Raw genomic sequence first — 72,089 nt, forward strand, 5'->3', positions numbered from 1 at the left:
ACGGCGCAGCGGAAGGCTCTCTGCGGGTATACGCACGGGAGCAGAAGGTGAAGTGCGGATACACGCAGGCCAGAGAAAGAAAAACTGCGTATCTGTATTAAGGCATTTATTTGACTGACTTTTCTCTGTTGATAAGGTGTTCTGGGTTTAGTTTACTGTTTCTACTGATCTGGTTACTGTAGTTGACTGGGTGATTTACTTGTACTTGATGACCATTTGATGTTCATGGATCCAGTCTGAAAATTTATGAAAAGTGGTCCTTGAAAGAAAAGAAGTAGGGGGTTGTAGCTCCCTTCCAGGAGAGACTGGAAAACGAGAGAGAGTTGTAGCTCTCTGCAGGTTGCAGCCTGCATACTGGTAAAGGACTGCACCAGTATCATTGTAAAAGGAGTTTCTAATCTGAAAGAAGATAGAGACATATTGCAGCAGGTGGTTTTCACCCACATTGGGTTTGCACCTTATATCTGGTGTTCTTTGGTGTGATTGTCTGTTTTTCTTGTTCATGCTCATTATTTTATGATACTGACATGCAAAATAATTCAAAGTATAAATAAGGAAGATTTATTACAAGAACTTGATAATACTGATTCACCCCCCCCCCCTCTCAGTATTATTTCCAACACATAAAACAAGAGAGACACAAATATATGTGGTTCACCCAATTTGGGCTACATCCATGGAGGAACAACCAGTCCTTCCTTTTATATTATCCAACAAACTGAAGAGATACAACCTACAACAAATCCGTTGTAATTCCCTCTTCGCTTTCACACAATCCCCTCTTTTTCTCACTCAGAATGTAGAACTACATAGACATAATACAATTCCCTCATATATAGCAAAGGGTTTGCTTCTAGGGAAAAAAAACCCTAAATTAAACATAAATTCTACCATCAGATCCGTTGCAGCGTAAATATTACGGGTGGTGTTGCTACTACATTATGAACTGGGGTCCAATGCAGTGATACCTCTGAATAAAAAATATAATCAAGCTCCATACCCAACAATCTCCCACCTGGAGACTGATTATAGCAACTTCACCGCTGCTTCATTTTCTGAACAATGACTCCACTTTGGACTTGGTTGTTTCTCATCTTCTTCATCATACTTGAAGACCAATTGAAACTGAGATAAATTTCAGTTTCTCCATGGTTACAACTTTTGTTAACATATCTACAGGATTCTGGCTAGTGTGTATCTTTTCCAGCTTCAACTGTCCATCTTCCAATGCTGACCATATGAAATGATAATTGAGCTGTATATGTTTTGTCTTGGAATGAAATGTAGAGTTCTTTGCAAGATGTATGGCGCTCTGGCTGTCAATGTATAACCTATCCAACTCTTGCTTCTTACCCAATTCCCTATCTAAAATGAGGTATATGAAGCCTGCATCTAGTAGCTTTTGTAATTTTTCTTTCACAATGTCCTTAAGATTTGGGTTCATCCTTCTTTGGGGTTGGCGCACAGGCTTGTATCCCTGTTTGATGTAAATATCATGAGTACAAATTGAGGGATGCACACCTTTCATTTCCTTACAATCCCAAGCAAAAGAATCTAGGTGTTTCCTCATTATATTGCACAAATTTTCTTCCTCTTTGGCAAAGAGATAGGGGTTGATCTTTAAAGTTTTGGATGGGCCAAACTCTACAATATTAACAAGTTCTAGACTTGAGTGAACATAACACAAGTCACTCCAAGAACTACTCTGATATTATTTCATCAACTCATCAATTGGCATGGCAGTGGCAGGTTTTTTTTGTCAGATATGGCCAATGAGGTCATATTCATCAGGTTTCCCCCCTCCTATAATAGTATCTAGAGTGTAGACTTGGTAGGGGCTTGTGTGATACAATTTATCCTCTTCCTCATCCTCTACCCACAAGGGTAATTCATGTGCAATAGAAGGTTGGGCAGGAGGATACAACATAAATTGTTTTAATAAATGTCCATTCTTAATAGTCATGTTCTGATCCCTACAACTAATGTAGGCCTTGACAATGTCCAACCAAGGTCTTCCTAAGATAAGAGGATAACCATTGAAGTTGGTTTTGGGCCAGAGGACCGGGAAATTAGCAGGGTACTCCTAGGAGTCAATGAAGACATGAAATCCTCAATAATTACCTCAGGAGCTACTGTGGATCCATCTACAAGCTGTAGAATTGTGGTGGTCTTTCTCAAAGCCCCTTGGAGATTAAGCTTCAACATGGTTTCCCTAGTCATCATATTGATTACAACCCCAAGATTAATTAGGGCATCAGGGACCATAATGCCATCAATGTGCACATCCACTATTGGGCTACCAAGGTCTAGGTATTTTGGGGAGACCACCCTCCCAAGCATCAAATCAGATAGTTATCCAACAACATTGATGGTGGGGGTATCTCTTCTTCTTCTCACAGGCCTTTTGAAACATTTTTATTTAATAATCATGTTGTAGATGGGAACATATTTAATGGCATGGAGAAGGGGTATCTTGACACACAAATTATTCAATTCTCGCATAAGTTCAACCTCTTATGGAGTGTGCTGGTTAGGGTGGATCAACCTTTCAGGATACGGGGTGCATTGACTTGAGGGACACTCTGCTCCTTCTTTTCTTCAATCTCTTCAGGTAGAGAAGGTGGGTGATTATGTGGGAGAACCCTCCTATATTGAAGGTTTATTTCTTGGATTTCCACAACATAATAAGGATAGGATGTTTCCCCACTATATACCTGTTGTTCTTGCTTATTTTTTGGGTTCGGATTAGTTGAGTAGGAATTTGAGGTTACTTAGGTGGGGTATGATGAACTAGTTGTGGTTGAGGTTGGGTTGGAGGCAATAAAGCAAGAGGTTGGTTTGTTTGAGGCTATCCCCCTACAATGAATATTTTACAGGTGGTGTTGTCGTCCCATTACAAACTAGGGTCCAATGCGGCAATACCTTTGAATACAAAAGATAATTAGGCTCCACACCCAACAAAAAAAATGAAAAATAAGAGAAAAAAATAAACTCTTAGGTGAAAACATCCTTTGAGGCGCCCGAGATTGACTCATTGATTGAAAATATCCATGAGGCAGTCAACGGGTTGGAAAAAGAAAAAGAAATGAGAAAATGAAAAGATCCTAGATAAAAACCTCCTTTGAGGTGCCTAGGTAGACCTAATAATTGAAAACCTCATTTAGGCGGCTAGTAGACCTAGAAGAAAAAAAAGAGGAAAAATTAAAAAATATTTTCTCCATGTATCTCTCTGATGAATGTAGGTGCTCTCTAATATCTGCAAGTAACAAAAAAATATTGGCACCAAAAAAAGAAATAATTGGTCAAAATTCTAGTCAAAGGAAGTCAAAATTGGACTTTCTCCTCCTTTGCTCAGATGCTCTAGAAGGACCAAGAGATGCCCATTCATCACCCTCATCTATTTCCACCATGTTGGAAATAATACTGAGAGGGGGGGTGAATCAGTATTATCAAGTTCTTTTAATAAATCTTCCTTATTTATTCTTTGAATTATTTTTGCATGTCAGTACCATAAAATAATGAGCATGAACAAAGAAAACAGATAGTCGCACCAAAGAACACAAGATGTAAGGTGGAAACCCAATGTGGGTGAAAACCACCTGCTGCAATATGTCTCTATCTTCTTTCAAATTAGAAACTCCTTTTACAATGGTTTTGTACTGGTGCAGTCCTTTACCAGTACGCAGGCTGCAACTTGCAGAGAGCTACAACTCTCTCTCGTTTTCCAGTCTCTCCTGGAAGGGAGCTACAACCCCCTACTTCTTTTCTTTCAAGGACCACTTTTCATTAATTTTCAGACTAGATCCAAGAACATCAAAAAACCCATCAACTATACTTGCATCATCAATCTCTGATTTCACCAAAGCCAACCTGCATACAAATCTGCAAATATTTCCTTATAACTTTGCAATTGTTACATCAGACATACCCAGATCATAACATGTGTAAAATAAAACATGCATCAATAATTCAGACCCAGATTATTAGATTTATAGATCAATGCCACATATCACAGATCAAAAACATATAGAGATACCACTATTCCAGTCTTAAGATTTTGACCCATCAATAGAACTTATCCTTCTCCTTACGCTCAGGTTCCTTCTTCATTCAAATCTAGATCTGCACCAAAACCTAATCACAATATTCCAGATCTAGCACTTTATCAGATATTCGATAATTCAGAAGATGCTTTGCCAAATGATCTCCTTCCTCTTTTATAGTCTTAGGCCTTTCACAATACCACGGGCCAAAACCATAGGATCAAAAAACTGTTGGACTAATACCATGAACCAACCATGAAAGTACGTGAGATCAACACTTTTGGATGCAATACCACGGGCCAAAACCATAGGATCAAAAACTGTCGGACTAATACCATGAACCAACCATGAAATTGCGTGAGATCAACACTTTTGACGAGGTACCATGGTCCAAAACCATAGGTTCAAATACCAAGGACTAACTACCATGGACCAAAGGTAAGTTCTCCAACATATACGCGCTTTTCCTTGCATGAAAGTGCATACCATGGTCCAAAACCATAGGTTCAAATACTAAGGACTAACTACCATGGACCAAAGGTAAGTTCTCCAACATATACGAGCTTTTCCTCATAGGTTCAAATACCAAGGACTAACTACCATGGACCAAAGGTAAGTTCTCCAACATATACGCGCTTTTCCTCATAGGTTTAAATACCAAGGACTAACTACCATGGACCAAAGGTAAGTTCTCCAACATATACGCGCTTTTCCTCATAGGTTTAAATACCAAGGACTAACTACCATGGACCAAAGGTAAGTTCTCCAACATATACGTGCTTTTCCTTGCATGAAAGTGCGTGAACTTTTTCTCTGCATGAAATAAACTTTTCTCTGCATAAAAGTGCGTGAACTTTTCTCTACATGAAATAAACTTTTCTCTGCATATAAGTGCGTGAACTATAATTTATTATCTGAGATGAGTGGGTTGCCATCAAGTACAACATATGTATCATAATGCCAACAATCTCCCCCTTTGGACTTGATGGCAACAACAACCAATCACTCTCCCCCTTTGACATCAAGGGCAAAGGGTTATGCTCCCCCTAAGAACATGCTCCCCCTGACTATAAACCAGATCTGCAAAGAAGAACCATAATCCATGACCATGAAAGAGATAGAGACGTATTGCAGCAATATTCAGACCATCATCCATGATCTCCTTCTGTACTTCCTCCATAATGCCAACAATGCATGATATGCTCCCCCTGAACCTGTGCCATTCGATCTTTGACCAATCCGCAACCCAGCACTGTACGCATATACCTCAGATGAACCTTGCGTAGAACCAACAATCAGAAGAGATTCAACAACAAGATGATGCATCAACAACCCCCAGCTTTTGCCTGAGGTATTCAAAGGTCTCCCTAGGCAATGGTTTGGTGAGTATATCAGCAACCTGTTCCTTAGAAGGAACATACTCCAACTTGACCTTTTGTTCAAGCACTTATTCCCGGAGAAAGTGATACTTGATTGGTATTTGCTTGGTTTTTGAATGCATGACTGGGTTCTTTGAAGTGCTGATTGCACTTGTATTATTACATAAGATGGAGATGGGTGGTGTACAAGTGATTTGAAAATCCTGCAAGGCCTGCATCATCCAAAGGAGTTGAGTGCAGCAAGATGTAGCAGCAACATATTCTGCTTCAGCTGTAGACAAGGAAATCGAACTCTGTTTCTTGCTGAACCAAGATACTAATCTGGAACCCATAAAGAATGCACCACCACTTGTGCTTTTCCTGTCATCCACGCTTCCGGCCCAATCTGCATCTGTATAAGCATGAAGTGTGAGATCTGTATCTCTAGGATACCATAAGCCATAGTTTTGAGTCCCTTGAAGATATTTGAAGATTCTCTTTACTGCCTGAAGATGAGTTTCCTTTGGATTTGCCTGAAATCTTCCAACTATTCCCACTGCATGCATGATGTCTGGTCAGGTACCTGTCAAATAAAGTAGACTTCCAATCATAGATCTGTAAGTTGGTTGATGCACTGCTGCTGATTCATCATTTGCACTGAGGTTACATCCTGTGACCATGGGTGTACATACTGGTTTGCTTCTTCCATACCATATTTCTTCAAAATTTGCTTGAGATACTTGGTTTGAGACAAGAAGATCCCTCCTTCATTTTGTTGGATTTGCAAACCAAGAAAATATGTCAGTTCTCCCAGCAAGGACATTTCGAATTCTTTCTGCATCACCAAGGCAAAGCTTTGACTCATAGCTTCTTCATTGCTGCCAAAGATAATGTCATCTACATACACAACAAGTATCAGCAATTTGTCATTTTCAACTTTTATATAAAGATTGCTGTCTGCTGATCCTTTTGAAAAACCTTGTTGATGAAGATATTTGTCCAAACGATAGTACCAAGCCCTTGGAGCTTGTTTTTGGCCATAGACAGCCTTTTTCAATCTGCATACAAGATTTGGATCATTTCCAAGAATGAAACCATCTGGCTGCTCAATGTATACTTCTTCTTCCAAGTCTCCATTTAGCAAGGCTGATTTCACGTCCATTTGAAATACTTTGAATTTTTGAAAGCTTGAGAGAGCAAGGAACATTCGGATGGCCTCAAGTCTTGCAACAGGAGCAAAAGTTTCTTCAAAATCTATTCCTTCTTGCTGCGCATACCCTTTACAAACAAGTCTGGCCTTGTTTCTAATTGCTTCTCCATTTTCATTCAATTTATTTTTGAAGACCCATTTTGTTCCTATAACATTCTTATCCTTTGGTCTAGGAACTAGCTCCCAAGTGTTGTTCTTTTCGATCTGCTCAAGTTCTTCATCCATTGCTTTGACCCAACATTCATCTTTGCATGCCTCTTTCACATTTTGTGGTTCAGTGGAAGAGAGTAATGCCAAATAGCTTGAAGCTTCTGCAATTGTTCTTCTTGTTTGTACACCTGCTTCTTTCTGTCCCAAAATCTGAGATTCTGGATGATTCTTCTGAACATATCTGGATGGAGTCTTCTCTTCTATCCTTATCTGCTCCTCTGGTTCTTCTTGAGGTTCTTCTTCTTCATCATTCTGTCTTTGAGGATGGCCTTCATCTTCTTCGATATCTTCATGATTTACTTGCCTAGGAATGTATCCCTTCTCATCAACCACTACATCAATGCTGTCAAAAATTCTTCCAAGTCTTTTATTATAGCACTTGTATGCTTTGCTGTGTGGAGAATAACCAAGAAGGATGCCTTCATCTGCTCTAGGTTCAAGTTTGCCAAGTTGCTCATCAGTATTTTTAATATAGCATTTGCTCCCAAATATTTTGAAGTGCTTTACCGAAGGAGTCTCACCATACCAGAGCTCATGAGGGGTTTGAGTGTTGTTCACTCGGACATTTGTTTTGTTGAGAATAATAACCGCAGCATGTGCTGCTTCACCCCAGAAAGTTGTGGGAGTTCCAGATTCATCAAGCATAGCACGAGCCATTTGTTGGACAGTTCTATTCATTCTTTCCACCACTCCATTTTGCTGAGGAGTTCTAGCTGTAGAGAATTCTCTTCTTATCCCATGTTCTTCACAGAAATCGAAAAATTCATTTGAGGTAAACTCCCCACCTTTGTCGGATCTAAGACACTTAATTTTGTATCCTGATTCATTTTCAACCAAGGCTTTAAAGGATTTGAATTTTTCGAATGCTTCATCTTTGTGCTTCATAAGTCCTAACCAGACAAACCTGGAGAAATCGTCAATGAATAATATCAAGTATTCTTCTCCTCGAGGTGTCATTTTCCTGAATGGACCACATGTATCTGTATGTACTAGCTCAAGAGGCATGCTAGCTGATCCTTCCTTTTCCGGAAAGGTAGTTCTGGTTTGCTTTCCAAACTGACATGATTTGCATATGGTGTTGTCTGGAACTTTGATATCTGGAAGACCACGAACTGCCTGATATTTGCATGCTTTCCTTATTTGTGAAAAGCTTAGATGACCCAACCTCCGGTGCCATAACCAGTGCTCATCATCCTTACTCATATAGCATTGTTGTTGTCCTTCTTCAAATATGTATAGATTATTTGGAGTTCTTTTACCTTTGATCACTGTTTTACCTGTATCAAGATCACGAACAAGACATCCATTTGATCTGAATATCACCTCGGTTCTTTGATCACACATCTGGCTGACACTTAGAAGATTATGTTTCAATCCATCAACATACAAAACATTTCCAGCTTTGACCTTTTCTTTTAACTGAGCAGTGCCTTTTCCTTTTATAGTTGCAGGAGTATCATTTCCAAAAGAAACTTTCTTTCCTTTTTCTAGAGCAGAATATGATTCAAGTTTTTCTTTATCACCTGTCATATGCTTCGAACATCCACTGTCAATGTACCATATATTTTCCCGTCCCTCTGCATAAAATGCTATCCCACATCTTTCTGTTTGTGGTTCCTTTATTCTCCATGTTTTGGTGCTTGAGTCTTGTTCCTTTGTCTGCTGAAACCTGCTCCTGCATTCAGAATCTTCATGACCAAAGTTATTGCAAATAGAACATTCAACTTCATTTTCAAGAACCGAAAAGTTGTTATAGGTCCTTTTTGTAATCCCGGTCATACTTCTTTGTTTTTGAGCTTCTCTAGTCATGATCGTTTTATATGCAACACATTGAGCTGCTTTGTGACCAAAGTTATGGCAAGAAAAGCATTGTCCATTGAAGAAATTTCTGCGGTTATCAAATCTTCCAGCCAAACGATTGTAATTTCTATTGTCATTCATTCTTGAAGCAAATTGAGAGGATTTTACCTGTGGCTGGTTGTAGCTTTTATTCATCCTTAAGACAAATTGCCCTTGATTTGCCTGATAGTCTTTGTTTGTAATTGGTCCCTGCTTTACTTGGTGATCTCCATTGTGCTTTTGCCCATTCCTTCTTTCTGCATCAAGATAACTCTTTGAGGTGGATGCTTGAGAAGTTTCTCCATTATAGCCCAGACCTATCTTGTTTAGACGAGAGCGTTGTACATTGATGATCTCATCCAGAGTTTCAGATCCTTTGACAAACTTAAGATTAATAGCCTTTGTTTTCTCAATCTCTTTTCTAAGACCAACAATTTCGCCTTCTAACTTTTCAAGATATTTTTCTTTTTCATCAATTTGAAGTTGTAGAGTATCAATGATCCTATTATTTTCTTCTATACATGTCTTGAGTCTAGAAATTTCTTCACAAAAGCTATCCACATCTATAGCATCCATGTAATCATCATCTTCAAATGCCATTAAGAGTTTATAGTCATTACCTCGTTCATCTTCGTCACTATTTGATAGACCATCACTATCTTCATGAGTGTAGTAGCTTTTCTTATTTGCAAACTGTTTCTTGTTCCATCTAGCAGGTTCCTTTCCTTTATCCTTATGAGGACATTTTGCAGCATAATGACCTACTCTTCCACAAGAAAAGCATTTAAAAGGTAACTTACCTCTGAACCTTCCAGTTCCCCTTTGAAGATTTCTGACAAAATTTGATTCTTCTTCTTCTTCTGGCACGTGACTTGCTTCATAATAGTCTCCTTTGCCTAAAGCCTTGAAAGCAGCTTCTCTTCTGTCTGATGGACCTCCCTTTCTCATTTCATAAGCAGTTAGAATTCCGTGTAGCTAAGACATAGTAAGAATTCGTAGATTTTCCTTTTCTTCTATTGCAGACACTTTAGATTCAAACTTGGGGGACAATGATCTTAGAACTTTTTCAACCACAATAGCCTCTTTTATTTCTTCTCCCAAGTTTTTCATGCAATTAACAATCTCATCTACCCGAAGGAAATAGTTAGCCACACTTTCATCATTATACATTTTGAGATTCTCATACTGAATCCTGGGGGTTTGAAGTTTAGCACGCTTTACCTGTTCATCTCCTTCGTAGCTCAAGACAATCTTGTCCCATATTTCTTTTGCGGATTTATATTGCATAACCTTCACGAATTCTGTTTGAGATAAGTATCCCAGTAGAGTATTGACTGTTTTAGCATTTGTTTCATATTTCTTCTTTTCGGCCGTATCTGTAGGAGTAGCTGAAGGAAAAATGTAGCCTGTATCTATGATATCCCAAACTTCTGTACCAAGAGATTGAAGATAGGCAGTAACTCTTACCTTCCAATAATTGAAGTTTGTCCCATCAAAAATTGGTGGCCTGATTGATGCTTCCCTCTCGTAGTTGCTCATGATGAATGATCTTCCTTCAAGCGATCAAGCTTCTCTGAAGGACCTGCTCTGATACCAATTGTTGGAAATAATACTGAGAGGGGGGGTGAATCAGTATTATCAAGTTCTTTTAATAAATCTTCCTTATTTATTCTTTGAATTATTTTTGCATGTCAGTACCATAAAATAATGAGCATGAACAAAGAAAACAGATAGTCGCACCAAAGAACACAAGATGTAAGGTGGAAACCCAATGTGGGTGAAAACCACCTGCTATAATATGCCTCTATCTTCTTTCAAATTAGAAACTCCTTTTACAATGGTTTTGTACTGGTGCAATCCTTTACCAATACGCAGGCTGCAACCTGCAGAGAGCTACAACTCTCTCTCGTTTTCCAGTCTCTCCTGGAAGGGAGCTACAACCCCCTACTTCTTTTCTTTCAAGGACCACTTTTCATTAATTTTCAGACTGGATCCAAGAACATCAAAAAACCCATCAACTATACTTGCATCATCAATCTTTGATTTCACCAAAGCCAACCCGCATACAGATATTCAAATATTTCCTTATAACTTTGCAGTTGTTACATCAGACATACCCAGATCATAACATGTGTAAAATAAAACATGCATCAATAATTCAGACCCAGATTATTAGATTTATAGATCAAGCGTATGCCACATATCACAGATCAAAAACCTATAGAGATACCACTATTCCAGCCTTAAGATTTTGACCCATCAATAGAACTTATCCTTCTCCTTACGCTCAGGTTCCTTCTTCATTCAAATCCAGATCTGCACCAAAACCCAATCACAATATTCCAGATCTAGCACTTTATCAGATATTCGATAATTCAGAAGATGCTTTGCCAAATGATCTCCTTCCTCTTTTATAGTCTTAGGCCTTTCACAATACCACGGGCCAAAACCATAGGATCAAAAAACTGTTGGACTAATACCATGAACCAACCATGAAAGTACATGAGATCAACACTTTTGGATGCAATACCACGGGCCAAAACCATAGGATCAAAAACTGTCGGACTAATACCATGAACCAACCATGAAATTGCGTGAGATCAACACTTTTGATGAGGTACCATGGTCCACAACCATAGGTTCAAGTACCAAGGACTAACTACCATGGACCAAAGGTAAGTTCTCCAACATATATGCACTTTGGCTTGCATGAAAGTGCGTACCATGGTCCAAAACCATAGGTTCAAATACCAAGGACTAACTACCATGGACCAAAGGTAAGTTCTCCAACATATACGCACTTTTCTTTGCATGAAAGTGCGTGAACTTTTTCTCTACATGAAATAAACTTTTCTCTGCATAAAAGTGCGTGAACTTTTCTCTACATGAAATAAACTTTTCTCTGCATAAAAGTGCGTGAACTTTTCTCTACATGAAATAAACTTTTCTCTGCATATAAGTGCGTGAACTATAATTTATTATCTGAGATGAGTGGGTTTCCATCAAGTACAACATATGTATCATAATGCCAACACACCATCCACCCATCATTCCCAAGTTTTTCCCATTCATTTTCCTTGTTATCCTAAAATACTACAGGAAGGCTATGTTTTACTACAGGAAATAGAAATACATAGAGAAAAAAATTCATTTTGTCATTTCTTGAAAACTATGCATCCATTTGCCAATATGTTTGAGGTGGATATGCATATGGATGATAGTAACATTCTCAAGTAATTTCAACAAATTCAAGTGCACATTTTTTGAGAAATTGACCTCCATCACCTACAGCCATTTTTAATTTTCTCGATATTCATGTATCTATTTATAAAGTTGTTTCATGGGGAGATGCATATGGATGATGGTAACATGCCCAAGCAAATTCAGATATTTATAGTGTACAATTTTCGAGAAATCAACCTCCATCACCTACAACCATTTTTGAATTTTCTCAAGATTCATGTATCCATTGGCCAAACGTTTCTTGTGGGGAAGTGCATAAGGATGATGGAAACATGCTGAAAAAAATTCAGTCCAATCTAGTATACCATTTGGGAGATATGGATTTAAACAAGCTGCTACAGGGTTTCTTGTAGTACTATAGGATGTCCTAGTTTACTATAGGAAATAGACTAAAAGCTATAGGAAGGTACGTAAAGTGAAATAAAGTGTGGGAAAGGTGTCAAATGGTGAAATAAGGTATAGGGAAGGTGAACTTCACCCATGGCCAAGCCCAACACTCCAAGAAGGCCAGATTTGACTAAGATAGCTTGCTCATGGTAATTGGAAGACATAGGCTTAAAATTACCAAGCTATGAAGACCTGTGTAGAAGCAAAAAAACGAAATTATTGCCTCCAGTGGACCATGGATTGATCATCAACTTAGTAGCAGCATGCATGCCTCTCTAACAACCATCAGGTAGGTACAGGTATGCAATATTCTTGACCTCTTCTCTTGAGCATATTATGGTTAGAAATTTGTTGTCAATTCATGAGATATGAGGTTTTATAAGCTAAGGATGGGTCAATAGTCTCAACCACCTTCAACTAGTTAATTGCAGCTCACTCCTTCACTCATACAATGTGGAAAAACCAAATTATAAAGGGTGATGATTTTGAGGAATTGGGACAACAGTTAAACTAAGAAATTTCTGCAATGGCCAAGTCACCACAGCACCTCCATCCATTTCATACCCACTATCTATCCATCATTATTCCATCCCATTTCATAAGAAAAAAATTGATATTTTTCAAGAACAAACCCTACACTCTGTCTCACCCTGAAAATTTCTTGAAAGAACACATAGAGCACATCCTCTCCACTTCACAAACCTACACTACTCCCTCTGAGTTGTAGCATCATCCTCCAATCCCTCTACATCATTTATCATCACTCTCATATGATTAGAAGACCCTAAAAGAGAAGGAATGACTGCTAAAGGAAGACATAATGATGTTACAAGAAGGAAGAAAGGAACAAATTATGCTAAAACCCAAAATGGAAGTGCCTAATAGAGACCTAATTAAAACATATAACTCCAAGGCCATTACGTAATCATCCAGGCCACAAAAGAGAAGAAGAGGCAACAAAAGGTAAGAAGGCATTCACCATCAAAATAAAACTCAAACTGCAATGATGAAAAGAGGCTTTCCAAGAGGTCCTTAATCTCTTTCTATATTTTGTCCAAGGCCTAAAAGATGTTATAGAAAGTGGAGAAAGGCATGGAAGGAAATTTAAGGGCCTACCCAAGGCTCAGACTATCATTTCTACTAAAAATAGGTTTAAACAGGTGCTACAGGGTTTCTTGTAGTTACTACATGCTGCTACAGGGTTTTCTGTAGTTACTACAAGAATTACTACATGATGTCCTAGTTCTCATCTAAAGGAATTTTGAAGATCAGAGGTGTCCAAATGTTGGAAAAAGGTAGCAGATGGATGGAAAAGGATGTGGAAGACCTTTCCAAATTGAAAAATATTTAAGAACCCATCTTGAATAAGGGGAAGAAGGAAGGCTAATGGTCTCAAGAAACATTGTGATTTTTTCTATGCACAAACAATTTTGGAAAAATGAGTGAAAATGGAATGAAGGTTTCAAGGGAGAGGATATGAATGAAATGGATTTACAAGCCAGAAAAGTTCACTTGCAAAGATGAAAGTTATGTTTTTTTTGCTTAGAATATTGTTAAACAATCATGAAAAGAACAACTACATTTTTGTGCTTGTCCATGTAGAACTTATAGCCAAGATTCTTAAGAGAAAGGACTGAGGAATCCACAAGAGAGAGGCCACCAAGGCCATGAATGAGGCATAATGAGGTCACTAAGTTTCTCAGAGGATGAGAAACACTTTCAACAAGGGGGTATGATGGTCCTTTAAATTAGACATAAATTAAGGCCCATGCCTCTAAATTAGAAATAAATTAAGGCCCATCTGACGATCCTTCAGGACATTGAACCTATCTTTTTGCATTAGATAATGTATTTTTAACTTTAATATGTTGATTAGGAAGTTTTATGGATAATTTCATATTTGTGCTTAATATTATTTTTTTTTGTGGGATATTGTGAGAATATTGGGCAGATTATGGAGATTAGGAGGAGGAGATAATCTAAGGACCTTCTTCCTACTATAGGAGGATCAATATTAAATACTAAATAAACAAGATATTCTAGAACTATGGCACAGATTGTGGAGCTCCAATGATTGGGAAAATCTAGGAATGTGTTCCCTGCCATTTAATGCAGATTCCTAGTATTGGGAACCATAACCCCTAATCAATGGATTCTGGTGGGGAAAGATTCCTCATTTCATGGGGAATGATTCCTAATCATTTTGTATAAGTACCAAGTCAAATTTTCTTCCTGGGTCTGATTTTTATTAGTCTTCTTGTGGAGAGAATTCGTATTTTTGCACCTCCACTGTCATTTCTTACATGGATGTAATTGTATTGATGGAAATAATGAAGAATAGTGCCATGTTTAGCTTCTAAATATTGGTATTATCTATAGGGATCTAATTTTATTTGGGCTTAGCGATCCCAGGAGCCTTAGAGCCCTTTTGTAACATTTACTTTTCTTCCTTTCACTTCTTATTCACGGCATCTCTTGTTCTTGTTTTTTTCTATTTCTACATTTAGTATTAATGATTTCTTGTTGTAGGATTGGGTTAAATTATTGAAGTAAGTTATTTTTTAGGATCACAAGCATCATTTCATCATTGGAATGACTTTGGAAGTTCATAGTAATCATTGACCTACCTTGATTAGTTTGTTTATTCCCGAATCTAGATTTCTAGAAGTCACGTGTGATGAATAACAGTAAATTTCTACTATTTTTTAGAGCATGCTAACGAGCTTCAATAAAGTTGATTCCACTTCCATTAGATCAAAAAAAAATTCTATTTAATAAAAAAAATCACCCCATTTCATTTTCACTTGATTAGGTTAGGAATTTGATAGATTTACTAACTCACTAGTTTTCGAAATTCTAAATTTTAGACTAGTAATTTTCTACTATTTTTTAGCATGGGTTAACAGAGGTATTTTTGAGTGATTCCACTTGGAATGGAGACCTAAGACATCCTAGTCAATAAAAAAAAAATCCCATCCAATTTGGATTTGATTTTCTTAGTCATTTGGTGAATTATAATTTCCTGTAGAAAATTTGTTGTTTTTTGTAGTACTCTTCCAGCGTGTATATACTTGCCCAGGTTTCCTCAAAAAGATTGGTTTTGGACCCTTAGGGTTGAATCATGACCCCTAGGCTCTAAATCAATGATTAGGGAAGACTAAATACCATTTAGGACTTGCCTCCTTACCCATGCAAAATATTTCAGCGATTTGAGCTAATGGACAATATTTATGAAATAGATTACACAATGATGATTGGCACATCCAATGAACTCTGTTAATGGACCTAAAATCTTTGAAATGTAATGATTGACATTTAGTTCATGAGATTTACTTTATGCAATTATAATAGGTTTATTTCCTTGTATTTTCTTTCTTGCAATAGGTTAAGGTTTCCATTTCAAGCATTTTATTTTCTGCAATTAGTTTAGGATTTGATTTTATTAAATTCACTCCATTACATCATGACATCAAAGGAAGGACACATTGTATGCTGCACATATAGTGCCGATACCTCTTAAGTTTGTATGAACCCGAGGCTCATCACCCTTCTTTCCTAAATCATTTCTATAGTCCTAGGAAGCGTGCTTACTACTCAAAATCACCTAGTGGCATTGATATACCTAATCCTACAACAATAATATCCTCAAAAGGCCATATGTGTTTTTTCAAGGCATCCTTCTTGGTTTTGGATGGGTAGAAGCTTTCATTACATCCTAAGGTTCATGTTTCTTGCCATGACCATGTCTAGGGCCCTAAGACTCATGTTTTAGGTGACATTATTGGCCTTAGAAGCCAAAATATATTCTTGAGGTTCCAAGGATAGTGTTTTGTCTACCAACCATGTTGAAGGAAATGTGACCCACATATCGTACTAAAAAAATTACAATAGATCTCATATCTCTTTTTTTTTATAGAGGTATGTGGTACATTTGGTTATTACCTTTTTTCCTCGAAATAAAATTCATAATTTCATTGGGTGAAATTACATGTTGTAGATGGCAGATGCCCATTGGCATGTGATGTACCGTGGCCATTAAAAACCACTGTCATAACCTAGGATTTACAAAAAGACCCCAAGGGGTGTACTATGCTAGTCCATGACCAATTGTAGAGATAAAAAAAAAATCACCCTCGCGGGTGAAAATTGTAGTATCTATAGATATATACTTCAGCTCAAAATTTAAACTGTTTTGTACAAAATTTTGTTCAAAAAAAAAAAAAAACTTTGAATTTCAGGGGTTGTTCCCCCTCTGTAGATTCTTGTCATTGTATGGCCTGTGAAAGTAGTGAAAGGTTCCTTTAGGTGTATGTTCTATGATCATCCACTCTCCTAGAGGGCGATGCATTGCTTCTTTCAAAAGCTTGTCTGCATTTTCATTTCGTTCCCTGTAGATGTGAGAGCAAGAAGTCTTATCAAAATATGTTTTGAAAAAAACAATTTCTTCCATAATAGATCTCAGAGAGTAAGAATTAAAAACAGTTGAGTTATTAAACCAATCAATCACGATCTTTGAGTCCCCAAAGATTTATATATTCCTGCAATGTTGGAGGATGGCAAAGTATATCAGGTGACGGAGTGAAATCAGTTCAGCATGATTATTAGTACCATGTCCTAATCCCATAGTAATATGAAAATAGTGAGTTTCTGTGAGGTGAAAGATGATGCTGCCCCCACACCCATGTGGCTGAGCAGCACCATCAAAATAGGCCCAAGGGTTCATTTTTTCTATCTGCTCTTGTCTAATATTCCTAGGTCTATTTTGTCTTTCATCTACCAGTATTTCTTCAAAGGCTGAGCAGATTTTTGGAGAGATTAGGTTCCAATTCACCTGCTTTTCTTCAAATATAATAAGGTTTCGCTTGAGCCAGATGTGCCATGAGACCAAGAGGGGTATATTTCTTATTCTTTCCTCTACAACACCCCACCAGTTGTCCCATGTAGATAAAATATCAGCTCCCTACCAACTCATGTTCAAATTTAGAGTTGTGATAACTTGTGTCCATATGCTTGTTGTGATCAGGCAGGAGAGGAAGAGATGCTGAGTCGATTCCTCCTCCTGGTGGCAGAGTACACACCAGGTAGGTCCCATGAAAGCCCTGTTTTTTAAATAGGATCCATTTGGGATCTTATTTTCAAGTATATTCCACATCAGTACCCTAGTGTGCAAGGGGGCTTTTAATTTCCAAATGGATTTCCACCAATTTCTTATGGACTCCAGTTTGTACTTAGTAATTATGATGCCATAGCCCTACTTTGAAGAATAATGGCCCATTTTGGAGTGAACCAAAATGAGTTCATCTTCTTCATTTTTAATCTGACATGTGATTATGTGAGTGCTTGTTTGAAGTCTTGCCATGTCCTGTGCCATTCAATGGGAATGTTCCAGTTTTGTCCAAACAAGCCAAGCTTGAGTGAGAAAAGTGGAATTCTGATGATCTCTAAGCCGTGCTATATACTTTATGCCTCTGCTATTTAAGTGATTTATAAGCTCAATTGGAAGTTGATGTAAGTTCCCACTTCCAGTCCAGGGATTAAGCCCAATACGAACAGAGGCGCCATTTCCAATTTTCCATAATAATCCATCCTTGATAATAGGGAGGGTGTTTAGAATGGCTCTCCAAATCACCGAGATGCCCTTTCTATTCTAGGATGGTCTTCTTATCCAGTGAATGATAGTTGAAGGCCAAATGTATTTGTGGATGATAACCTCCGACCAGAGGCTATTTTGCTTTAGTAATAGCCATCCCTGTTTTGCAGCTAAGGCTTGTGCAAAAGCAGGGAGTTGTTTGAGTCCCCAACCTCCCCATTTTTTTGGAGTGGCTATTCTGTTCCATTTGACCCAGGCAAATGGTTTTCCTTCCTTTCTTCCCTTCCAAAGAAATTGACAGCAAGCTTGTTGAATTCTGTGGAGTATCCCCCTTGGGATCCAGGCCAGTGACATCCAAAATACTGGGGTGGCTTCTAGGACTGATTTGATGAGAATTAATCTACGAGCCCTAGATAGGAATCTGTGATACCAAAAATTTATTCTATTCTCCACTTTGGTGGTGAGCCATGTCCAGTTAGCAATTTTGTATCCATCAGGTTTAAGCCTGAAGCCAAAATACTTAAGCCCCTCCTTCAGGTCAGTGACTTGAAATGGAAATTTTTGTAATGAGAATTGAATTTCCTACTGTGTACAATCAGATAATGAGATGGTGGATTTATCTCGATTGATTTCCTTTCCCGTTGCTCTACAGAATAGATTTAGAATCTCATTTGTCGATGTGGTGTCCAGAACACAACCACTCAAGAAAATTAGAATATTGTCCACAAAGAGATGGGTTAGATTGAAATGATCCATAATTTTTAGACCTCTGAGTCCTCTTCTTTTTTCGGTATCAATCAATCTTCTCAGTCCTTCCATGACTAGAAGGAAAAGTAACGGGGATAGAGGGCATCATTGCCTAATGCCTCTATCAATATGAAAGGAGGGAGTGGCTGACCCATTTATGAATATGGAAAAAGACAGATGAGATGAATCCCATTATCTAGTTAGTAAGAGCCGAGGGAAAACCCAAATGAGTGATGATCATTCTAATGTATAACCAGCTAACTTTGTTGAATGCTTTTGATAGATCAATTTTGATAGTCAGTCCCTTGAGCTTCTTGAGTTGTATGGAGTGTAGGGCTTCCTGTGCTGAGCCAATAGCATCCTGGATATGTCTATGGTGGAGGAAAGCAAATTGCTCCTGGGAAATGTGATTTGATAAGATGGGCTTTATACGATTGGCGATGATCTTGGAAATTATTTTGTATAGGCAGTTGCAAAGAGAGATAGGTCGGAAGTCATTGAAAGAGGCTGGGGAGTCAGATTTTGGGATCAGTGCCAAGTAGGTGAAATTAAGGGGGGGATGGATGTGTCCAGTAGTCCTACTTTCTTCAATGACCGCTAGTAGATCCTGTCCCAGAAGGTCCAGAAATGCAGTGTAGAATTCGACTGGCCAACCATCCGGACCAGGACATTTATCCTTCTTGAACCATTTTAAGGTGCCCTCCAGTTCCCCCATAGCGACTGGTTGAAGTAGGTCTTCAGATTCCTCCTGATTTACAAATCTTGGAAAATGTCCGGCCAGATTAATGATATCAGGAAGGGTGATGGTAGCCGGGGTAGTGAACTAATTTTTGAAATGAGATATCCCCAACCTGGCCAATTGAGGGTGGGTGGAGGCCCAGCCATTCTGTTCATTTAGTAGCTGCCAAATGGTATTCGAGGCCTTTCTACCATTGGCGAAGTTGTGAAAAAACTTAGTGTTTCCATCACTAGCATGGAGCCATATAGCTCTGCTTCTTAGCCTCCACAGTTATTCCTCTTCAAGTAGGAGCTTTGCCTTCTGTGTTTCCAGATTCACAAGTTGGAGCTTTGTATCATTTGATAGGTAACCAAGCCCCTTTTCATCCGTGAGGTAGGAAATCTGCACTTCTATGTCCTTTAGTATATGTTCATCTCTCTTTTTTTCTTTTTTGACCATTCAATAGTAAGGGTTCTGAGGTTGTTTAGGTGGCCACAGTAATCAGCAGCCACTCTCTGCTCCCTGAGAGGGGGTTGTGCCATCCAGAAATCTGATACCAATTTGATGAATTCAGGGTCTTTTAGGTATCCAGAATTGAATTTAAATAGGGCACGAGGCTTTTTCGAAGGGCCATCAATTTGTAAATATATGGGAGAACGATCAGATAATCCCCCAGTGCCCACCCATTGCCGGTAAAGGGTAAAGGAACGGAGGAGATCTTCATGTATTAGGAAGTGGTCTGGTCTTCGACCCAGGGATGCCTCACTAGTCCTCTTGTTATGCCATGTGGGCATTTTCTTGTTCATGGGTACATCAATGAGTTTATAGGTCTCCACCAGTGAGCTCATCTGGTCCGAAATGGGGTCAATCTGTGAATGATGGACCCATGATTCCTCAGTGCCCATAGAGAAGTTTAAATCACCACCGATGATGGTAGAACCCGTAACAAGAGGGTCGTCCAACATAGAGTGCCAAAAATCAAGTCTATTCTGATTAGGAGCATATATGTTAATCACTTTTAACTAGATCCCTAGTTCACTCACAAAAGTATCCATGCCAATGAAGCCTATTCTGCCCTAGTAGGAGATATGCTTGATTGTTCTAGGGTTAATTCCCATGGCGAGACCCCCCGATCTGCCAACCGCATCCAGTCCTTGGAAATACCAGCCCGGGAGTATGGAGTGAAGGGTTTTGGATATGAAATCAGATAAACCAAGAGTTTCCTGGAGGAATAGGATGTCACAGTTAGAGTTATGCAAAAGTCATTTCAGAGCCAATCTCTTCTTCGGGTTGGCTAGAACCCTACAGTTGTAGGATAGCCAGATCATGGGGGGATAGGGATAGAGGGCTCAGATTCTCTAAGTGCCCTTTCAATGGTGGATTTTCGACCCCGCGCAACATCAACCACCACTGTTCTGATGACTTTTTTGATCTTAGATGGGTGCCCTTTGGTTGGCTTTGGTTTTGAGTATGGGGATGAGCCCAATCCAATTTGGGGTGAAAAATGCAGAGATCTGGATCTGAGATTGTAGGGATGTGACCCCATCCCAGGGGGTAGGAGGTGTATTAGGGGGGCGTAGAATTACCCTGGAGTGATGTAGGTGTAGTTGAGAAAGTTGCGGGGGGGGGGAGGTATGATGGTGCAAGTGATGGTGGGGATATGGAAAAAGGAGGAGAAAGGGGGGCACACTGGTATATGCAAAGAAGATATCATGACATCTGAAAGAAAAATAGAGGTAATGGGAGAAGATTCATTACCCGGAGGGGGAGACGGTCCCATAGCAGATTTTGAATGTGTACAAGGTGGTGAGGGAGGAGTCTTTCATGGATTCTTTGCCTTTTGTGTCACCACTTCTGCAGCCTCTGGTGGGGTAGGTCCTTATTGCTGGTCACTCGGGTTTCGCTCCTCTGAGAGATGGTGTTTTACTCCGTGAGAGGTCTCTGATGTCAAGGAAGAAAGTAGCGGACAATCCTTGTATAGATGACCCACTTTGTGGCACCTCCTACAGTGGAAAGGGACTCCTTCATAGTCAAGGAGATGTCTACGAGAGAAATTTCACCTATTTAATGTGATTTTCTCTTCAAGTCCCTCCCTGATATCAAGGTGGACCAGAATCCTTGCCATGGTCATGATTCTAGTTTTCTCATAGGACTGGTCGTGCTCTAGATAAGTCCCCAGTGCGTCGCTGATACATTTAAATACCAGGGGGGCCTAGAACTGCATAGGTAATCCTGGTAATTGAACCCAAATGGGTCCAACTCCTAGCTGTTCATGTGCCGGCTCAAATAGGGGATCCCATCTCTTTAGTAGTACAGGAGCTAACTCAATATGCTAGTACTGGGAAAGAATCTAGTCCATGTACTCCTCCCTGTGAAACTAGAGTGCAAACCAACCTTAAGCTAGAACCCTAATAACAGGGAGTTCCTTCAACAGAGAGCCCCATACTTCCATGGTCCATTATCGAAGGTGCTCCATCGAATAGTTCCTGCCTCGAACTTGCCCAACAAGAAACTTCCTCGTTGTGTCCATCGAATCTCCCATAGGTACGTCTTCACCAAAAGTCAGGTTTATATCAGAGTCCACTGCTCTGAGGCACCAGCCTTTTTTTGGGTTGTCTGTGCGCTGCCCCTTGGGGTGCTCCCTTAGTAAACTTTTTCACGCTTCCAAGGAACTACGAGGAGTAGAGAGTGCAAGTCTAGGGTTTGGGATGAGTGAGCTAAAACATACAAACCGAATCAGCTGGCAGGGTTTACACTGCTGGATCCAGGATGAGCCAAAGATTGTGCAAGGTGCGTAGGGTTTGAAGGGCCAGCCAAAGCGAAAGAGTGGGAAGGCACGTTCAATGGCATGGAGGGATGCAGAGACGGGGCCAAGGAGAGTCGAAAGTGGGAGAGGCCTGTAAGATAGTGCTGAGCAAGTTAAGGGTAGCCGAAGAGAGTGGAGGGAATTCCAAGCCGGGGATGTCTTCAATTTTGACAGTAGGTGGGAGTTGTTTTTCGGTGGAGGGTGGGTGTTGCGGCCTCAGTTGAGCATTGTCACTCGATGAGCCCTTTTCTGCCTGGGACCAGTGTTGGGTCCAAACTGATGAGCCCAGATCTCTTGTTCTGGCATCGGGTCCTCCTCGTTGTCCACGAGGTCCTCTTCAACCATCATTGACCGACAGTAAAACAAATCTCCGTATTACCAGGGGAAGGTAAGACAAAACTGTAGTAACGGTGTTTGCAAAAAACGGGTGGTAAACCAACTACATCAGACAGGCTGGTGTGTTCATGAGGTCAAACCAATTTTTTTTTAATCAGTAACACAATTAGACCCATGTGGTTAACCCCCAAAAGAACACCATATTTCTGCCGCGAGGTTACAGGACTAGGTCTCCATTGTAACCTAGGGTTTTTCTGCCATCGCCAAGGGTTTCACAGCTCTCTCCAAGAGCTAAATAATCATTTATACCATTGGAAGTATACATTTGGTTCAATAGAGCTCATATCTCATATTAAAGGCCAATGATATTATATAAAGCAGGTCATATGTGGTGGTTCAAGTCCCCATTCATGTCCCTTTAGCCTAAAATATACGTTGAGGCTTAAGTCTTGAGTTTCCTCCCCCAACCATGGTGAAGGATGGTTTGGATACTTCAATTTTTTGTTTATGACCTTTCCCAGATCATTTATAGGGCCATAGGGCACATACCTATTCCTTAAAATGACATAGTGGAATTGGCATCCCTAATCATAGGCCAAGAACACCTTTAGGATGCCATGTGTCATTTTTTGAGGCATTCTTATTGGTCCTGGATGGATAAATATTCCTTTATGGCATAAGATTTATGTTTCCTCCCTTAACCATGTTCAAGGCCCTAAGACCTATGTTTGAGGTGACAATTGACCCCAAATTCCTAAAAACTTTCTTTAGGGCCTAGGGCTAGGGTTTCCTCCCCAACCATGTTAAAGGCGTCATGACCAAATCTATTACTAAAAACCTTCTAATAGAGCCCATATCCCCTCTTAAGGGCCAAATATCTAACATAAATGTCTTATGTGATGGTTCAAGTCCTCATTCGTATCCTTTTAGCTACCTTTAGGGCTTAATGCTTGAGTTTTCTCCCCCAACCATGGTTAAAGCTAACATAGATTCCTCAAATATTTCTCTAGGACCCAAGTCATGCTTTATTCTCTAAATTATTTATAAGGTCCCAAGACACATACCTACTACTAAAAAATACCTAGTGACATTGACATCCTCAATACTAGACCAAGGACATCCCCACGAGGCCATACGTGGTCATTAATGTTGTTCTTCTTGGCCCTGGATGGATAAAAGATTCCTTTGTAGCCTAAGGTTCATCATTTGTCCCTTATCTATGTCTAAGGCTATAGACCCATGTTTGAGGTGACATTATTGTCCCCATATGCATAAAATATTTCTTTACGACCTAAGGGTAGGTTTTCCTCCCCCAACCATGTTCAAGGAATCATGACCCAAATCTAGTGCTAAAAAACTTCCAATAAAGCCCATATCCTCTCTTAAAGTCAAAATATCCCATAAAAAGGTCCCATTTGGTGGTTCAAGTCCTCTTTCATGTTCCTTTATCCTTAGAATCTACCTTTAGTGCTTAAGTGCTAAGTTTCCTCACCTAAGAATGGTTAAGGCTACCTTGGATGCCTCAAATCTTTCTTTAGGACCTAAAGCATGGCGTGTTTCCATAGATTATCTCTAGTATCATACAACACATACCTACTATGCAAAACTACCTAGTGGCACTAACATCCTAATTTTAAGCCAAGGACATCCCTATGAGGCCATGTATGTTTGTTTAAGGCATCGTTATTGCCCTTGGATGGATATAAGCTTCATTCATGTGTTAAGGTTCATGTTTCCCTCCTTAGCCATATCTAGGGCCTTGAAATTCATGTTTGAGGTGGAATTATTGACCATGGATACTTAAAATATTTATTTAGGCCCTAAGGTTAGGGTTATCCCCCACCCATGTTCAAGGCATTGTGACCCAAATCTAGTGATAAAAACATTCAATAGAGTCCATGTCCTCTCTTAAAGGCCAAAGATCCCACAGAAAGGTCCTATGTGGTGGTTCAAGTCATGATTCATGTCACTTCATCCTTAGAAGTTACATTTAGGGCTTTAAGCTTGACTTTCCTCCCACAACCATGATCAAGGAAATGCAAGTTATGAGAGGAATGAGTCTAAATGTTGGCAATAGAAAATGTCACAAGTGCATAGAAAATAATGTAGAGGAAATAATAATATGAAAATAGATTTATTCTTTTGATTAAATTGTAAAAATGTCATAAGACTACATCATGGAAATCTTCATGGCTTTTACAAAGGTAAAGGTCTGTATTTATATTATTTACGGTTGCCTTTTCATCTATAGTCATGCACTTTCATTATATTTCAAATACCAAGGGTAAATACCATGGGTTACAAAAACTATGGGTGAATACAAATCTAATTGTACAATTAAACTTTTACTTTATTCTCTTACACCTTTTAAATACCATGGGTGAATACCATGGTTTTCCAAAACCATGAGCTTGTAAACCACCAATAGTAGAAAATAATTAGTGACCATGGTGATTCACCGACATCTACCTCAATAAATCCTCCCCCTTAGGAAGCAAAGGTATCCATTGCATCAAGTTCCCCCATTAGATGGAGAAACTTCTACTAAATTTGTAGTTCCTGATGAGCCACTTACCTTGGAGAAGAAGTTGCCCTACTTTGACAACCTGGCAGAGTTATATATTTTACTGGTGTATATCCTTCACTTAGTGTCCATGGTTCGATCCACTATATGCTAAAACTTGTGTGGAACTCGATGTTGTTCTTGTCACTGTTTGTACTTGGATTTGGATTTTTATAGATCTTGAAGTTATATTTGGAGATGTTGGATCCATTCAACAATTTTGGTTGCTTGATCTATTTTGACCTAAGCATGGGAGGAATTTGTTGGTGAATATGTATTTATAAGTGTGACATCCATGGGCGTCCTAGTTGGAACCCTGAACATGTCTAAAAAGAGATATAGCTAGTAGAGTTGTGAAGAGGTATGTTGGATCCATGTTGAGCATATGGAAGGTTGTCATCCCATGTATGTGGATGTTTGACATGGAAGTGCATAGTCATCCTTCTAGGTGAGGTGAATATGTATCTTGTCCCTTCTATAAGTTTTCCCACCTATTTATGTTCTTTAGAGATAGGTTGTGTTGAATCTATGTGGTTGTAGTAGCTTTTTGTTCTTCTTCTAGTCGAACAGTGAAAAGGATAAACTTGGAAGTATGAGAGACTACTTTTTGGCATTGTTTTACCAAGATTAATGAATTTCTTGTGACACTCCTTTCATTACCCTAAATTTTGTAATGTAATTAAGAACATAAAATGCTAGGGTGGTAACAATGATGCTATGATGTGAAACTCTATTATATGTTGTAATGCTTATTTTTATTAATGAAAATGCAAGAGCTAAATAAAGGGGATAGCCAACAGATTATGATGCCATGGGGGTAGGATTGACTGAAGAGGAAAAATATACCTTGGGTAAATTATTCCATTTGATGTGATCGTTAGTCTACCCAAGAGTTTGGAAGGTTGCAAAGGTGGAGGGTCAAGGTGTTCTTACTAAAATAAGAGGGAGGAGAAATCAAGGGATTCTTCTTCTTGGTTCTTAAGCTTCTAGTTTTTCTCTCTTTTATTACTCTCTCATACCTCTCTTTCTCTCACTCAAAAATTCAAAATGACATGAGAATTTGCGACAACTTGTGTAACATGAATTGAATGTGTTGCAGTGCTTTCTCCTTAGACTAGATAGATTTGTAGATTGGGAGTTATCCTATTTTTGTGTGTCATAGAGAGCACTTAAGGATGGAGGGATGAGAGAATACAAAGATCAAAGGACTCCCTTGTGTTGTGCATACTTGAATTGTCATTTGTGAATGTTTATGGGATTTGTCAAGGAATGGAAAGCCTCGACACTACGATTCTTTCCTGTGTGGAGGAGAGTTGACTTCCCTATTTGTGTTAAATTTTCTCTAAAAATTATGTTCTAAATCCTTGACTTTAGCTTTTCACTCAAGGCATCAATATATGGCTTAGGGTGGTTGGCTATGAGAAATAATGCAACATAGCTAAGCCTATGGTTGGGTGGAGAGTGGCTCACCCTTCTTCAGTTCCAAATTGCAAAATATTTGACTCAAGATAAGTATCTCTTATGCATGATTATTTAATTTCTCCTCAAAAAGTTTATATGTACATACTTTTACCATTCAAAAAAATTATTATGGCTATAGGCTTTATACTATTTAGTTGTAGCTTTTTATATGTATTAAATTTAGTAATAACACTAGTTGAGGAAGATAGGCTTCCTAAATTCTTCTTTAAATAGGCCATGTTGAAATTTATGCTATAAATTTTCTTTTGGGAGGTTTTAGAAGTATAACTTGGACCATAGTGAGGGGAAATCCCACTTATCCTTTGGTCCAATTTTCAGATATGTGGTCACGATATTTTAGGAGAAATGATCAGAGAAAGTTGAGCTTCCCAGATGCTCCTAAAATTATGCATCAAATAGCTCATGTTGGAATTTTTGTGTCTTCTTATGGGAGGTTCTAGAAGGTTAAGCTTAGACCATTTTGAGGGGAAATCCCTTTGATCATCTGGTCCAAATTTTAGATCTTGGTCCGTGATATTTTATGAGATATAACTAGAGGAAGTTAAGCTTCCTAGATTCTCGTCAAATCATGTATCAAATAGGTCATGTTGGAATATTTTTCTATAACTTTTCATCCGGAAGGTTCTAGAGGTTGAAACTTGGATCTCCATGAGGATAGACTCCCATGAATCTTCTAGATTAGTTTTCAGAACTTGGATTTATATAATTTAGGAGATATTTCCTTAGGAAGTCGCTATATTGGTTTGCATGCAAAGTGTTTGAAGAAATGTCTAAATGGTTTAATGATTCATTGCATACAAATTGTTTGATGAAATTCCCCAATGAAAATGTTGTTATGTGGTTGGGGATAGTATTTTTGTATGTTATAATTATTGTATGATAGTACCATTGTAGTTGATATATGCCTATTTCCATGCAAAGCATTTGCAGAAATGTGTCAAAGGTATTTTATTACAATTTGCATATAAATATTTGATAAAATACCTAAAATATAGAAATAAAAATTTAAATGATTGAGTGGTATATTTCAGTTACTATGTTGCAAGTGGAATCAAAACAATGTTTATTATTTGATTTCATAGAAAATGATTGAAAAAATGTGCATAAGAAAAAAATTACTTAATTGGTTGTATATAAAGTATTTGAAGAAATGTTTAAATGTAAAGTGATTGAGAAAATGTATGTGAGATGAAAATCAAGCTTTTTCAAGTGTGGTTAGGATAAATTTAGTAAGGGTATGCGACAAAGTGGTATCAGATCTTATTTTCAAGTTAGTAAAAATAAAATAAAAAATTGGGTGCCGTGCAACCTTTGTAAGGGGAACCAAGTATGTTACAATGTGGTATTAGATATAAGGTTCAACATTAAACCTGGATGGGATTGAGTATAACAAATAATTAATGTTTTAAACTAATATCTATGCATGCATGTGTACTTATGTGAAATTATTTTTCCATGTACATGAATATGATGATGTTACTTAAAGATTGACTTGAGATTGATGCAACAAGATAACCATGCAATATGCTACGTAGATTCCCTAGAGTATCCCAATAGAATTGCAAACATTTAGGTCCAAGTGATGCAACCATAACTATGAGGGGTGTTAGAGTCGGTCTGGTTATCCCTCCGTCAAAGATCAAAACTCTTTTTTTCATTTCATGTTTAGGTGTCTCATCAGTTTCGATCAATTGCATTTCGTTAGAAGCATGCCATAAATCTGACGGAGAGGTTTGTGTCACTCATTCCCCTCGTGCTTGGCACTGTTGGCTTAGGTCTATTCTTAAAAATTAAGTCTTGAAACAGTCATTTGCAGTCTTGTTTCAGTCTCTGGGTCATAACAGTTTTCGGTCATTAGGTCTAGGGTTAAGTCGATAAGGTCTTTGATAAAGTTTAAATAAAGCCAGCAGGCCAGAGGGAGGTCCTTGTTAGATTGTTATCTCAGAGATTTTTATCATTATACGGATAGATTATGACTTCTCTTCAAAACTCTGTTTTGAAGATAAGTCAATATTTCATTTTTGTAATAAATTTTCAAAAATTTCAGTCCTTAAAATGTCCCAGCGCAGCCCTGGTCTCCTTTGCCACATCATATCATAGCTATCCCTGCAAAAAATTGTCAAAGAAAATCATTATTTCAACCAAATTTAAAGAGGAAACAAAAAGGTCAAAATTCTATTAATCCTGAAAAAGTGTTAATTGCAAAACATAACAAAGTGGGTTATGAAAGAGGCAAAAATCAAATTGGTGTCTATATAAGGGTTTTCAATGAAGTTTCAAGTCATTTGTGCATGCCAAAGGAGGAGAAAACAATTGCAAGTCACGTTTGAGCATTTTGGAGCAGATTGGTACTCATTTCCCTTGCGCGGCGCACACAGACATCCAGGCCAGTGTAAATTATAACCATCACAGCGCATATAACTTGCGCGGCGCACTGGGTAAGGAGCGCGGCGCTTATAGTTTGGAGCCCGTAACTTGTCCGAAAACTCATCAAATCGCCTCCTCTTTAGATCAATTTGTCAGGTAGGCTCACCTCGATTGCCTTGGCTTTGTTTTTAATGGTGAAGTTGATGGGTTCATAGATGATTGCTGTGGAGACCGAATTTTGAAAGCATCCCTTTATCAATATAAAAGTGATGTAGGGTTTGAAAACAGTTTGTTACCAAGGTTATGTTTTTTCCCCATTTCCCTTTGTTCCTCATTCCCAAATCCACTCATCATATTTCCTCATTAATTCCCTCCATCAATTCCCTCATTAATCCTACACTACAATCCATGAAATCCTAATCTCCCACCTCTATAAAAAACTCCTTAATCTTATTTAATATCCCAAACCCTAAAACCCTAATCTCATATTTACCTTTCCCCTCATATCCCTAAATACATTTCATTTCAAAATTCCCCAATTCCCTGATGTTTTCCCTTTCCTAATATCCCTTGTACATTGTTTCCCCTTGGTCACAACATTGTTTAAATCAAAGGAACTGTCCATATTCAGTTGCAAACAGCAGTTTCACTTATCAGCATTCATTTGAGGCAGTTTGTATATCAGCAGTGATGTCATCTGGTCACTCATCGGAATATGAGGCAGAAACCCAAAGTGATTCTCTTGTAGGTGAACAAGAACCCCGGAGGCGTCATAAAAGTGGAAAACATGTCAGGGAAGAACCAGTCACCCTTGTAGAACTACATGCTTGTCCTCTTGCTATGCAGTGCTTTGAGCATCAATCATGCTATGAGTTTTGTCAAAAGGTAGTTGAGGTCTAGTTTCATTATGAGTTGGCTCGTCTTTTTGTCTTGCATTTGCATGGAGACCAATCTACCTTGGCTGGGGTCACCTTTACACTCACACCAGAAACTGTTTCGCTAGCAACAGGTATACCAAATATTGGTGAACTATGGCATAAAAAATAGCAGATTGACAAGCAGCATTATGAGCCATATATCAAACCCAATTGCTTGAGGCAGCTCAAAAGAGTGTTCCCATTCAGGTACCTGAAAGATGAGTATGCTCCTCTCATGAGATTGATCATGAAATATTTCAGCTGTGAGGGACGATTCTCTCGTCTTTATGCTTATCACATCAGGTTACTTATGCATTTCACCAGGGTGCGGATGATGAACATTCCGTATTTTGTCTGCCGGAATATAGAGAGGATGACAACCTTTATATAGCATAGAACCCCTCAGCAGCAACTTAACAGTGTATATCATTCTGCGCTTATAAAGATTTTGGTGGTTCATTAGCTTGGTTTGCAGGGCATCACTTGGGATGACTTTATCTCACGTGATTTCTTCAGAGCTTCACGAGAAGTATCAGAGGTGAAACATGAGGGTGAACCTTCTCAGTAGTATGAGCATCATGAGACCAGGCCTAGTTTCATTACATATCAGAGAGGCTATCCGAAAGGTACCAGACCTTTGTTTGCAGCAGCAAAGCGAGTGTTATCTCCACCTGGCGTGGAAGGGGCCTCGCTTCCGACATCAACACCATAGGTACAGGTACAGGACAAGGGCAAGAAGCCCATGCATGAGAAAGGGCCTTCAGGTGAGCCATCAGGTTTCGTTATCATTCCTGATGTTGAGACAGCTACGGATTTAGAGAAGTCTAGATATAGAATGATGATTGAGGAGCAAGAAACAGACATTCAAGCCTTGGAAATCCAGTTGGAGATGGCTAAATGGAACATCAGGTATCTAGAACAAAGAAATAAGTAGCTTGAAGATCAACATGTGATCATGGAGCTACAGAACATCCGTGAGAATCGCCAAGCTGCCCGACATAGGAGGATTCAGTTCACTTCTCTAGAGCGACAGGTCAATGAGGATCGAGAGTCTAATCTCGAAAGGGTCAACATTTACTTGGAGAAGCGGCTGAGCAAAGCCAATAGAGATAATGCATTGTTGAGACATATGGCTATTCACTACAGGGCACGGAACCAAGTTTGCAAGGCTCGGATAAGAAATCTAAAGGCAAAATTGAAGAAGGCAATCCGCAAACAAAAGAATCAAAGGGAGCTCGATCATCTTCAGATTTTGGCCGAGGCCTCTTTAGCTCATCATCACACTTGATGAAGGAACTCTAACCCAAATTACAAGAGATTTGGGGCATTTTTGGTCATTTTGAAATTTTTTCATTTAAAAAACAGGTTTTTTCCCTATATGTGTTGCGCACCTTGCGCGACCCATAGGATTGGGAGCTCCAAATCACAAATGGCTTGCAGTTTTGGATTTTTCATGAGAAATCATGAATTTTTTTACTTGGACAAGAAGTTTGGGAAAGTTTTGGCTCCTCAAAAGGTCAAAAACCATGCAAAAAATGACCTCACTGCCCCTATTTGGAAACACAGGAGAAGCAGTCTTGGGAGAATGCACTTTTGGAGGGGCAAATAGACACCAATTTTGAAAATTTCACTTGGGTTGGATAGTAGACAGACAGGGCTTTCCAACAAGCCAATCTGAGCTCAATTTGGACTCCTACATGTACCTCAAAAACAGCAGAAAAGTAGTGCGGCGCATATAGCATTTTTGCCCTATTTTTCATCCTTCAGCTCAAAAACTCGGCTAGTTTGACCAGTTTTGATTTGTGATGTAATTTTTGACTTTTTCTTGATGTAATGATTGAAAAATTATGTAATTTGACACTTATTTACTTGATCTAGAAGATTCATTCACCAAAGAGTGAAAATTTAATGAATGAATCAGTTTCCTACCTTATAGAGGCAAGTTGTTTTGACTGCCTATATTGTAGTGCTTTGTTTAGAATTGGTTGAAACAGCTCCTAGAATGATGAGCTCGACCCCTAGAGGCAAGGAAAGAGGTTGGCTTGCCTATATTATGTAATTTCCAAGTCATTTTCAAGGTTGGACTCTTGGGAAAATCTTGACACTCTATTTTACATTCACTTCTGCATTTTTGGCAAAGGAAAGACCAGGGTTTTGCAGCACTGTTTGGGATCCTTGTGGCTTTATGTATTGATGGTGTGCTTCTTTCAGTAATTGTAAGTTGTTATGTGTATCATTTTCCTTCTTTCATCTTCTGCAATTGAACAAATGAAGTGCTAAGGTAGAATCCATAGATTGTTATGCTCCGCCTTTAAGTTTGTTTGATTTTCCATGTTTTCATCTGTTTAAGGAGAATCCTTGGAAGCTTCTTGCTCTCCTTAGCTCCTCACCAGTCAGATTTACCCATTCATTCTCTTTAAAATCATCAAGATGATCGCGTACCTTGCCCCAAATAGACCTCTGCAAAAACTGTGTCTCATCCCCGCACCCAAAATTGCCTTTCCCTTTGATTCAACAAAAACCTCAAATATCAACCTCAAACTCCTTGTACTTCATACCTAGCCTAAGATTAATTGTAAATATAGTCATCTCAAGTCTCATCGATTACCTTTTGCTGAGATTGACTTGGAGAGAGCCCTCTCCTGTCCTCGTAGGGCTAGCTACGAGGCTGAGTGTGGTTTGATGTGGACCTAGAACCTTGTCTTTTCAGCCTGAGACAAATCTAGGCTCTAACAAGGGGGATTATCTTAACTTATCTCTTGCTAGTTTTAATCATTTTCTTTATTATTTTGGAAGTTGGCATATGATGATGAATAATATCATAGGCATGATAAAAAAGGAAAGATATGGAATAGTTCAAATATGCATGTCCATTGAATTAATGACATGTTATAGGCATGAATATATGCTAGGTGCATATAATAATGGATGTACATGCATAATGACTAAGAGTATTTCATTATCATACCATGATTGAGATGACTAACAATGGTTAATAGTGAAGACTTAACTAGGAAGAGGTTGGCAACATGATTGGGAATCTAATGAAGGTGCTACATGTAGTCTTGTGGAATCAAGGCTATGGAAGATAAGGTGTTGATGAGAGAATGGTACAAGTAGAACCTATGCATGTTGATATGCTTGTTGTGGCAATGGTGTGAGTACATTTCTCCTTGGGTTGCCTTGTTGAAGGCTATATCCTTGGAGGGAGGAGTGTAACAAAAGGTGTTTTTATGTGGGGTATAGAGAGTTCCTAGAGTCTCGAAGGTAGATTAAACTCCTATAATTCAAGGGGATCTGAGATGTCATTTTCTAACCCAAGTTGGAGACCCTAGAAGGCTCAAGAGATTGTTGTGATCAGAGAAGGCGGTGCACTAGCTTTGGTCAAGTGGGCTAATGTGGGGATGTAATAATGTTTCTTGGAGGTAGTCAGGGTTGGTACCTAGACCTTTTTTGTGTTAAATATTGGTTATGTATCATACTTTAATCTTGGTAAGACAGTGTCTTTGTGGAGTCATGGCCAAGCTTGTGAAAGACCCACTGTTGAACAAAATAGGATCAACAAAGCCTAAGACTAAGAGAAAATGAGAATTTTCTACCAGTTAGTTGTTTTCTCTACCCGATATGCATAAAAGTGCCAAGGGGGGCCCATAGTTGTTACAAGGAATAAATTTGGGTTTTGAGCCTATTAAAAATTTGAGAAAATTGATTTCTTTGTTTAATAATATTTTTATGTATATTCATGTGATGAAATTCCTAATGATCTTGGAAGCTAGCCTTGCAAAGTTGCATTAGAGCAAAAATGTGGATAAAGGATCAATCAAGGAGGGCTTGACTAGGTCAATATGAACTAGATGGATAGTGAAGTCACAACTGTGAAAATGGCTTAAGAAGGGAGTTTCACTTAATTGAAAAATTGTACTTGGATGATATATTTTATTTATGAAAATAATATGAATGTGTGAACGGTAAGAAAAGAGAAACTCACACTAACTATGTTTCTGGTTATACTATAATATTACCTAATGAATTCCATGTCACATGAAATGTTCATATGGAAAGTGAGCAAGATCAATCTCTTGTTGTTAACTTCCACATGAAATAAAGAAGTGTGCTTATGCTTATGCTTATGCTTATGAGATTTGTTGTGAATGGTTGAAGACAAGAGAGATCAAAAATTAAATTTAAAAAAAATGTGTATAAATAGCATGGAATATGTGGAAGTGTGGTACATGCATGACAAGATGTATATTCACATGGGCACATGATTGAAGGTATTATTTGAATGTCTAAATAGGACACATATTACTAATTCCATTTATGAATATTCATTGAAAATTGTGTGTAAGGAAATGAAATGATAGAGTTGTGACTAATATGTGAGGCTAGTGGGAGGCTCAGTGAATGACTTAATCAATGTGGTTCTTATTATATAGTTGATAAGAGACCTAGATAGTGAATTCTAACTCATGAGACTGAGAAACACCCGATTTGAGACTTTGTTGTATCCTTGTGAATGAATATAGAAGAGAGAAGTGAGTCACTATGATGCTTACTTCTAGGAGATAACTAATAAACCACCATGGTTCTTGTTGTAGGTACAACTAATAAATCACCTTGGTACTTGTTGTTAGATAGTAGTTGATAAACCACTTGGACAATGGGATCTGTCTTCTAAATGTTTTACCAAGAGTTTAGTGTGAAAATATTGCTTGAATTTTTGTGGTGTAACCATGGGTTATAATGGCATGATTTAGTCATGACACTAATATTATGAATCATGATGCTACATATGCCTGGTGCATTGAGTGCATGCATACTTGTATGAGACAATCAATTACATGATTGAATGTCATGAAAGGAAATAAATTCTAATGATTTTAAGGAATTGTTAAGTAGTGGAATGAGTGGCATGAATCCCTCGTCTTGCAAAGAAAAGTGGAAGCTAATTACTTATGAATTTAGAGATATGTATCTTTCACTTTTGACCCTTTGGTAATTAGAATAGTTTGAATGCATTATGGAATGTTTGGAATGATTGTAATGCAAGTAAATAATGCAATGATAACTTCATTTCAATTTATTTTTAAATCAATTGAAAGTGATTGAATATTGAGTTTAATAATTATGAGATCACTTTCACTATAGGAAATTTCAGCTTAAACTTGGCCTCCTAAGGAAAAATAATAATACTAGTTAAAATAATAAAATGAGAGTTATGAATTTTGGAGGGAAAGGAAGAAAAATTACTCTTTTTAATTGTATTTTGGGCTTCTCTCCTTATAGTTTTACTAAGATTTCAAATGTTGACACTCGTTAGATGCAAAATTAAATTCAACATCCAACGAGTACCCATTATGCATACTTTTGATAAGACCCACATCAAAAGGACTGATGAAGGATTGTTGGCATTATCTTAGAAGATCTTGATACAATTTCACAGCTGTTTTTGTTTCAGGTGGAACAGGTGTAGAGGGAGCTCATGGTTGCTGGTCTAGATGGTGATTGACATATGCTACTAATGATAGTTGCTAATGACTATCATAGTCTTGTTTTATATATTTTGTCTCTATGTCCTATATATCTTTTATTATCAAGGTCGTGTAATGACCTATTTTGTTTCTCCACTATGCCTAGGATGGATGATGTAATGTTCTTGTTTTATCATGTATAAACTTTTGGTATATCCCCACTTGGTTGGGAGATGGATGTATGTATGAATATTTGGTGATAGGAAGGTAATTTATGATGTATAGAGTCATGTTCTTCTTGTAGAACATCTTTTTGTAGACCTTGCTTACAGTTAGGGGGAGCATGAACAGCACACTTCAGCATATCAGAGAATTTAGCATGTATTCAGGGGGCGCATAACCCTTTGCCCTTGATGACAAAGGGGGAGAATGACTTGGGATTTCCATCAAGTACAAAGGGGGAGATTGTTGGCATTATGACACAGGTTTGGCGCTATGACACAGGTGTTTTCGTTGATGGCAACTCACTCAAATGACAAATCATAGTTCAGTATCATAGAATGAAAGAAAAATAAGTATACGCATGTTACCCTTGACCAAACTGTGTATACACGTGGGTTCACAGACCAAAAGGCGCGTATGCGTATACACACACTTTGATGCAAGGAAAAGCACGTACATGTTGGAAAACTTGGTTTTGGTCCATGGTATTTGGTCCTTGGTACTTTCACCCATGGTATTGGTCCAAGGTATCTTGTTCGAAGTGTTGACCCGAGGTATTTGGTCCAAGGTATTGATTCTAAGTGGTTTTGGACCATGGTATTGAGTAAGGCCTAAGACTAGAAAAGGAGGGGGAGATCGTTAGGAAAAGGGAACTCAAGCATTGAATATCTAATGAAGAGAAAGATCTAGAATAATGGTCATTGGGTTATTGTGCATAGCTGGATCTGAATCAAGGAAGAACGTGAGCGCTTGAGGAAGTATAAGTTCTATTGATGGGTCAATATCTTAAGGCTTGAAGAGAAGTATCTTTATGTGGTTTTTGATCTTTTATCTGAATGATTGGTGGATGTCGTAATCTGTAAATCTAATGATCTAGGTATAACTAATGTTTGAATAGTTGTAAAGGTTAAATCATCTTTTACAGATCTATACGTAGGTTCACTACAGCAAGGGCGCGTATACACGCTTGTTCGGCATTTCAAAACAGTGTATACGCAGGTTTGTCTTCAGAAAAGTGTGTATGCACGCAGGTTCAAAATATTGAAGTAGCGTACACCTCATAAAATATGTTTTAGCTACTTTTGTTTGTTGTTGTAGTGTTTTGGGTTTTTTCTTGGGTTCTGGTTACTGTTACTGTGTTCTGGTTACAGCTTTCAAAAATGTGTTTGTTTGATTCAGTTTTGGTTGGTGCAAAGGAGATTAGTTGATGTAGATATATTTGATGTTATTGATGGATCCAGTCTGAAAATTTATGAAATGTGGTCCTTAGAAGAAAATAGAAGGTTGTTTCCTTCTATAGGTTAGCACCTACGTACTAGTAAACACATTAGCTAGTACAAGAGCTAGGGGGTTGTAGCTCCCTTCCAAGAGAAGCTGGAGAATGAGAGAAGGTTGTAGCCTTCTGCAGGTAGAAGCCTGCGTACTGGTATAAGACTGCACCAGTACAAAATTTGTAAAAAGAAGTTTCTTATTAAAGAAAGATAGAGATGATTGCAGTAGGTGGTTTTCACCCACATTGGGTTTCCACCTTATATCTTGTGTTCATGTGTGTGATTGCTTGTTCTATTTACTACACTTGGTTACTGTTTATATGGTTCTGATACACAGATTAAGGATCAACTAACTAAATTATAAGTTTGCAAGATATACGTTGGTTGCTCTAAACATAGTTGCGTATACATGCAAGTTGCATTAACAGAAGTAGCGTATATAAATTTGTTTATGGAAATGAAAAATTGTTAAATTTCTAATACTTATTCACCCCTCCCCCCCCCCCTCAGTATTATTTCCTACAAAGGTTTCTTTCATACCATTGATTTAGGTTGTGAGAGGAATGAGACTAAATATTGACAATAGAAAATATCATAAGTACATGGAAAATAATGTAGAGGAAATGATAATATGAAAATAGCTTAACTCTTTTTATTAAATAGTAAAAATGTCACATGTTGGGTCCCTATAATACTAGTGATTACCCCATTACTATTGTAGTTATACCCCTCATTTATATTGTTGTGCCCCTATTACACCCATATTGTTATTTCTGTGCCCCATAGAATCCCTCTATTGTTATTTTTGTGGCTTTATATTATTATTGTTAGGTCGGCTGGATTATATTGTGACTCCTTAGACTCCTATATATAGAAAGGAGGTTTTGTCATTTGTATCATCCAAGAATTGTTCATTTATGTAATGTAAAGGAGGTTGCCCCCTCAAAGAGGCTGAATTCTAAGGCGTTGATCTTTCTTTTCTATCTTTTCTTGAGCTGGTTTCATAACATTTGGTATCAGAGCTTTGGATTCTAGGGTTTCACTGCTCCAAACAGGTCATCGTGGAATTTTCGCTATAACTTCTTTTCTGTGACGTTTCAGAAGTTGAAAAAAAACCCATTTGAGAAGAAATCGCGCTGAACCTTGGGTCCGAATTTCAGATCTTTTCACGCGATATTTGCGGAGATATGATCTGAGGAAGTTGGTCTTTTTGCAGACTCTTGAATTACATTCAAAACAGGTGACCTGGGGAAAATCATCATAACTTTCTCTCTAGGGATCGGATTGAAATTTCATAAGAAGGTACAGAAAGAGGACGGACTGTAGTTTCTTGTATATCTTTTTCAGAACCCAAGGTCGAAAATTGTACACGTGGCACTTCATACAAGTTCACTCTTCTGAAAGGTCTATAATCAGTCATCTTGGGAGATTGTGCATAACTCTTTCTTGGAGAATCCAATTTGGATCAGACTGGTGACATTGGAAAGAGGACACAGACAGCTACTACAGGTCACAATTTCAGAACTAGATGATTGGAAAGTACAGAGATACATCAGAGGCAATATCAAGCTCCTACAAAGTGAAAAAAGGTGTGTAGATTTTTTTAAATTTTTGCTTAAGCTTGGTTTGAAAATTTATTTTGAAGGAATTCAAAGGGCATAGTAGAGCATTATTATCGGTAACTGATGCCCCGAGGAAAGAAAATGCAAACACCTAGTAAGGAACCTGAAAGCTCTAGCATGACTCATGAAGAAGAGGAAGAAATGCAACATGATATATCAAAATTACAAGACAAGTGCAACAAATGTCCCTTGCACAAAAAGGAACAGAATCTAAGATAGATGGTTTAAAGAAAGGTGTAGAAGCTAAGATGGACTGTTTAAAGAAAAGTGTAGAAGCTAATATGGATGGCATGGAAGCTAAGGTGAAGGGCATGTACGCTAAAATTGATGGCATGGATGATAAGATGGAAGAATTGAAGATAAATATGAATAAGTTGCTATAAGAAATGGTCACTAAGGGTGAAAGAGTACTAAAGGAAACTCATGATGAGAACAAAAGAAATGTTAATCATGATTCCATAGACTCTAATGTTGGATCGAAGACTCACCATGTTCCAAAAATTGATATGAGGAAGTTTGATGGCAAGGATCCCGCCACATGGATATTACAGATGGAGCAATTCTTCGATCTCAATAATGTGCAAAACACACAAAAGGTATGTATGGCAACTTTATATTTGGAACCAAATCAGTTTGTATGGTATCAATGGCTTTGTTCTCGTAAACAATTTATCACTTGGGCAATTTTTACGGAAGAATTGATAGCACATTATGAGGATACAAAAAGCAACACTTTTTTTAGCCAATTGATAAGTCTCAAACAAAAGGGTTCAATAATGGAGCACATTGAGGAGTTCCAAAAATTGAACATAAGGGTAAAAGATATTCCAGAGGAGCATAGGATTGATGTGTTCATAGGGTCTTTAAAGGATAATATCCAACATGATGTTCGCCTTTGGGAACCTGATTCATTAGAGAAGGCATTCAGGTTAGCAAGAAAAATGGAAAGCAAAATTATGGCAACTAGGAAGCATACCATTCACAACTATAAAGATGGAAGTGTTGTTGCCCATAGTCTTCCACAACCTACAAGGTTGACACCACAACAATTGGAAGAAAAAAGAGCAAAAGGGCTTTGTTACAATTGTGATAGCAAATACACAAAAGGTCATAAGTGTGCTGAGAAGAAATTATTCTACATAGATTGTGAAGAGGAAGAAGAAAAGGAGCAAGAAAGGTCAAAAGAAGAGGATATATTCCAGGAACAAAGCCTAGATGAAGAAAAAATAAATCCGACCATATCTTGTAATGCATTGGCAGGAATTACCACTCCTCAAACCATCAAGATAGAAGGACAAATCAAGAAGAAAAAGGTAATAGTGTTGATTGATTCAGGAAGCACCCACAATTTTATTCATTGTAGGGTAGCAAAAGAATTGAATTGCTTCCTATATCCAGCACCAGAGTGTCAAGTGATGATTGCAAATGGAGGAACAATAAATTGTTCTGGAAAGTGCCATAATATCAAGCTATCCATGGGAGAATATGTATTGACTAGCCCAATGCTTTCCATTCCAATGGGAGGTGCTGATGTTGTACTAGGAGTCCAATGGCTACAATCCTTGGGTACAATAGCTTTTAATTTTCAAGAACTTTTCATGAAATTTTCTGTGGAAGGAAAGGAAGTTGAATTAAGGGGTATTGCAGGGAAACCAGGAAAGATAATCAGCTCTAATGGCATGACAAAGCTTCTAAAAAAGGAGCAAAGAGGTGTAATTGCACAATTATGTTCGCTAGATGTTTCCACATTGGAATCATCTATTTCTCCAGATCTCCAAAAAGTCCTGGACAATCATTCCAAGGTATTTGAGACTCCCAAAGGTCTCCCACCTATGCGTGATCATGATCATGCTATTCATCTGATTCCAGGAAGTGTTCCTCCAAACATCAGGCCGTACAGATATCCATATGTCCAAAAAAGTGAAATTGAACGTATGGTTGCAGAAATGCTAGAGGCTGGTATAATTCAACCAAGTCAAAGTTCTTTCTCAGCTCCAGTAGTATTGGTGCACAAGAAGGATGGATCATGGCGCATGTGTCCAGATTATAGGGAGCTCAACAAGCTCACTATTAAAGATAAGTTCCCCATTCCTGTCATTGATGAATTACTGGATGAATTGCATGGATCAATTTACTTCACCAAGTTGGATCTTCGTTCGGGATATCATCAAATCAGAATGAAGATTGAAGACATTCCGAAAACGGCATTTAGAACTCATGAGGGTCATTATGAATTTTTGGTCATGCCTTTTGGCCTTACCAATGCACCTTCAACATTTCAAGGTTTGATGAATTCAATTTTCAAACCATTCCTTAGAAAATTTGTGTTAGTATTTTTTGATGATATACTAATCTACAACAAGTCTTGGAAGGATCATGTTGAACATGTTGACAAGGTGCTACAACTATTGGAGGAGAAACAATTATATGCAAAAAGATCCAAATGTTTCTTTGGAGTCCAGGAGGTGGAATATTTGGGTCATATTGTATCTCATGAAGGAGTTAAGGTAGACCCTAGCAAAATTAAAGCCATTAAGGAATGGAAAATCCCCACATCCATAAAGCATCTGCGAGGATTTCTTGGGTTGACAGGGTATTATCGCAAGTTTGTTAAGAATTATGGGAGAATAGCAGCACCTCTAACAACATTATTGAAGAAAGATTCATTTTCATGGACTCCGGAAGCAACAAAGGCCTTTGAACATCTTAAAGAGGCAATGTGCCAAGCACCGGTCTTAGCTACACCGGACTTCACAAAAACCTTTATTGTGGAATGTGATGCTTCAGGAAATGGAATTGGTGTTGTTCTAATGCAAGATGAAAGACCCATTGCTTTTGAAAGTCGTCCAATCAAGGGAAAGTTTTTAAGCAAAGCTATTTATGAGAAGGAAATGTTGGCAATACTCCATGCACTTAAGAAATGGCGACCCTACCTAATGGGAAGACACTTCAAGGTAAAAACGGATCATGATAGCCTTAAATACTTTTTAGAACAAAGATTATCCTCTGAAGAGCAACAAAAGTGGGTCACAAAGATGTTGGGTTATGACTTTGAAATCATCTACAAAAAAGGGAAGCAAAATGTGGTGGCAGATGCACTCTCAAGAAAGGATGAGGATGTGGAAGCATTGTTGTGTGCCATTTCTATTATCCAACCAGATTGGATAAACGAAGCAAAGGAGGAATGGAAGAATGACGAAGAAGTGTGGGCACTTATTCGAAAGCTACAACAAGATTCCAGTACTTCTGATACATTTAGCTGGCAAAATGATTCGTTATGGTACAAAGATCGCTTATACCTCTGTAAGAATTCCCAGCTAAAACAAAAGATTCTTATGGAATTGCACACTTCTCCCTTAGGAGGGCACTCAGGATTTTTAAAAACTTACCACAGGGTTAAGAAGGAATTTTTTTGGGATGGCCTTAAATCAGATATTCAAAAGTTTGTGGCGGAATGTTTGGTTTGCCAACAAAATAAAGTTGAAACAATTAAGACACCGGGTCTATTACAACCTTTATCCATTCCAAGCCAACGTTGGGAGGAGGTTTCAATGGATTTTATCACAGGTTTACCCAAGTCTGAGGGAAAGAGTGTCATCATGGTGGTAGTTGACAGACTTACCAAGTATGCACACTTTTGTGCATTATCACATCCATTTAAAGCCAGTACAGTTTCTACTGCATTTATGGAAACAGTTCAAAAGCTACATGGAAACCCAAAGATTATTGTAAGTGACAGAGATCCCATTTTCACTGGAAATTTTTGGACAGAATTATTTTCTTGTCTTGGTACTCAGTTAGCTCATAGCTCATCTTATCATCCTCAATCTGATGGGCAAACTGAGATAGTAAACAAATGTTTGGAAGGATATCTTCGTTGCTTTGTATCTGATAAACAGACACAATGGGTCAAATGGTTGCCTCTGGCTGAATGGTGGTATAACACTTCCTTCCATACAGCAACAAAAATGACCCCATTTATGGCACTTTATGGGTATCAACCACCATCAATCACATCATATTTAAGAGAAAATTCTAAGGTTCAGGCAGTGGAACATCACATCGAACATCAACAACAAGTCCTCCAACTCTTAAAGGATAACCTCGTGTTGGCACAAAATAGAATGAAACAACAGGCAGATCAACATCGCAGTGAAAGAAGTTTTGATGTAGGTGATTGGGTATTCCTACGGCTACAACCATATAAGCAAATGTCCCTAAAGCAAGCTAAGAAGGATAATAAATTATCACCAAAGTATTATGGTCCGTACAAGGTGTTGGAAAAGATTGGTACTATGGCATACAAATTGGAGCTTCCTGCAGCTTCTCGATTGCACCCAGTTTTCCATGTTTCATGTTTAAAGAAGGTTATAGGTGACAAGCTCCCAGTTCAAACAATATTGCCAGAACTTGACGAGGAAGGAAAAATTATATTGGAACCGGAAGCAGTCACAGAAACAAGAACTCGACAGCTACGAAATCGATCAATTTCAGAGTATCTTATCAAGTGGAAGAACTTATCCGCTGAAGATTCCACATGGGAGGATGAGAATTTTATGCAGAAGTATCCAGAACTGCTCAAGCGTTGAGGACAACACTTTTTTGAAGGAGAGGGGCATGTTGGGTCCCTATAATACTAGTGATTACCCCATTACTATTGTAGTTATACCCCTTATTTATATTGTTGTGCCCCTATTACCCCCATATTGTTATTTCTGTGCCCCATAGAATCCCTCTATTGTTATTTTTGTGGCTTTATATTATTATTGTTAGGTCGGCTGGATTATATTGTGACTCCTTAGACTCCTATATATAGAAAGGAGGTTTTGTCATTTGTATCATCCAAGAATTGTTCATTTATGTAATGTAAAGGAGGTTTCCCCCTCAAAGAGGCTGAATTCTAAGGCGTTGATCTTTCTTTTCTATCTTTTCTTGAGCTGGTTTCATAACATCACAAGACTACATCATGGGAAACTTGATGGATTTTACAATGGTGAAGGCTTTTATTTATATTATTTATGGGTTCATTTTCATCTATAGTCATGAACCTTTATTATATTCAAATACCATTGTTATCCAAGAAAATACCTCCTCATTAGCTCAAAGGAGATTACTATGCTTTTGGTTGATATACACCCATTTACACCCCCTTTTTCTATCCTATTTGAGACTATAACACAAGTTATGTACCATGAGGACCATTGTTATCCTAGTCTATAACACTATGTTTCTTCATCTAACTTTTGTTACCAAAATCTCATTCAATCACAAGGAAAAAAAGTTCGAGTTAACTCACTATGACACTTTTGTTCATGAGGAAACTCTCATATGGTGGAATTTGATCACTTTGTCCTCATGTACAATTTTTTCCTAAACAAATACAACTTTTGAAGCAAATTAAACCTATTAAAAGCAGATAAAATCATACAAAAGTGGGAAAAAATTACAAAAAACATTAAAATAAGGAAACAACATCCACCCCAAAGATTTTGTCTAAATTAAACTAAGGAATAATTTTGTAATATTCATACCCTCCACTTTCCTATATATTGGAGGCTTGGCCATTGAGATTGGGATTGGAATTCATGTATTCTTATGCTGCCGAGATATTGCTTGAGAGAGAGAGTTTGAGAAGCTAGGAGTTGGATGAGGTCATGCTACAACTACTTATGGTTGTAATCTTCCTTCATTTACTTTAATATAGATCTATTGTTGTTTCTTCCATATTTTTATCTATCGTTTATGCATATTGTGTTTATTTAATGATAATTTGGAAGTTGGTTTAGTAATGATGTATTCAACGTTATGCAATTATTTATTCTTTAATGTTATTAATTAACAATGTCATTAAGCTATGAAAGTTATACTCATGTTTCTTTCTATGCAAGATCTATATTTGGAGTTATATGGGAGTGCTTCTCAACTAAACTAAATCCTCCAACAAATCTAAATAGGAAGACAAGTGGGTTCTCCTTTGCCACCATTTTGTCAATTTCATTTTACCTCTTTCATTCTTAAATAGGTCGGACCGTAGGATAGGAGATATGTTATGAAACCGGCTCACAAAAATATAGAAAAGAAAGATAAACGCCTAAGAAATCAGCCTCTTCAAGGGGAAACCTCCTTTACATTACAAAAATGAACAATTCTTGGATGATACAAATGACAAGACCTCCTTTATATATAGGAGTCTAATGGGTCATAATATAATCAGAGCCGACATAACAATAATAATGTAAGGGCATAATAATAACAATATTGGGCTTCTATGGGGCACAATAATAAAAATATGGGGACTACATGGGCACAAAAATATAATAAGGGGGTTGTACTGATAACAATAAGGGGTTACACTAGTATTATATGGACCTAACATGCCCCTCCCCTTCAAAAAGTGTTGTCCTCAATGCTTGAGTAGTTCTTGATGCTTCTGTATAAAATTCTTGTCCTCCCATGTGGAATCTTTAGCAGGTAAGTTCTTTCACTTGATGAGATACTCTGAAATTGATTGATTTCGTAGCTATCAGGTTCTTGTTTCTGTGACTACTCCAGGTTCCAATATGATTTTTCCTTCCTCGTCAAGTTCTGGCAATATTGTTTGAACTGGGATCTTCTGCAACTTTCGAATGAGTGGCCACACTTCTTTGTCCTTTTCCATTCATCTCTTGCTTTGTTTATCCAATTTGGTTGGATAATAGAAATAGCACAAAATAATGCTTCCACATCCTCATCCTTTCTTGAGAGTGCATCTGCAACGACATTTTGCTTCCCTTTTTTGTAGATGATTGCAAAGTCATAACCCAACATATTTGTGACCTGTTTCTTTTGTTCTTATAAATATAATCTTTGTTCTAAAAATTATTTAAGACTGTCATGATGCATTTTTACCTTGAAGTGTCTTCCCATTAGGTAAGGTTGCAATTTCTTAAGTTCATGTAGTATTGCCAACATTTCCTTCTCATAAATAGCTTACTTGAGATGTAGCCATAAAAATACCCAATCGCCTACATCAAAACTTCTTTCACTGCAATGTTGATCTGCTTGTTGTTTCATTTGATTATGCACCAAAGTGGCATTATCCTTTAAAAGTTGGAGAACTTGTTGTTTATGCTCGATGTGATCTTTGATTGCTTCAATCTTTTTCTTCGTGATATGTCCTTCTATCTTGAGAGTTTGAGGAGTGGTAATTTCTTCCAATGCATTACAAGATATGGTCATATTCATTTCTTGATGCTCGATGTGATCTTTCACTTCTTGAGCATTTTTCTTCTTGATATGTCATTCTATATTGATAGTTTGAGTAATGGTAATTCCGTCCAATGCATTACAAGATATGGTTGGATTCATTTCTTCTTTCTCAATGTGATATTTCACTCCTTGAACCTTTTTCTTCTTGATATGTCCTTCTATTTTGAGAGTTTGAGGAGTGGTAATTATTTCCAATGCTTTACAAGATATGATCGTATTCATTTCTTCTTTCTCTGGGGTTGGTTCCTGGTGTATATCCTCTTCTTTTGATGTTTCTTGATCCTTTTCTCCCTCCTCTTCATAATCTATGTAAAATAATTTCTTCTCAACACACTTATGACCTTTAGTGTATTTGCTATCACAATTGTAACAAAGCCCCTTTTCTCTTTTTCCTTCCAATTGTTGTGGTGTAAAACTTGTAGGTTGTGGAAGGCTAGGAGAAAAAACACTTCCATAATTATAGTTGTGAGTGGTGGGATTCCTTGTTTCCATAATTTTGCTTTCAATTTTTCTTGCCAACCTATATGCCTTCTCCAATGAATCATGTTCCCAAAGACGAACCGCATGTTGAATGTTATCCTTTAAAGTCCCTGTGAAGACATCAATGCTTTGCTTCTTTGGAATATTATTTACCCTTATATTCAAATTTTGAAATTCATCAATGTGATCTGCCATTGAACCCTTTTGTTTGAGATTTATCAATTGGCTAAAGAAGGTGTTTCTCTTTGTATCCTCATAATATGCTATCATTTCCTCCATTAAAATTGACCACGTGACAAGTGGTTTATGAGAACAAAGCCCTTTATACCATAAAATTTGATTCGGTTAGAAATATAAAGATGCCATACATACCTTTTGTAATAGTTTCACCTCATGTAGATCAAAATATTTCTCCATCTGTAGTATCCAATTTACCTGATCTTTGCCATCAAACATCCTCATATTGCTTTTTCTTGATTTTAGGAGCTCGATTTTTAAAAGACTGTAACTATGGAATTTGTGATCTCCAAGGTCTGAAATTGCAAGATGAAGTATCCCTCTGTGTCCTCTTTCTAACGCCACCAGTATGATCGAAATTGGATTCTCCAAGAAAGAGTTATGCCCACTCTCCCAAGATGACCTTCTTACATATTTTTTCAGTGGACCGAACTTGTACGGAGTTTCACGTATTACTTTTTTTACCTTCGAACCTGAAAACAATACGCAGAAAAGTACAGTCCGTCCTCTTTCTATAGCTTCTTACGAAATTTCAATCTGATGCTCAGAGAGAAACTTATGATGATTTTTCCCAGGTCACCTGTTAGGGATGTAATTCGAGAGTCTGTAGAAACCCTAAATGGCTTGGACTGTATCTCTGAAAATATAGCGAAACAAGATCTGAATATCGGGCTCGAGCTTCACCAAGTTTTCGATCAAATGGGTTTTAATTTTAGATTCTGAAACTTCGTAGAAAGTAAATTATAGCAAAAATTCCACAATGACCTATTTGAGATGGAATTATGGAGCTTGCAGAAACTCTAACTTCCTCAAATCATATCTCTGAAAATACAGCGAGAAAATATCTGAAATTTGGACCTGAGATTCAAAAATAATTTCGGCTCAAATGGAGTTTGTTTTTAGCTTATAAAACATCGTATAACAAAAGTTATAGTGAAAATTCCACGATGTTCTGTTTGGAGCAGTGAAACCCTAGAATCCAAAGCTCTGATACCAAATGTTATGAAACCATCTCACAAAAAGATAGAAAAGAAAGATAAACACCTTAGAAATCAGCCTCTTCTAGGGGGAAACCTCCTTTATATTACACAAATGAACAATTCTTGGATGATAAAAATGACAAGACCTCCTTTCTATATATAGGAGTCTAAGGGGTCATAAGATAATCAGAGCCAACATAACAATAATAATGTAAGGGCACAATAATAACAATATGGGGACTACATGGGCACAATAATATAATAAGAGGGTTGTACTAATAACAATAAGGGGTTACACTAGTATTATAGGGACCTAACAAGATATCTTGATCAGCTAGTCTTAGGTTTTCAAGAAAACTTGAGAGGGTTTTTTGTTTGTCTAACCAGGATTAAAATCCTATAAAAACCATTGGTTACAAAAAAACATTGGTGAATACCATAAATCCCTATGGTAAAAACTGGCAATTTTTTATATGTGGTAAATTATAACATACAATTAGAATTTTTTTCTTCCATATTTAAACTACTAAGGGTGGTTACAATGGTTTACCAAAACCATGGGCTTTTAAATCACCAATAGTAGAAAAAAATTATTGACCATGGTGATTCACCAACATCCACATGGATCCCAAGGCTTCTTTGTATGCCTTAAATTTTTTAGGCTTCTAAAGAGGGCCATGTTTTAGATGCCTAAAAGCTTTCTTTAGGACCTAATCATTTTTGGAGTCCTGGGAAACATACATACTACTCAAACCACCTAATGACATTGACAACCCAATCATAGGATAATGATACCCTTATGAGGCTATGTGTTATTTCTCAAGGTATCCTTCTTGGCCCTTGATGGATATAAGCTTCTGTTATAGACTAAGATTCATGTTTCCTCCATTGACCATGTTGAGGGCCCTAAAACCCATGTTTGAGGTCATGTATTAGCCCTAAGACCCATGTTTGAGGTGACATTATTGGCCCCAAATGCCTAAAATATTTTTTTAGGGCCTAAGGCTATGGTTTACTCCCCAAAGGATGTTAAAGGCACCATGATCAAAATATAGCACTTAAAAACCACCTAATAGAGACCATATCCCATTTTAAAGGCCCCTAATCCCATAGAAATTTCCTATATGGTGGTCCAAGTGCTTGTTCATGTCCCTTCAACCTTAGAAGCTACCTTTAGAGATTTAAGCTTGATATTTCTCCCCTAACAATGATCACAACACTAATACTCACACCTAGAGATCAAATCCCTCCAATGATTTCCATATCCCAATTAAGAGGGAGGTGATACTCTAAATACATTACATCTAGTGGTTTGAGGCATGTTTGAGGACTCAATGATGGCTCTTGGGCCTTGGAAGCTACTATTTGGGCATACTAAGCAAGTTTTATCACTTGACCATGGTCCAAGTCTTAATATTAATACCTTCTTCTCCAAAAATTCTAATGGTGCCAATATGGCTCATTAAGAGAAAATGATACACTTTCTAGATTCAAGGTGTTATTATTGGGCTTGAATGCATGAAATGTTCCTTAAAATTCATTTCCATCAAACTTGGCATTGTAGGGAATCCACTTGACCAAAACTACTTCCTATTTGTGAATATTTATCAAAGTTTTTTCCTACTATCATTTTGAGGAATTCTTGACTCATAACTTGTGCTTGAATATTATAATGGTGCACATAACTCCACTTGGAGGCCAAATATTCCCCTTAGAGGTCACGTATTTTTATTGCATGTTAATACCCATAATATTAAAATATAGACTAAGACTTGGATTTTACCCTTAACCATATTTGGGGCATTAAGGCTCATATCTAGTTCTAAGGACTTCATAATATCATCAATATCCCCACTTAGATAGTAAAGATATGCGTAGTAGTTCAAGGTGTCATTCTTGAACCTTGATTTCTTGAAACTTTATTTATGCTATAAGGGTTATATTTCCTCCTCCAAAGATGTTTAGGGCCCAAAGAATCATGTACCTAGTATAAAAAACATCCTAATGGCAACCATTTCCTTAGTCTAGTGGAGGGATAACCTTGAGGGGTGTTGTGTGGTGGTTCGAGGTGTTTTTCATAAATAAAGTATTATTTTAGGGTCCAATCATTATGTTTCCTCCTATGGCCATATCAAGGGCCTCAAGAATTATAACTAGTGCTTAAAATATCTTATCATCCAAGTATCCCTACTCGGAAGACAAGGATGCCCTTGGTATGTAAGTGTGGCGGTTTGAAGTATTGGTTTAGGGAAATTGATACTTAGAAGAAAAATCTATGGCCTAAGACCTAGGTTTCCTTCCCTTACCATGATAAGGACCCTAGTATCCATACTTAATACTCAAATCCTCTAATGACATTAATAACCCCATAATCAAGGGTATTCATTGGGGAAAAAAATAGTCATAAAGGTGTGCATGCGTTATCCAAAACATGCATGATCTCATAAAATCATGTGTGCATGTTATTAAAAGTCTAGAGACATTATTATGATTGTACACACATTTTTATGAATTCATATGCACTTTTAGGAATGTGTGTTTTCTTGAAAACCCTACAAACAAGTGTGTGTGTGTGTGACAATTTGGGAGCACACCAAGCCTTATGATTAGGAACCTATACATGCTTTCAAGAATGCACACTCATGTAGAAGCATTAGAGATTCCTAAGTCATTATGTCATCAATTAGAAAAAATAAAATAAAAAAGGGGGTCTTTATTTTTTAGAGGAATTTATATTCTTCTATGTAAATAAATTGTATTTTCTAATCTGAGATATTTTATGATTTTTAGAACTATATGGTTCATATTTTTGGAAAAGTTATGGATAGGTGATATTTTTTCCATAAGGAAAAAGTAATTTTACCTTGAAAATGGTGAGCGATTTTAGGGATAGATTGAGTGTTTTTAGAATTTAGAAAAATATGTTTATAGAGTGATTTATGGATGATTTATGGAATGATTTGAGGATTTAGGAAAATCTACTTTATGGAGTGCTTTTAGGATTTAGAGAAGATATTGCATCTCTTAATTCTATTTATTGTAAGCCTACAGGAAATGGGAACTAATGGCCAAAATAAATGTGAGATCAGGGCAAGAGAGGAATGAATAATTCTATAATTGTATGGACACGATTTTATTAATGAAAGGAATTTTCATTATGTTCACCGATTGTCTTTGTGTGTATGTGTGAATGAAGAATTCTAATTTTATTTCTAATCTAGAATTAACTAGAGTCTTAGATCTTGTATATGGGTTTGAAATTAAATGATATGAGATTTAAATATCACAAGCGAGGGTGCATAGATATATTGTGTGTCTGTTTTTATTTCTGGAACAAAGCACAAGGTCAAAAAGTCATTAAAGGTGTATGGGCACCTTTATGTCAGTATTGCATTGACATCCCAGAAGTAGAGAGTCATAATTTACAGGAAAAGTGAATTTTCTTGCATCAAGTGGTATCAAAGTTGGTATGCTCTTTGGAATTGAGGATTGCAACCAAAAGAAGGATGACTTCCAACAAGTAGCAGTGTGGTAGAAGTTGCTAGAGGGTAGTTCCACAGTGAGTGTGGGTAGAATTGCCAAGAGAAGGTTCTAAGGAGACATTAGAGAAAATACCAAAAATTCAAGCTAGTGAAGAAAGCTTGATGAGGTATTGAGTAGCAAGAAGAGGGGACTTGCTACAGAGGAGAGGCTTGGCTTCATTTCATTGTTGAGCATGGAGAAGCTCACAAAGATAGAGAGAAGGATGACCACAGAGAGTCATGACAAAGGTTCAGGTGGAAGCCACAACAGAAGAAAAGAAGATGTCAAGAAAAATACATCAAGAAGAAAACGAGTGATGAAGAATTTAATAGGGAACTTGTCGAAATGAAAGAATATCTGAATGTGCTTATGGAGTTACTACAACAAGATGAGGATGATAAAAGATGTGTATAGGTGAAGCTAAAGCATGTGTTGAGCATTCAGCAGAGGGAAAAAGAGCATAGGGTGGCATATATGGAGGTTTGTATTTGTGAATCAGAACAAGGACCATTGTTTGGTTATTTTGTGGGTGAAACTGGACAGTCACCTAGAACTGTCATGAAGGTGAAGGAAGGAAAATATTTTTTTTATAAAGGCATAGAAGGAAGAAAAACTCATAATTTCATTCTGATAGAGGATGAGTTAGCATTCTCTCATGAAGAAAACCATGATGAAAACCATAAAATATTGAACAAAGAGATTGTTGATATATAGTTAAAGAAAAATATTGTTGTAGAATACAAAGAAGAATTGGATCATGGAGATAGTCAAGGGAAGCATAAAGAGGAAGAGCAACATTCAATCTTAACGCTGACATATTTTGAAGAAGATCTAAGGATGTTGGAAGAATGGTTGATTAATCAAAGTATTAATGGAGAATATTACATGAAATCTGTTGGCATAGAAGGATTTCTTAAGGCATCAGATGAGGGAAAGAGTAAGAATTATATAGATATCAAAGAAGAGAACATTCAACAACAACAACGAGTGAGGAAAAACAAGAACAAGGTTCAACAAACAAGGAGCAAGATGTACCAGCTAGGATATAAATTGGACATGGAGATTGAGAAATTAAGAAAACTGATGGAAAATTTTCCTAGAAATAGGTACACTAATGTAATAAGGGGAGTTAAAGAAAGAGTTATTTAACTATACAAGAGAGCAAGGGAAGAGTAAAGAGAAGGCTTCAACACAAGGTTTGTAAACCAGGAGAAAGGAAAGTGATAGAAGAAGATGGAGAATAATAAGAAAATGATGAGATGGATGATCAAAAATAACATAAATCTTGGGATCCAAGAGGATTGGTTCATCAAAGGCTCATGACCAGGAGGTCATGATTTTTTTTTCTACCTTAGGAGTCTAATGTAGAAGCATTAGAGCTTCCTAAGTAATTTATTCATCAACCAGAAAAAATTCAAAAAAGGTGATCCGAATTGGATCATTATATTGTTTTTCATCCATATCGATGAAATTTGAGTGGAAAAAGTGGAGGAATCAACTCACGGGACTATTTTTATAAGCGGGACCCAATTTGGCAAAATGAGGTCTGAAACCTTCTAGGGGTGTTTTCAAGCATCAAACTATACTTTTTGCGGGTAAAAATTTCCTCTTAAATGTGTCACCTTTCCATGCTATTATACACACAGAGACCTTCCCAACAGCGCAAGAAGTGTTTCAATCAGAGTATGTATGCAAAATTTATGCCGCTCAGAATTTGACCTTCCCATTTTCAAACCTATAGTTCATGAGGATGTCGCGCTAGCCCCCATTGTTTATGGAAAAGGGGCTAGCCACATGTTTGTGATGTCAAAGACTCTAGAAGAGTCTATTTTGTAACTCTAGTTAAGAGTTAATGTAGTCAAAATTAACCACTAGTAGGCTAGTGACTTGCGTTATAACCGGGCCATTAGGAGAAAGAGGCATTCGATTCTTTCGAGAGCATTTTGTTCCATAGTTGAGCAAATATAGCCGAGAGAGATAGTAGGTAGAGCACAGAAAGTTGATTTGTGCACTATAGCAGCCCATGGGCCACAGGCATTACTTCTTTGTACCTGCAACCATATTTCTAGATAGAGAAAGAGAGCGAAACAGTCTTGGCTTCTAGCTAGGTTTTCTCCCGAAAGGGTTTCCCAGAGAGAATATCTTGTGTTTTATGTGTGTGTGAGCTTATTTTTTCATTCTATGCTTTTCTGCATAATTTACATTCACATGCATGCACTAATTACCGTCAAATCTACAGATTTAGAATTTTAATAACACTGTAATAGTGTAAAAATATGGTATTTTAATATATCATTATTAGATCTATTGTGACAAACTTTCCAATGGAATATCTACAGCAGTTTACAGATCAAAAGGGGTCTTTAATTTTTAGAAGAATTTATATTCTTCTATGTAAATAAATTGTATTTTCAGAGTTGAGATATTTTATGATTTTTATAACTAGATTGTTCATAGTTTTAGAAAAGCTATGAGTAGGTGAGATTTTTTCCATAGGGAAAAAGTAAATATACCTTGAAAAGCATGAAAAATTCTAGGGATAGATTGCTTGATTCTAGAATTTAGAAAAATATTTTTATGGAGTGATTTATGGATGATTTATGGAGTTATTTGAGGATTTAGGAAAATCTACTTTATGGAGTGATTTATGGAGTGCTTTTAAGATTTAGAAAATATATTGCTTTTTTACTATTTGTTGTAAGCCTATGAGCAATGAGAACTAATGGCCAAATTGAATGTGAGATCAGACCAAGAGAGGAATGCATACTTCTTTAATTGTTTTGTAATTGTATGGACATGATTTTATCCATGAAATGAATTTTCATTATGTTCACCAACTCTCCTTGTGTGTATGCATGAATGAAGAATTGAATTTTATGTGTAATATAGAATTAACCAGAGTTTCAGATCTTTTACATGGGTTTGAAATTAAATGATATGGGATTTAAATATCACAAGTGAGGGTGCATAGATATTTTGTGTGTTTTTTTATCGCAGGAACAAAGCATGAAATCAAAAAATGGTTAAAGGTGTATGGGCACCTTGATCTTAGTATTTCATTATCATCCCAGAAGTAGAGAGTCATAATTTGCAGGAAAAGTAAATTTTCCTGCATCACACGCACATTCTTGCTTGAGCACATTCCTATGTATACTTTTTCAATAATGAACTCTCATATATATTAAATGTGCTTTTCAACCCATTTTTCATATACATAAATCTCCATCCTAAAAACCGAATGTCACTTAATCATGAATTATGAGACTCTTTTCATGAATGGTTGAGTTTAAATTATACTTTTGTTCTATCGAAGAATGTAACTAGGTTTGGTCTTCATATTTATATTTGATTCAATGAATTAAAAATAAATATTTATTATTATTAGAATGACTTATTAAAGCATGGGTTTCATGCTTGGGTTGTCATTTTACAAGAAAAATCCCCCATTATGGACTTCTGTGTTTTACACTAATTCATTAGAGTCATTTTCCATTTAAAGAGACCCTTCTCGGGATTTTGTATCAAGTAAAAATAATTATTATTGAGTCAAAAATGTATTTTGTCAAATCCACACAAAGTTGGCCTGAACCTAATGAATTCGGATTACAAGAGGAAAATTCAACCCACGGAAGAGGGTATATATACAAGAGAAGTTTGATATGTTTGGACATCAACTCAAGAAGTTTGATACACATCAAGGAAGTGCAAAAAAAAGGTGCGAAGTTAAAGGGGAAGAAGGAAGAAGTACAAGTAAAAGTTTCTCGACTCCCTCTCTCTCTTTGTTTTATGCAAAGTTACTGGGCTATTTGCTGGATCAAATTTCTGGTATTGGGAGGGTCAAAATTATGAAAGTATAGAAAATCTCACTATAGATTACCTAATAATGCAATATAACTAAATAAAAATACTAGATCATACACATGAAACACAGAAGAATACTCTGGGGAAAGCCTCAGCTAAAAACCCTGCTATCTGTATTATCATACAAGTGGAAATATCTCAAGATTACACACAACTTTAGATCTCACAGCTATCCAGCTCTTAGTACAATCCCTCACTGCTGCTTATAGACAGAATACACTACTCATATGCCTTCTCCTTTGCCCTCCAAGCCTCCTATTTCCTTGCACAGTTTTCCTTGGGTGCTCCAGCTATAACCTTGAGTGACACTGGTCTCACTGACTACTCTCACTCACTGTAAAACTGCACAAATCTCAAGGAATGAATTCCTTCTTTATGCAAGAGATTTTCTTATAGGAAAATTCTTGCAACTGATAGTACACTATCCCTACCTTTAATCTCAACTGGGTCTTTGTCTGTACTAACATGCATGAGTTATTTATGAGAGAATATTCAGTTATCTGGAGTACACTAATTCCATGCATGCATGCATTGACTAACTAAACTCACAATCAGTTCCACAAATTGTTTGGAACTAATCTAACTAGAATTAACTCAGTTAACTGAGCTAAATAATTACAACTCAAATACAACTCATCCTTATCTCCTTAATTAAGGGATAATTTCCTCAATCAAAGGGATAATTGTTGCATGACTTCAAAAAGACTTCATGTTTGAATTTCTCCAACTAATTAATCCAAGATGAATTAATTAATTATTTTTCAAACAGCTGGTGAGACTAAATTGGAATTTTAATTCAAGGACAAATTAAAATTGGAATATTCTTGTTGCCACATTTCAACACTCCCTCTCAACAAGAAAGGGATTATCTTCCACCCCAATCCTGTCTCTATGGAACTCAAATTTACACTTTGACAATGCCTTAGTCAACATGTCTACATCTTTCTCCTCGGTCAAAATATAATATAACAACATGATCCTCCTTGCCACATAGTATCTGAGATGATGGTATTGAATGTCGATGTGCTTGGACCTATCATGAAATATTGGATTCTCGGACAGTTTGATACAACTCTGATTATCGCAATAGATCACAGTTGGATCCATCCTCTGATCAAACAAACCAACTAGAATTTTCCACATCCAAATGGCCTCACATGTTGCCTCAATTTCAGCCATATATTCAGCCTCTGCTAAGCTGAGTGCAACTAACCTCTACTTCCTACAGTACCAAGAAACTGTGGCTAAACCAAGGTTGAAAATTCCTCCTGAAGTACTCTTCCAATCTGATGGACTCCCTGCCCAATCTGCATCGGTGAAGCCCTGTAGCTTTACTCCCTCTGTCCGTTTGTACCATAATCCATATTGAGATGTGCCTCTGAGGTATCTCAAAACATGCTTAGTTTCCTTCCAAAATAGCTTGGTAGGCTAAACCATAGCTTGACTTAGCTAGTTCACCACATAGCACAAATCTGGTCGTGTGTTCACTAAACACATCAGTGAACCCACAAACTGCCGATACATAGTAGCTTCTACTACTTCTCTTGAAGTAGCATCCTCCTTCCTCTAGTTACCTGCTAGAGGAGTCTGCATGGGCTTGCACTTCTCCATGTGGAATCTCCTAAGTATCTCATTGGCATACTTGCCTTGGGACACAAATATTTCCCCATCCTTCTACCACACTTCCATGCCCAGAAAGTAGTGCATGAGACCCATGTCTTCTATCCCAAATTCTCTTGCAAGGTCATCCTTGCAAGACATGATCAACTCATCATCACCTATTAATATCAGATCATCAATAGAAAGAACAATGATCAACTGCTTACCTTCCACCATGATGTGGTACAAGTTTGCATCTGCTTCACTCTTTGTGAAGCCCAACCCGGTGAAGTAGTTGTCGATCCTGGTGTACCAAGCACGAGGTGATTACTTCAGCCCATACAAAGCTCTCTTGAGTTGGCACACATGCAACTCACGATCGAAGGTCTCAAAACCTTCCAGCTACTCTATGTACACCTCTTCCTCAATCTTGCCATTGAGGAATGCAGTCTTCACATCCATCTGATGGATCTTCCAACCCATTTTTGCTGATAGTGCCAACATCGATCTGATAGATGAGTATATTGCTACAGGAGAAAAATCCTCATCATAGTCGATCCCCTCGACCTGTGAAAAGCCACGGGCAACAAACCTTGCCCTATGCTTTTCGACACTACCATCAGCAACTTACTTTACCTTGTAAATCAAATGGGAACTCACAACTGACTTGTTCTCCAGTCTTGGAACCACATACCAAACACTATTCCATACTATGGAGTCATACTCTTCCACCATAGCATCAACCCAAATTGGCTGTTGCACTGCTTCCTTAAAGGAAGACGACCTGGTCTCCACACATTCCCCAACAAGGGCCATGTATCCAGTGTACCGCTCAGGTGACCTCCTCTGTTTGTGCTGAGAAGATGGTTCTCCCACATTCTCTTTTGCATCCGACAACAATATGTCAGCGTCTCTAGTTTGCTTCTGTCCCTCTCTGGAAGACTCTGCTTGAGTGTATGTCTCCACTCCTGGAACCTCTACATGCAGCTGCTCCGCATTAGTCTAAGGCTCCTCCTCCTTAGGAACCAAAAGTTCCTCCACAACCTATAGTTGGAGCTCCCTCTCAAGGGAAACTTGCATGGCCTTCTACTCATCAAACTTTAGATCTCTGCGTACCACTGTCCTCTGATTGGTAGGCATGTATGCCTGATAGTTGTGTGGTGTATCAGTGTACCCCACAAGTATCCCCAACTCTACTGTCGACTCAACTTTCTTCTAAGCATCCTTGGTCACATGGCAAAATATCGATGAGCCAAAGATCCTGAAGTGACTCACATCTAGTCTCTTCCTAGAGAAAGCTTCCTATGGTGTCCTCATCCCGAGTATGTGATGCAGGCTTCTATTATACAAATAGACTGTTATGTTGCATGCCTCATCCCAAAAATGAAATGGTAGGCCTTGGTCATGCAGCATCGCCTGAGCTGCCCCCACAATTGTTATGTTCTTCCTTTCGGCCACCCCATTCTGTTGTGGGTTATGGGGTGCCGTCAACTCTCGTTTAATTCCTTCCGCTGCACAAAAGTCCTTAAACTCTTAAGAGACATACTCTCCACCATGCCTCATCCTACAAATGAAGTGGTAGGCCTTGGTCATGCAGCATCGCCTGAGCTGCCCCCACAATTGTTCTGTTCTTCCTTTCGGCCACCCCATTCTGTTGTGGGTTATGGGGTACCGTCAACTCTCGTTTAATTCCTTCCGCTGCACAAAAGTCCTTAAACTCTTAAGAGACATACTCTCCACCATTGTCACTTGTCAAGGCCTTGATCTTCTTCCCTGATTCTTTCTCAACCAAAGCTTTGAACTCACAAAACTTGGAGAAGGTTTGATCCTTCTTCTGCTTGAAATAGATCCAGCATTTATGAGAAAAATCATCAATGAAAATCACATAGTACCTTTTCTTTGCGATGGATGTTGTCGAGAATGGTCCACACACATCTATATGAACTCACTGTAAGATCGCCTCAGCTCAACTGTCTCGATCATGAAAAGAATATTTTGCATACTTTCCCAAGATACAACCTTTGTATGTGTCCACTTGTTGATGTTTACCATTGGGAAGTCCGATAGAGATCTGTTGCATTATCTTCAAGGCCCCATGATGCAAGTGGCCCAACCTCCTATGCCATAACTCGCCAATGTCTTGGCTTTGCACCAATTCTGCTTTCAAACTCAATGCAGCACAGTCATATAGCTCTAGTTTGTAGAGATTCTTCACTCGAATCCCAATCCTCTTAGTCTGACCCATGGCTATGTGTCTCAGGAACGCCTTTCCTTTACTGAAGACTACATCATAGCCTTTTTCTTCCAACATCGCAACTGATACCAGGTTCTTCTTTAGTCCAGGCACATACTTTACATCAGTCAGGGTGACAGGACCTCCATGCTCCCTCTAAAAAACAACCGTGCCTTCACTTGAAACATGGTACTTTCCATCATCGCCCATCTCTATGCACATCTTGAGGTCTTTCTCCTCCAGGGTACCGAATAAACTCTTATCTCCGGTCATGTGGAATGAGGTTCCACTGTCTAGATACCAAACACAACCCACCATCGATGAAACCATACATGCGATGAGGGTAAAATCTAATTCGAACTAAGAGGCCAGTGCCTCACCTTCTTATCCCTTCGAGGATCCCTTCTTGGATTTCTTCAATGGATAATTAGTTTCATAATGGCCCATCTCATGACAATTAAAGCATCTCACTTTAGATTTTTCAATCTTCTTCCCACCATGAGAAGAACTTGATTTAGAATGGGAAGCCTTCCCTTTCCCTTTCCTTGCCTTACTAGTTAAGGCTAGATTTTCTTCATCATCATGCTTAGATGAAGAACCATCTCTAGTGCTCCTCCTGATCTCCTCCTGCATCAAATCTGACCACAGTCGTTCCCAATATGGTAGTTTCTCCCTTCCCTTCACCGAGTCCTAGTAGCTATGTCATCTCTTTGCAAGACCGAGGAGAGAAAGACTCACCATGTCATCATCAACAGTTGTTATTCCTACACTACCAAGCTCATCTTTGCAAGTGGTGAGCTTGTTCAGATATATTGAAATAGTGTTTCCCTTTTCACACTTGATTTTCTGAAGCTTGTCCTTGAGCGCCAGTTTCCTCTGGTCGTTTTTGTTCTAATATATGTCCTTCAATGTCTTCCACATTGAAAACAGAGTATCCTTCCCATGGAGACTCGAGACAATATGGTCTTGAACTCCCTCCAGAAGAATCCTTCTCGCATTCACCACACACTTCTTCCATTCAACCAATTCTTGGGCATTAGCTGTTGCTGGCTTGGGGATTTCTTGATCAATGAAATCCTTCAAACCATTGTCTTCTAATACCACTTCCATGCGATCCTTCCATGCTATGTAATTTGAGCTGCCATCTAGAGCATACTCAAGTCTCAATCCATTGAATACCATTGGTGAACTTTGAGGTGTGATAAGAATTCAATTTTGTACTTTCAATCAAGAACTCCAAGCTTTGAATTTTCCCTTCTCAGTATACTATTCACTGCTTTGATCACCTTTTCTCTGATACCATGTATAAATTCTCACTGTAGATCACCTGATAATGTAATATAACTAAAGCAAAATACTAGATCTACTTCTACAATCAAACTTTGCAGAAGCTTCATCACTTTGATAAAGATCAATCGGAACACATATAACAGAGAACAAGAAATCATACACATGAAACACAGAAGAATACTCTGGGGAAAGACTCAGCTAAAAAACTCGCTATCTGTATTATCATACAAGTGGAAATATCTCAAGATTACACACAGATTTAGCTCTCACAACTATCCAGCTCTCAGTACAATCCTTCATTACTGCTCATAGACAGAACAGACTGCTCATATTCCTTCTCCTCTTCCCCCCAAGCCTCCTATTTCCTTGTGCAATTTTCCCTCGGTGCTCCAGTTGTAACCTTGAGTGACACTGGTCTCACTCACTGCTCTCACTCACTATAAAAATGTGCAAATCTCAAGGAATGAATTCGTTCTGCATGCAAGAGATTTTCTTATAGGAAAATTCTTGCAATTGATAGTACACTTTCCCTACCTTTAATCTCAACTGGGTCTTTGTATGTATTGACATGCATGAGTTATTTATGAGAGAATATTCAGTTATCTGGAGTACACTAGTTCCATGCATGCATGCATTGAATAACTGAACTCATAATCAGTTCCACAAACTGTTTGGAACTAATCTAACTGGACTTAACTCAGTTAACTGAGCTAACTAATTACAACTCAAATACAACTCATCCTTATCTCCCTAATTAAGGGATAACTTCCTCAATCAAAGGGATAACTGTTGCATGACTTCACAAAGACTTCATGTTTGAATTTCTCCAACTAATTAATCCAAGATGAATTAATTAATTATTTTTCAAATAGCTGGTGAGACTAAATTCAAATTTTAATTCAAGGACAAATTAAAATTGGAATATTCTTGTTGCCGCATTTCAACAAGTGTTGGGTCGAAGATTTTTTTGTTGGAAAGTCGAAATTATGGATTTGCTAGGTTGAGGTGTTGTTGCTACAAGGTCGAAGATCTATATCGAAGTTTCTGGAAGGAAGGTATGACTTGGTGGTTGGAGGAGGTATGTGTCTAGGTTGAAGATTCTTGGATTATCTCGTCTTGAATACTGAAGGAAGAATTTTGATTAGGTTTTTCCCTGGCTGAGTGCCTACATCTTGTGTCTCTTGTTCTTGTGATCTTCATACATACATAATTTGGTGATTTATTAATGAAAGATAATATGATAAAGATATAAAAAAAGGCAACATAATTCACAAGTAATTATGAAGAAAGAAATCTAACCCTAATTCTACTAGAATTGATTTCTCAACATGGCATCAAAGCTAAGGTCAAGGAATATTGGAGATCATTCTATTGGCTTCAAATAAAGGAATACTCCCTCTATGATAAATAACTTGGAAATGGGATTCAACGTTGTAGGAAGTTGGATTAAAAGAATCATCTACAACTTATTCAACAAGGTCAAAAGCAAAGGGTTTTTGGTTGCACTCACAAGTTCACTCAATCATGACAATAAATGGATTATTAATAGTGGAGCATCAAGAAACATGAAATGAGATAAAAAACAAATTCACACTCTATAAAAGGAACAACCTTCTCATGCAGCGGAATTGGGAGAGAAAAAAATCTATGTTGTTAAAGGCCTGGGATCAACTTCTTTGAAGCTGGACAATGGAGAAAAGCTAAATTTCAACAATATACCATACGTTCCAAGTTTGAAAAATAATTTACTTTCACTTTATTACTTAGAATATAAAGGTGATAAAGTTTCTTTTGTAGATGGAAAGGTTTTTTCTTGGGGTAGAGATTCAAGCATTGATAAATCTATAATTATTGGAATTCATGAAGGAAGTTGTTGACGATGCTAGACCCGCCAACATGTTAGGGGATATCCCCGGTAAGAAGTACCAATTAGACCTTAGACCATTTCCTGTAGGAGTCCCAGCAGTGTGTCATACGGTATCACATTGACCGTGGTGTCACAAAGAGGCAAGTAATATGTCCCTGTTGGTAGCAAGGGAGTGACAGTTGTGGCAAGTCAAGGAAGGTGCATGAATAGTTCTAACACATGGAAAGTGGGGGGAGTGCACCCCTTGGAAACCTGTGATAGCACGCAGCTTGGAAGGGAACACATGAGCGAATATGCATCACAAACTGGAAAAAAAGTTAGTGAGAAATCCAAAGTTATGGTTAAACCAATTACCACATTTCATAAAGATTCATACATACTTGTATAGAATAGTCCATACATGCATGCGTAAGCAAAAAAATACATATATCATTTAGAGTAAACAAGATAGTTGGAATACAATATGACATCTGCATGAAATGTGTTGGATCTGCTATATTAAGAAGTGTAAGTTCCAGTCATACAATACATCCATGTCCAACCACTAGTTCCGATAGTGGAACATTATAGCCACAACTGCGTGCTCCTCCAAAGAGATATACTAGCTCTGCACAGTGGAGAAGCCAAGGCTCATTACAATACTTTCCAAGCTTTCTCTAAGACACTCCTATTGGAAGCTTGGCTGACCAAAATCCTATACAATGAGTTATGAGGGACTATATATAGGAAAGGGTGGGGTGGCCCTTGACATTCCCCTTTCTGACAGTTCATCTACCCTCATGACTCTTCATCTACCCTATGACTATTACATCAAACTATCGACACTTGAACTTACACTTGACAAGACATTACATACAATCTGCACATGTACCCATGTGACACAAAATATGCTTGAGCAAGCCATGAAAGACATCACTATGACTCAGACAACTATGAGAAGACTAGCTCTTTGACATCCTCATGGTGGTCGACAGTAGCGAGCTGATGCCACACTTGATAGTCTGCAATGGTGTCCATGTACTCTAAGATGGCATCTCTCTGGAAATGAACTCTTACCTCCATAACATCCTGATACATTGCTCGGGCTCCTTTTTCCAACTCATCTAATAAAATGCACATCATTGTCTTGAGTGTGGTTGAACCAATGACATACGTATGCATGGTGTCTACACTGATCACCAAGTCTGGGTTGGTAGCTATGCGCATCAACTTGTAAAACTCTAGTCAGACCTATGCCTTTTTCTTCGCTTGGGTGGGTGTCCCAATAGGTGGGATCACATGTGCTAGTAGAACAACATCCATACTCCTAAATACCCATGCATGGGAAGCCTGTAGACTAGTGATGAGCTGTAGGAGATCTTCATAGTTCCGGATATGTCTCCGGATGCGTGCCTTTAGCTCGACCACTCTAGGCTTCATCATCTTAGGAAAGTGTAGTGGGGTTACCTTGTATCTCATTGTCCATGTTTGCATGTAATCAACGATATCATGCACATTCAACAAGATATGTGCTCTCTTAGCACATCGTTGTTGCCAATCGTTGAGCTAGAGAACCACCTTATGTAAGGTACCAAACTTGGAATACAATGCCCGCATGATTGTGTCAAGGGACAATACTTCATCCAGTATTTCCTTCTTCAAATCTGCTTGGTTCGATGCTGTAACCAATTATCCTCCCTACTTGGTCATCTGTAATTCCTTAGCCATTCACTCGCTCTCAGCTATCAGGAAGTGAACACTCGAGCTAGTGGCTTTAGCATATGCTCTGGTAGCATCAGCCAATGTTGTTGGATGTTTGCACACGTCATACATGATCACTCGTTCCTCAAACTTTGCAAGAGATGTCTGATCATCTGGAGTCGACACTCTATGAGACTACACAACTCTATGTTGGGACACATTGAATGAGATGTTGTGCATCTCCTCCTCCAGATTGTCTCTAAGGATCTCAGTGTCTCCTTGGTCGTTTAGGACTTTCTCCGCTTTTGGATCCGATGAAGCTAGTGGGTCGACCTCTTGGTGGTGAGGCATGAGGTCGATGTCTTGTTCTAACTCATGTTGCTATTGAAAATAATACTGAGAGGGGGGGTGAATCAGTATTATCAAATTCTTTTCAATATATCATCCAAATTTGTACTTTAAGTTATTCTTCAGACATTGATCATTAGTTTGTATGTCAGTACCATATAATAATGAGCAAGAATAGGAAAAATAGATAATCACACCAAAGAACACCAAATATAGGGTGGAAACCCAATGTGGGTGAAAACCACCTGCTGCAATATGTCTCTATCTTCTTTCAATTAGAAACTTCTTTTACAATGATTTTGTACTGGTGCAATCCTTTACCAGTACACAGGCTGCAACCTGCAGAGAGCTACAACCCTCTCTCATTTTCCAGTCTCTCCTGGAAGGGAGCTACAACCCCCTGCTTCTTTTCTTCCAAGAACCACTTTTCATAAATTTTCAAACTAGATCCATGAACATCAAATAATCATCAAGTACATGTAACTCACCCAATCAACCAATTAATCAACCAATAACTTCTCAGAATGCAGTAACCAGATCAGCAATACCAGTAATCTAAACCCACAACTCTTCAGCAATAGATAAAAGACATCCAACAAATGTTTCAAGAAAGGTCCGCAACTTCACCAATAGAGGCCTGCGAATATCCGCAGCTCTTCTGTGTCTAAACTGCGCAGATCCAGACCTGGTCCTTCTGCTCTGCATACCTCCGCACCTACTTCTGCTGCCCTGCGTACCTCTGCTCAGATCCGCAACTGCACTGTCTGCCTGACAGCGCACCTCCGCACTTGGTCCTTCTGTTCCCCTGCGTACCTCCACACTGTGCCTTCTTCTGCACTGCGTACCTCGCACCTGTGCCTTCTGCTACGCTGCGGACCTCCGCACCTGCGCTGTTGATCGCCTGCGGACCTCTGAATAGAGCCAAATTAACAGTCCTCCAATGTGCCACAGATAGTCAGATCCACAAATCTGATCATGTGCATGAGAGATCATGACCTATCAATAGATTTGCCTTAAATTTCACCTTGATTTAGATCTAGCTTTTAAAACCGATCACCCAAAATTTCAAATCTTAAGATATTCAATTTTCACAAGTATATAGCCAAGTGATCTCCTTTCCTTTTTATAGGCAAGCCCTTATTCACACCATGGGACAAAACCATCAAAAACCAATACAAGGGATCCAAACTGGGGTTCAATACTTTAGATCCTATACCATGGACCAAAACCATAGGATCATGATCGACGGGCTAAATACCAAGGGCCAAACATAAGAAACCCCGTGTGTGCGCGCTTCTCTACATTGGAGTGAGTGAACTAGGGTCTGCACCTTCTAAATGGAGAACCAGCAGATATGTCCGCACTTCACGTACGTGCGGGTCCGCACCTTCTCTTAGGATCACCTGCGAGTATCTCATTTTCTATGATTTTGAGAGCCTGAACAGAGATCTGCCACTTGAGTGAGTTGCCATCAAGTACAACACCTATGCCATAGCGTCAAACCTGAACCATACTGCCAACAATCTCCCCCTTTGGACTTGATGGCAACCCCAAGATATTCAAAGTCATTCCCCCCTTTGACATCAAGGGCAAAGGGCGGACCAAGATATTCTCTTCCTTGTTGTCCATACTCCCCTGAGTGCCTACTGAAATTTCTGAATGAGCTCCCCCTGACAATAGACTAGATCTGCAAAAGAAAATTTCTTCAAGAAGAACCATAAACTACCATACACCATACATGACTTTGAAAAAAGAGATAGAGACATATTAGCAGCAATATTCAGATCAGCATACATTTTCTCCTTCTGTACTTTCTCCTCCAAGATCTTCTACCATAATGCCAACAATGCATTATTAGAAAAATATATGCTCCCCCTGAGCCTGTGCCATTCGATCTTCGACCAATCCATAACCCAGCAAATGTATGCGTATACCCCATATGAAACTCACGTACAACCAACACTCTCTGAAACAGATGAGATTCAACAACAAGATGATACATCAACTACCCCCAACTTTTGCCTGAGGTATTCAAAGGTCTCCTTGGGCAATGGTTTGGTGAGTATGTCAGCAACTTGTTCCTTAGAAGGAACATACTCCAATTTGACCTTTTGTTCCGACACTTGTTCTCGGAGAAAGTGATACTTGATCGGTATGTGCTTGGTCTTTGAATGCATGACTGGGTTCTTTGAAACTCTGATTGCACTTGTATTATCACATAAGATGGAGATAGTTGGTGTACAAGTGATTTGAAAATCCTGCAAGGTCTGCATCATCCAAAGAATTTGAGTGCAGCAAAATGCAGCAGCCACATATTCTACTTCAGCTGTAGATAAAGCAATCGAACTCTATTTCTTGCTGAACCAAGATACTAATCTGGAACCCATAAAGAACACACCACCACTTGTGCTCTTTCTGTCATCCACGCTTCCAGCCCAATCTGCATCTGTATAAGCATGAAGAGTGAGATCGGTATTTCTAGGATACCATAAGCCATAGTTTTGAGTTCCTTGAAGATACTTGAAAATTCTCTTCACTGCCTGAAGATGAGTTTCCTTTGGATTTGCCTGAAATCTTCCAACTATTCCCACTGCATGCATGATGTCTGGTCGGGTACCTGTCAAATAAAGTAGACTTCCAATCATAGATCTATAGGTTGGCTGATGCACTACTGCTAATTCATCATTTGCACTGAGGCTTCATCCTATAACCATGGGGTACATACTGGTTTTGCATCTTCCATGCCATATTTCTTCAAGATCTGCTTGAGATACTTGGTTTGATACAAAAAGATACCATCTTCGTTTTGTTGGATTTTCAAACCAAGAAAATATGTCAATTCTCCAAGCAAAGACATTTCGAATTATTTTTGCATCACCAAGGCAAAGCTTTGCCTCATAGCTTCTTCATTGCTTCCAAAGATAATATCATCTACATACACAACAAGTATTAGAAATTTGTCATTTTCAATTTTTATATAAAGATTGCTATCTGCTGATCCTTTTGAAAAACCTTGTTGATGAAGATATTTGTCCAAACGGTAGTACCAAGCCCTTGGAGCCTGTTTAAGACCATAGAGAGCCTTTTTAGTCTGCATACAAGATTTGGATCATTCCCAATAATGAAACCCTCTGGCTACTCAATGTATACTTCTTCTTCTAAGTCTCCATTCATAAAGGTTGATTTCACGCCCATTTGAAATACTTTGAACTTCTGAAAGCTTGAGAGAGAAAGGAACATTCGGATGGCCTCAAGTATTGCAACGGGAGCAAAAGTTTCTTCAAATTCTATTCCTTCTTGTTGAGCATACCCTTTACAAACAAGTCTGGCCTTGTTTCTAATTACTTTCCCATTTTCATTCAACTTATTTTTGAAGACCCATTTTGTCCCTATGACATTATTATCTTTTGGTCTAGGAACCAATTCCCAAGTATTGTTCTTTTCGATCTGCTCAAGTTTTTCATCCATTTCCTTGACCCAGCATTCATCTTTGCATGCCTCTCTTACATTTTGTGGTTTAGTGGAGGAGAGTAATGCCAAATAGCTTGAAGCTTCTGCAATTGTTCTTCTTGTTTGTACGCCTGCCTCCTTTTTCCCCAAGATTTGAGATTCTGGATGATTCTTTTGAACATACCTGGATGGAGTCTTCTCTTCTATCCTTGTCTATTCCTCTGGTGCTTCTTGAGGTTCTTCTTCATCTTCAGTCTGATTTGGAGGGTAGTCTTCATCCTCTTCGACATTTTCATGATTTACTTGCCTAGGAATGTTTCCTTTTTCATCAACCACCACATCAATGTTGTCAATAATTCTTCCAAGTCTTTTATTGTAACACTTATATGCTTTGCTGTGAGGGGAATAACCAAGGAGAATGCCTTCATCTGCTCTAGGTTCAAGTTTACCAAGCTGTTCATCATTATTCTTAATATAGCATTTGCTTCCAAAATTTTTGAAATGCTTTACCGAGGGAGTCTCACCATACCAGAGCTCATGAGGAGTTTGAGTGTTGTTCACTCGGACATTTGTTTTGTTGATAATAACAACCGCAGCAAACGCAGCTTCACCCCAGAAGGTTGCGGGAGTTCCAGACTCATCAAGCATAGCACGAGCCATTTTTTGAACTGTTCTGTTCATCCTTTCCGCCACTCCATTTTGCTGAGGAGTCCTAGCTGTGGAGAATTCCATTCTTATTCCATGTTCTTCACAGAAATCGAAAAATTCATTTGAGGTAAACTCCCCACCTCTGTTAGACCTGAGGCACTTAATTTTGTGATCTGATTCATTTTCAGCCAAGGCTTTGAAAGATTTGAATTTTTCGAATGCTTCATCCTTGTGTTTCATAAGTCCTAACCAAACCATCCTGGAGAAGTCGTCAATGAATAATATAAATTATTCTTCTCCTCGAGGTGACCTTGTCCTAAATGTACCACATACATTTGTATGGACTAGTTCAAGAGGCATGCTGGCTGATCCTTCCTTCTCAGGGAAGTTGGTTCTGGTTTGCTTACCAAACTGACATGATTTGCATATGGTGTTGTCTGGAATTTTGATATCTGGAAGACCACGAACTGCCTGGTATTTGCATTCTTTCCTTATTTGTGAAAATCTTAGATGCCCCAACCTCCGATGCCATAACCAGTGTTCATCATCCTTGCTCAAATAGCATTTTTGTTGTCCTTCTTCAAATATGTATAAGTTATTTGGAGTTCTTTTGCCTTTGGTCACTATTTTTCATGTATCAAGATCACAAACACTACATCCATTTGATCGAAATATTACCTCGGTTCCTTGATCGCACATCTGATTGACACTAAGAAGGTTATGCTTCAAGCCATCAACATACAAAACATTTCCAGCTTTGACCTTTTCTTTCAACTGAGCAGTTCCTTTTCCTTTTATGACTGCAGGGGTATCATTTCCAAAAGAAACTTTCTTTCCCTTTTCTAAAACACTATATGATTCAAATTTTTCTTTATCACCTGTCATATGCTTCGAACATCCGTTGTCGATGTACCATTGATTTTCCTGTCCTTCTGCATAAAAAGCTATCTCACATCTTTCTGGTTGTGGTTCCTTTATTCTCCATGTTCTGGTACTTGAGGCTTGTTCCTTTGTCTGCCAAAACCTGCTCCTACATTCAAAATCTTCATGACCAAGTTATTACAAATAGAACATTCAATTTCATTTTCAAGGGCCAAAAAGTTGTTATAGGTCCTTTTCGTGATCCCAGTCATACTTCTTTGTTTTTGAGCTTCTCTAGTCATGATTGTTTTATAGGCAACACATTGAGCTGCTTTGTGGCCAAAATTATGGCAAGAGAAACATTGGCCATTGAAGAAACTTCTGCGATTATCAAATCTACCTGCCAAATGATTGTAGTTTCTATTGTTATCCATTTTTGAGGCAAATTGAGAAGATTTCACCTATGGCTAGTTGTAGCTTTTGTTCATCCTTAAGGTGGATTGCCCCTGATTTACCTGGTAGTCTTTGTTTATTCTTGATGTAATTCGTCCCTATTTTACCTGGTGATATCCATTGGGCTTTTGCTCATTCCTCCTTGTTGCATCGAGATAACGCTTTGAGGTGGATGCTTGAGATGCTTCTCCATTATACCCCAAACCTGTCTTGATTAGTGGAGAACGTTGTACATTGATAATCTCATCCAGAGTTTCAGATCCTTTAACAAATTTAAGATTAAGAGCCTTTGTTTTCTCAATTTCTTTTCTAAGGCCAACAATTTCACATTCTAACTTCTCAAGAAATTTTTCTTTTTCATCAAGTTGGAATTGCAGAGTATCAATGATCACATTCTTTTCTTCTAAACATGTTTTGATTCTAGAAATCTCTTCATAAAAGCCATCCATATCTATAGCATCCATGTAATCATCATCTTTAAAAGCCATTAAAATTTTATAGTCATTACCTCATTCATCTTCATCACTATTTGAAAGACCATCACTATCTTCATGAGTATAGTAACTTTTCTTAGTTACATCCTATTTCTTGTTCCATCTAACAGGTTCCTTCCCTTTGTCAGTTTTATCCTTATGAGGACATTTGGCAGCATAGTGACCGAATCTCCCACAAGAAAAACATTTGAAAGGTAACTTACCTCTGAATCTTTCAGTACCCCATTGAAGGTTTTTGACAAAATTTGATTCTTCTTCCTCTTCTGACACATGTCCTAACTCATAGTAGTCTCCTTTGCCTGAAGCCTTTGCTTCTCTCCTGTCTGATGGTCCTCCCTTTCTCATTTATAAGCAGTTAGAATCCCATGTAGTTGTGACATGGTAAGTTTTCGTAGATTCTCCTTTTCTTCTATTGCAGAAACTTTAGATTCAAACCTAGGGGACAAAGATCTTAAAACCTTTTCAACCACAATAGCCTCTTTTATTTCTTCACCCAAATTTTTCATACAATTAACAATCTCATCTACACGAAGGAAATAGTTAGCCACACTTTCATCATTGTGCATTCTGAGATTTTCATACTAAATCCTGAGGGTTTGAAGTTTTTCTCGTTTTACCTGTTCATCTCCTTCATAGCTCAGAAAAATCTTGTCCCATATTTCTTTTGCGGATTTATATTGCATTGCCTTGACAAATTCTGATTGAGATAGGAATCCTAATAGAGTATTAACTGCTTTTGCATTTGTTTCATATTTCTTCTTCTCAGTTGGATCTGTAGGAGTTTCTGAAGGAAAAGTGTACCCTGTATCTATGATATCCCAGACTTCTGTACCAAGTGATTGAAGATAGGCAGTAACTCTTACCTTCCAATATACAAAGTTTTTCCCATCAAAAATCAGTGGCCTGATATATGCTTCTCTCTCGTAGTTTCTCATGACGATGGATCTTCCTCCAAGTGATCAAGCTTCTTCCGAAGGACCTGCTTTGATACCAATTGTTGAAAATAATACTGAGAGGGGGGGTGAATCAGTATTATCAAATTCTTTTCAATATATCATCCAGATTTATACTTTAAGTTATTCTTCAGATATTGATCATTAGTTTGTATGTCAGTACCATATAATAATGAGCAAGAACAGGGAAAACAGATAATCACACCAAAGAACACCAGATATAAGGTGGAAACCCAATGTGGGTGAAAACCACCTGTTGCAATATGTCTCTATCTTCTTTCAATTAGAAACTTCTTTTACAATGATTTTGTACTGGTGTAGTACTTTACCATTACGTAGGCTGCAACCTGTAGAGAGCTACAACCCTCTCTCATTTTCCAGTCTCTCCTAGAAGGGAGCTACAACCCCCTGCTTCTTTTCTTCCAAGGACCACTTTTCATAAATTTTCAAACTGGATCCATGAACATCAAATAATCATCAAGTACATGTAACTCACCCAATCAACTTTTTCAATCAACCAATGAATCAACCAATAAATTCTCAGAATGCAGTAACCAGATCAGCAATACCAATAATCTAAACCCAGAACTCTTCAGCAATAGATAAAAGACAGCCAACAAATGTTTCAAGAAAGGTCCGCAACTTCGCCAATAGAGGCCTAAAAATATCTGCAGCTCTTCTGTGTCTAAACTATGCAGATCTGCCCATGGTCCTTCTTCTACTCTGCGTACCTCCGCACCTACTCCTTCTTCTACTCTGCGTACCTCCGCACCTACTCCTTCTACTACCCTGCGTACCTCTGCTCAGATCCGAAACTGCACTGTCTAACTAACAACGCACCTCTGCACCTGGTCCTTCTGTTCCTCTGTGTACCTCCACATTGTGCCTTCTTCTGCACTGCGTACCTCGCACATGTGCCTTCTGCTGCGCTACGGATCCCTGCACTTGCGCCTTCTGTTGTGTTGCGGATCCCCGCACCTGCACCTTCTGCTGCATTGTGGACCTCCTCACCTGCGCTGTCGATCGCCTGCGGACCTCTGAATAGAGCCAAATTAACAGTCCTCCAATGTGCCACAGACAGTCAGATCCACAAATCTGATCATGCTCCTGAGAGATCACGGCCTATCAATAGATTCGCCTTAAAATTCACCTTGATTTAGATCTAGCTTTTAAAACTGATCACCCAAAATTTCAAATCTTAAGATATTCAATTTTCACAAGTATATAGCCAAGTGATCTCCTTTCCTTTTTATAGGCAAGCCCTTATTCACACCATGGGACAAAACCATCAAAAACCAATACAAGGGATCCAAACTGGGGTTCAATACTTTAGATCCTATACCACGGACCAAAACCATAGGATCATGATCGACGAGCTAAATACCAAGGGCCAAACATAAGAAACCCCACATGTGCGCGCTTCTCTGCATTGGAGTGAGTGAACTAGGGTTTGCGCCTTCTGAATGGAGAACCTGCGGATATG

Source organism: Pinus tabuliformis, chromosome 6, assembly GCF_031772625.1.
Source record: "Pinus tabuliformis cultivar Carrire ecotype Pingquan chromosome 6, CPIR1, whole genome shotgun sequence".
Lineage (NCBI taxonomy): Eukaryota > Viridiplantae > Streptophyta > Pinopsida > Pinales > Pinaceae > Pinus > Pinus tabuliformis.